Below are 72,089 nucleotides of genomic sequence, written 5' to 3'. Positions count from 1 at the left end.
GACTGCAGGAAAAATGATTCCAAATACCATCAGCACATCTCCTCTGCGGCTAGGGGGTGCTAACAGCCTGGACCAGTGCTACACCGTGCACAAAGCGGCATGCATCTTTATAACACTGTTTTTTAAATATATACTCATAGTTTTTTCAACCTGAATACCTACTGTATACCATCTTAGGTGTCTCAGGCTGCCCCTCCTAATACTAAGGAATTCGTAGAGAGCCACCAGCGAAAGCATCCTGACAGGAAGCATCGCCGCCTGGTACAGGAGCAGCACACAGCAGGACCACAAGGCTCTGCTGAGGGGTGTGTGGTCAGCCTGCCACACAATTGGACCTTCACTCCCCAACCTCCAAAACATCTACATTAGACAGTGTAGATCCAGGGCCACGGAGGTAAATGAGCCTGGTCTTGCAATACAAGTATTATGTATACGCTTTGTCTGCCTACCCTCACGTGATCACAACTGAGCCAATGGGTCTTATCTCTCTCTCTCTCACTTTGGGATTGTGGGTAATTGTCTCGCTGCAGGATTGTGGGTAATTGTCTCGCTGCAGGATTGTGGGTAATTGTTTCCCATGCTCGGTCTCAGTTGGCGTGCCACACTCGTATACTCAAAATTTAGTAGAAAAGCACCATCCGAATAAGGGTGTAGCAGTGCGAGCGATGAATCTGTTTAACGACAATGCAATGTTCACATTTCCGCAAAATCAAAAAGGAGGCAAAAGCGGCTGTCATTTGATAGGTTCCTTGTTAAAGTCACACAAAAAGAAAAAGATTCCAGTGAGCCAACAGGTAGCAGTGATTCTATTATAGTGAAAGTCGTCCTACAAAATAACCCTCCCCTTCTCCTCTCTCTCGTCTCCCTCACACCATCCACGATTCTTTTCAAAGGTAAAGTGCACTTTTTACTTTATATTTTGTATTAATCATATTTTTAATGAAAATTTTTGGGTTGTGGAACGAATCATCCAAGTTTCCATTATTTCTAATGGGAAAATTCGCTTTGACATACGAATGCTTTGGATTACGAGCATGTTTCTGGAATGAATTATGCTCGCAATCAAAGGTTTTACTGTACAGTAATCCACATTACTCAAAATGATTGGTTATCTCAGTGAAAAATATGATAATTTATTTGTAAGTATAGATTTATTTAACCAATCAGCATTCAAAAACACAAGAAGCTCAAAGATTGAGCAAGAAATCTAAATATGGGCAAGTAACTGCTGACGAATTTTTGTGTCACTTAGAAGGAAAATACGTACTTAGTGACTCAACAAAAGCTCCCTTCCCACTGGTGCCTGGACTCTGGCATATTTGCCGGCAAATCTAGGTGTGATTATTGTTACTTTTCTTATTTATTTTGTTTATTGCTATTTTGCTTTTGCATAGACACATTTCTGTACAGTATGTGTAAGCTACTGGATGCCAAAAAGTTCCTTGGCATCAGTAAAGTATCTATGTAAACTAATCATGAAATCGAATCTAAACTATGAAGCATTTTAATCTTTTTGAAATTGAAAACTATTTTTATCTGTCAGCAACAGTAAGAAGAATATTAATATATTGGTAAACATTTTAAGAATGTTAACAAAATAATAACTAAACATAGGTTTTCTTTATACACCCTGTCCCTTTGCTCTCCAGTACAGTATATATATATTAGTGTTGTTAGGCTGAGCTCCCAGTGAGTGACAGTATAATCCACTTATATACTGCTCTGCTTTATACAGTCATTTTCCCCAGTACTCACTGTACCAGTGTTGCTAGGCTGAGCTCCCAGTGAGTGACAGTATAATCCACTTAGATACTGCTCTGCTTTATACAGCCATTTCCCCAGTACTCACTGTACCAGTGTTGCTAGGCTGAGCTCCCAGTGAGTGACAGTATAATCCACTTAGATACTGCTCTGCTTTATACAGCCATTTCCCCCAGTACTCACTATACCAGTGCTGCTAGGCTGAGTTCCCAGTGAATGACAGTATAACCCACTCAGATACTGCTCTTTGCTTTATACAGCCCAGTTTCCCCCAGTACTCACTGTACTGCACAATCCCCAGCATCTTCTCCCAGACTCTGAACCTCAGAGAACCCAGGTGTTTGGCCACATCTATCAGTGCCTCTGAAACCAGCTCTGGGTCCTGCAGTGAGCACCGGGCTCTGCAAACACAGACAGGTGTCAGTGATGCTGTGGGGTCTGAAGTGAGCCAGACACACAAGAGGAAGGTGGCTGAGAGTCTGCAGCATGGTCATTCTACAAGGGTGAATATGACAAATAGGTAAGTCAAATGTTAATAAACATAAAGGTAACAAGTGGTTTTCAGACTTCACTGTATACTTCCATCCATCCATCCATTTTCCAAACCGCTTATCCTATTGGGTCGCGGGGGGTCCGGAGCCTATCCCGGAATCAATGGGCACGAGGCAGGGAACAACCCAGGATGGGGGGCCAGCCCATCGCAGGGCACACTCACACACCATTCACTCACACACCATTCACTCACACATGCACACCTACGGGCAATTCAGCAACTCCAATTAGCCTCAGCATGTCTTTGGACTGTGGGGGGAAACCGGAGTAACCGGAGGAAACCCCACGACGACACAGGGAGAACATGCAAACTCCGCACACATGTGACCCAGGCGGAGACTCGAACCCGGGTCCCAGAGGTGTGAGGCGACAGTGCTAACCACTGCACCACCATGCCGCCTCCCACTGTATACTTAGTAATTAAAATTGTATAGTTGGTTATTACATACTTTTCTTCGTTGTCCTTGTATGTCTGAAAAAGAGGAAAAGTATCTATAAAGATGTATTGTTTTGCACATGAAACCATCTGACTTCATTTCATGAAATTCTATGGTGAAAATGCTCAATGTCACTGAAATGTTGTAACTGCTTATATCTGCTTCAGACACACAACAGGACCACTCGTCCCAGCCAGCAGACACATAGACCAAAGCAGGGAAATCATCTCCTACCTTCAAGAAGATGATGTCCATAGTTTCCATGGATTTCTCAATGTCCCTGATCTTCTCTGACAGGGTGGAGACCTGTCTGGAGATGCTTTCTATCTTCTCCTTCATCCTCTGACTCTTCTGCAGCTCTTCCTCTCTCAGTATAGCCAGTCTAGCCTTCTCTTCATCTCTCAGGAACTGATGGAGTTTCTCAAATTCATCCTTTATTGTCTTTTCAGTGTGCTGGGACTGACTCTGAAAGTGAGACATGCTCTGTAAACTTGAAGGAATTTTGTACAGTAAAGATTTACTTTCTAAGAATAAATCTCCATACCTTGATGTGTTTTGCTGTTTTCTCAGACTCCTGTTTAACCTTTGTAAACGTCTCCAACTTTTTCTTTAACAGAATCAATGAATCCTGGAGGGAACGCTGAAATGAAATAAAATAAAGATGTAATGAGAGATACAGTATATTGCCAAAAGTTTTGAGACACACCTGTTAATCATTGAATTCTGGTGTTTCATTCAGACCCAATTCCCAGACAATAAAATCAAGCACCTACCCATGCAGTCAGGTTTACAAACATTTGTGAAAGAATGGGTTGTTCTGAAGAACTCAGAGAACCAAGTGTGGTACAGTGATAGCACGCTACCTTTGCAACTGCAAGTAGTATGACTGCTAAGCGGAAGTGTTTAAAAATAACCACTAGGCATGTAATGATTAATCGCTAATCAGTTAAATATTGATGTAAATGTATGACGATTTAAACTGACTGATGTGGAAAATGACTTACTACAGTACTTCACGGTACTTTAGTTAACAGAAAATTCAACGATTTTTCAGATTGAAAGATTCACGATGTCAGTTCAATGTCAGATGTTACTGCGTATTCATGTCGACGTCGTATGTTAGTTTTCGGTTTTGACCGAACGCGGGATGGCGAGCGAATTTGAAATGATATATTCTCGAGGAGATATCCCTGTTCGAAGAGGCGCATCTCGCGGAGGAGTTGTGTGAAAACCTGCAGTGGCTGAGACACGGGGTGGCGGAAGCTAATTCAAAGCAGATAGCGACAGCTTGTGCCTTGCCTTACGGTCCTCTGGCGGAATTGCCAGAGGTACCCCAGGCTCCGCTGCACAGGACAGGAAAGATAAAGCGGAAAAGCAAAACACAGGAAGAGACACGGGAGCTCTTCTCGTCCACCCGCCGCTTCGTTGACAGCGTTGGCAGCCTCCCCCTGGCATTTAAAGGGCCCAAGTCAATGGAGAATGCCATCCCGCGGATCCCCAAGGTCCTTAAATAGGAGCAAACTCCTGCTGCACCCCCGAGGTTCCTGTGCCACACGTTCCTGCTGCGCCCCCTAGGTTCCTACGGCGCACGATCCTGCTGCACCACCCCCCTGAGGTTCCTGCTCCGCCAATTTCTGCTCCGCCCTCCCGAGGTTCCTGCTCCGCCTGTTCCAGCCCCTGCCCCTAATCCCCGTACTCTATTCCCATGCCCTTGACCCCTGTCCCCAAGGAGGTCCCCGACTGTCGGACCATCGCTCCTCCTCCCTTAGTGGAGATGGAGGAGGAGCTTGAATGGGACACCTCGGGGATTACCCTGATGTCTCCAGAGACTCCCACTCCACCATCGCCCCAGCAGAGAGCCAGGCCAGACCCCCGCCTCTCGGTGTCCCGGAAAAGGAGAGGACATCTGTGCAGAGGTTGGGTCCTGCTCAGCGGTCGCCTGCGGCTTCCGCCCCTTGCATGCTGGGGTTCCTTGCAGCTCCCCATTTCCCCCTGCCCTTTGCATCCTTGTCCTCTACTTTTGTGTCCCCTGTGTTTGCTCCCCATCCCTCTGTGCCTTTGTTCCCTTCTGGTCCCTGTGTGCCCCCTGGTGTGGTCCCTCTGTTGTCCCCTTTCGTGTTCCCGGGTCCTGTGCTTCCGTCATTAGTGCCCATGTGTCTGTTAGCGTTCCCTGTCCTGTGTCAGTTGTTCTTCGAGTTGTCCTCCTTGTGCCTGTTTTGTGTATCAGTCTTGTTGCCCATGCCTCGTTAATGGTCTTGCCTTTTGTTTCCCCAGATTTGGTCGTGTCCCTGGTCTTGACATGAACGTATTGGAGTGCGCGCCTTTGGGGGAGGGGTTCTGTCCTGCCCTGCTTGTCTGCTCCTTCTGTGTGTCACGCCCCCTCATTAACCCCGTGTGGATTCCCTGTGTTTACCAGCTGTTTCTTGTTGCTGTCATTAGTCTTATGTATTTAAGTCTGCATTAGGTATGTTTTCCCCAGTCTGGTCATTGAAGTCTAACATCCGTCTATGTACCTTTCATTGTGGTTTTCCACAATAAATTCCTCATTACCTGATTCCTCGTCTCCCTGCTCCTGCTTCCCCGGTTCCGTTCATGGCTGTGTGTATGTATGTATGTATATGTATGTGCATATGTATGTATATGTATATAAAGAAAACTGACAGTAAGTCATGATCCCTCAGTCACCAGTCACACCAGCACAATGGTCACTAAACTAAAAATGAATGTAGACTTCCGAAAAACAATTAATATTAATGTAACAACCTTCTGAAAAAAATGAAAGATATAGAAGAGAATACCTTCTTATCCTCTGCAGCTTCTCCCACTGGACAGAGCTGGTGGTTTCTGTGTTTTCTTGAAGTCTGACAGACCAGACAGAGGAGCTCCTCATCGTCCTCACAGAAGAGTAGAAGTTTCTCTCCATGGAGACTGCAGCGAGATACTGTCTTCTCCGAAGTTTCACTCTTCTTCTTTAAATATGACTCCACAACATTTCTTAAGGCAATATTGGCAGGAGGATCTTCCACAGAGGACGTTCTCCGGCATAAAGGACATGCCCGATAACTTCTCTGTGCCCAGGACCTCTGCAGACAGACTCTACAGAAGCTGTGGGCACAATTCAGGACAACGGGATCCTTAAAGAAATCTGAGCAAACGGAACAACAGAGCTCCTCATCCAGGTATGAAGCTTCAGCAGCCATTTTACAGGTTCTGTCATAATATGTTTACTGTCATGGAGGAGGAGTGTTTTTTATTGTTTCACTTTCATTTAACTAAGTTTGAACTATTTCAGTATATTCAGAACATTATGTTTTGATAAGCTAGTTAAACACACTTAAATAGCCATTTAAGTCAAACAGGAATTAAGCACATAGGTTGGTAATTCTCATAATTATCCCCATGTTACTGTTAATAAACTAAAACATATTTTTTACATGAGTTCCTACAAAGTACTGAGTCATTTAGCGACCTGTGGTCTCTAGTGGCAGGTATGAAGCAGGTTAGAGCAGAATTAGCAGCACGTGGTCTAAGCACATGATGAAGGTAACTGTGAACCACTTTAGTTTGATCAGATTCTGCTTTTAGTTCTGAAATCAAATGTAGAGGTTAATGATTAGGGAATACCATAACAACATAACAAGCATTCTGGGATAGTTATTCATTAGATTACCTAACTTAAATGTGAACTGGCCCAGGTGTAATAAACAGTAAAATGGACTTCATCTTGAATTTCTTTTCATATTAATTGTAGTTCCCAGTAATTCTGAATAATTCCTTTTAAAGCTCCATCCATGTCAACTAACAGCGCAGGCTTGCATACTGGAGTGAGTTCACACACTCCCAGACTGACATACTGCCAGACACATAATCAGGGTGGCAGACAGGAATCCTGTCATTTAGCACACCCCAGAAACGTCACCACATCTGATATATGTCTGTCGTCTGGAAAGAGTTCAGAGCGATCAGCAAGATCTGGTCTAGGTTTCTTGTAAGTTACATTTTTATTCTCTTAGTTCCTCATAGTTCATCTTAACATTCCGGAAAAACCTGACCAGCCTGTTGTTCAGCATGTTTCGAATTTTCAGATTCCCTTCCTTGCTGAGAGCTGCCTGTCCTTCCAGGATATTCGTCTACCTCTCTGCATGAGAAAATGCCCCAGAGAGTGGAGTTAGCAGTGAATAAATGAGATTTGCCCTCTTCCTGATCTGCTTGATATAATGGCTGTAAGATCACCTGCAGGTCACACAGTCAACGTGCAGCAGTTACCATCTGGATTGGCCCTTGCTGTCAGTCTCCCCTGATCTTCAGTCTTTCTTTTTCTTTGGGTATGGACCTTATCTACAGTAACCCAGTGGGGTGCTTTTTGAAATGTCATTTCTGCTCTCTGTGTATGAAGTTTGCCTGTTTTCCCTGTGTATTTTCTCCGGGTACTCAGTCCAAAGACATGCGTTTCAGCTAATTGATGATCTAAGTCACCCACAGTGTATGACAGGGTTGCGCACCATTCAGAAATGACTTGACAAGGGCCCTGAAATTCCAATTCTGTTCACGAATTTGAATTATGGTTGAAAACAGAATGCTGAATTGCATTTCAAGTCAAGTCATCTTTAAGGCATGCATTTGTACAATACAATTGGTCTCTCTGACCAATGTGCTACATAATTTAACCAGACTAGCACATAACAACCTAGCAACGTAGAGTGCATAGTGTGCAAAAACTGTGCAAACAATGCAGGACACTGCAAGAAAAGACAAATCCTTTTCAGAAGATTGATTTAGGAAAGTTTCTATGTGTGTGTTTTATGTCGAGCTCCGTCAAAACGGTTGAAATAGAATGGGCTTAGGGTGTAGTTATCTGTGAAATCAAACTTGAAATTGAAGATGGAAATATACTTTTATTCAGTTCATTTTTATTTTTATAGCGCACAGTCACATTAAATTGCCGATATCACGTTTAAGTGGACAATATTAAATTTAATACGCAAGAGTATGTTTTAAGCGTTGTCTCTATGTGTCTTTGGCATGTCATAGTTTTATGTTTTAACATTTAGAATTATGGTAGACGTATCTCCGTTTAAAGTTTATTTTCCTTCAGTAACATTTCACTGAGTGTGTAAGGTAGGTCTATCTGGTACGTTATCGGTGTAAGGAAAAAATTATGCATTTTGGAAAAGACAACCGATGCTTGAAATGGTTGTGTGATATTAAAATTTAATATACACAAGTAATTGGTGTCACTGGAATCCTTGCCCTGAGTACTTCAATAATTATTTTTAATTTCAACTATATTTTATATTTATTTTCTAAAACTAACTTTGAGGGGATGTGGCTACAGGCAGTTTTATTTGTTGCTAAAAGTTGCTAAATGATGTGACACCATTGTGTAATGACATCATCGTGTAATGAGAGAAACTGTGTTGTTACGTACAGTACTCAGTGTTACTCAAAATGATTGGCCATGTCAATGAAAAATATGATTATATATTTGTAAATTTATTTTTAACCAATCAGCTTTCAGAAACACAAGGAGCTCAGAGAACAAGAAATTTAAATGAGGGCAGATAATTGCTGACGAGTTTTTGTGTCATCTAGAGGGAAAATGCGTACACTTAGTGACTGAACAAAAGCTGTTCCACTGGTGCTGGATCTTGGCATATTTGCTGGCATATCAATGCGTTAGTATTGTCATTTTTATAATTCCTCATTCTTCTTACTATTTTTCTTTTGCAGAGATCTTTTTTACAGTATGACTAAGCTATTGGATGCTTAAATTTCTGTTGGAATCAATAAAGTATCTATATAAGATAATGATCTAATCTAAATAATGAAGCATTTTAATCTTTTTGAAACGGAAAACTATCAGTAATATCAAGCAAAATGTCAATATATTGGTAAACATTTTAAGAATCTTAATAAAACAATAACTAAACAAAAGTTTTCTTTATACACCCTGTCCCTTCACTGTCCAAAACTAATATCAAAAACCAAAGACCCTTATTTTGTGTCTTGGTCAGTCATCCCCACCATGATCACCCCCTCCATGGCAATGCACAGCCCACTACATATGGCTTCCCGAGATTGGCAGGGAATAGGGTGATTTCCATCTGCATTCCATTGACGACAAATGCTATAATATCTGAGCACAGTGATGAAAGAATGGATGGCAGAAAAGAGAAAGAGCAAGGCAACAGAAAGATAGCAGAGAAGACAGGCATGTGAAGAACCCAAGCCTGGGTCTCCTCCTTACCTTACTCTAACCTGAGCACACTTATTAGCAGGTGCTCCTGTTTGAGGGACCACAGCGCCTCCTTGTGGTGACATTTTACTCCCTCAGGCTGTAGCAGCAGTTCACACTGCATTATAATCCCAGAGTACCACGATATATCTGATTGTAGCATGGACCTGATGGCTGACGAGTACTTTCTAACACTTTCATGTCCACTAACTATATTTCCAGAAGAAGAGCTACACCCCAATTAAGATCAGTGGATCCCCCGTGGAGAGAGTGAGTTACTTTAGGGCGTACTCACTCTTGGCCTGCTTGCCTTCTACCATGCCCGAACGCAATTGTCCCCCCACCGCAATCTAGGATCATATTACATGTAACATTCCGGGGCCAGCACACTTTTGTCATCACCATGCATCGTTTGTGTTGAAGAAAACATAAAAAGGTGACATACAGCCCTAGATTTCTTAAATGTGCAATGCAACGATTTTCATTTAATCGTCTTACACATATGAGAAAACAGTCCCACATTTTAACAAAATATGTTAGAGTTTTTGTGTGCTGCATCCAGTTGTTCCTGTATACTCTTGTCAGCCCAGATTTCATGTGAAAACTGGGAGCTACATGAGCGCTGAAGGCTACAAGAGGGAAGGGGAAGCAGAATGACCAGCAAGACCTGCTGGTTAAAAACCGTACAAGTCCCATAGGGTCAGATCAGCGTCGACGCTAACAGACACTTTTACTGGGTAGATCTTCAAGGGTCCAGAATTACCAAAAATAAAACCGGTATCAAAAAATGGAAACAGTGTCCCAGTGAATGTGTCTTTAAAGGTATAGATGAGTGACATGTCAGTGGGGTTGAAGAAGGACACCTCCCCCCTGTCATAGTCCAGCTGCACTCTGATACTCTGCGATGTCCTTTTCAGTCTCAAGTTGATTGATGGTGAGTCACATGCTCTATACTCACCATCACACAGATGTAAAACCCAGAATCCATTTCTTGGGCTGTATGTAACGAACGCCTTCCTGTCAACTGACTTTTTTGCTACCCCTATAATCCAGTAAGTTTTGTCTCCCACCTCCACCTCCCAGCTGTGTTTTCCTGAGTTAAACCCCTCAGAGCCCAACACATTTGCACACCAAGTGAACCTCTCTGGGTTGTCAGGAAGCTGCTGTGTCACTATAGTGTTTCTCACGCTGGTCAGATCATCAGACACAGAGAGCCGGGGGTCTGCAGTGTTTGGGTCCAGAGTCACAGGAGCTGTGGGTTCAAGAGGAAGCTGCAGTTAATCTTTCTCAGTATAGTACAGTAAAAAACCAATAGCATTTTATAGAAGTCTCTGTGAACAAGACGGCATTGCAGTGCAGCCACTCCTGTTTTTATGTTTATACTCTTGGTTTTGTCATTATTTTTCCAGCCACTCTTCTCTATAACTATACACAACCACCAACCAGTCTAAAAATGCAGAGATACAATCCAACAGGGTGCAGTGTTCACCATCACAGACTCAGAGCTGTTACCTGTCACCCACAACTCTCCTGGAAACACATGAATATAATCCAGTCAATTCAGTTGAAATCAATTAAATATTTGTATAACACGTTTTCACATTACATTGTCTCAAAGTGCTTTACATCATGCCTGCTCAATGCTCCCAGTAAACAAGGCAGAGGCAACAGTGGCAAGGAAAAACTCCCTAGAGAGAAAAAACATTGGGAAGACCCAGATTCAAAAGGGGAGCCTATCCTTCAGGGGCTGGCCAGATTTTGATAGTGAATTGATTGAAAATCAAAAACAGCTTAACCTTTTGTAGCTCTCTGTGTAGTACTGCCTGGTCTGCCTGCTGAGGGAATTCCCTGTGGTGTTAATAGTTGCTGTGTATATTCTGGAACAGGAAAAAAGTCCAGCGACTTCAGCAAAGCCGACTGCAGGAAAAATTATTCCAAATACCATCAGCACATCTCCTCTGCCGCTAGGGGGTGCTAACAGCCTGGACCAGTGCTACACCGTGCACAAAGCAGCATGCATATTTATTACACTGTTTTTTAAATATATACTCATAGTTTTTTCAACCTGAATACCTACTGTATACCATCTTAGGTGTCTCAGGCTGCCCCTCCTAATACTAAGGAATTCGTAGAGAGCCACCAGCGAAAGCATCCTGACAGGAAGCATCGCCGCCTGGTACAGGAGCAGCACACAGCAGGACCACAGGGCTCTGCTGAGGGGTGTGTGGTCAGCCTGGCACCCAATTGGACCTTCACTCCCCAACCTCCAAAACATCTACATTAGACGGTGTAGATACAGGGCCACGGAGGTAAACGAGCGAGGTCTTGCAATACAAGTATTATGTATACGCTTTGTCTGCCTACCCTCACGTGATTACAACTGAGCCAATGGGTCTTCTCTCTCTCTCGCGTTGGGATTGTGGGTAATTGTCTCGCTGCAGGATTGTGGGTAATTGTCTCGCTGCAGGATTGTGGGTAATTGTTTCCCATGCTCGGTCTCAGTTGGCGTGCCACACTCGTATACTCAAAATTTAGCAAAAAACGCACCACCCGAATAAGGGTGTAGCAGTGTGAGTGATGAATCTGTTTAACGACAATGCAATGTTCACATTTCCGCAAAATCGACAAGGAGGCAAAAGCGGCTGCCATTGGATAGGTACCTTGTTAAAGTCACACAAAAAGAAAAAGATTCTAGTGAACCAACAGATAGCAGTGATTCTGTTAGTTATAGTGAAAGTCGTCCTACAAAATAACCCTCCTCTTCTCCTCTCTCTCATATCCCTCACACCATCCACGATTCTTCAGGGATAAACTACTTTGCTGCTTGAATACTACAACTTCCTCTAACAGGGACGAGTTACACAAAGGCATGAATTTAAATACCAAATAATTCAAATTTATTGCAAATTAATGCAAAACAGCACTCACCGTGTTGAGATCACAGATACACACCACTTCAGTGTCCCCTCCAGTATGATCCCCCCCGAGGGAAGGAGCAGTGCCTCGGTACCGATCCGACTACGCACAAGTATCAGTTACACAACATACTTAGAAAGAGGAGGAGAGCCACCCATATCCGTTACCATCAGCATCAATGAAACGTCAATATAGAAATATACAAGTCAGACAAACAAATTCAAGGCAGACAAGCCAGTGAACAACAGTTAACAGTGCCTGGCCTTTTAAAGCATCCATAAACAAAGTACCTTAGTCACCAGTCATGTATAGCACAGCACATAACTAAATTTAAAGGCAACAACCACCAAATACAGGCCTATTTTGCAGGACTTCTCAGTATTCCCACAGTAAACTAGGACAGGCGGAAGGCGACACTCCAATGCATTGCAGCGTCTGTGCCTACAGCAACTCATAGGGATGTCACCTCATGTTAACCGAAACAGAAAAACAATGTGTTCTACCATATCTCTCACAAACCGAGCAGCTACAAATGGATAATTGCTCACACAGCACCCAAAAAGAGATGAAGTCTGCAAAGCCATTCAGTCAGTGTTGGAAATGTAATAAGCGTACAATGCTATCCAGTTGCCTCTGTGTCCTTCAGGTAGAGTGGAAAACATGCCTCTAGCAATCAGTCTGCATGCGCAGTGTTCGAAGACCGATTGTGTCACAGTGGCGCAACAAGGCCGTCCCATTTCAAAGCGTCCTTCAAATGCAGCCTAGAAATATGTCATACTTTTACCGAGATCCCAAGATTAATTGCGCAGACCTTCAAAGGACGCATGCTACAAGGGCTACATAGACTATGAAGGATTCTGTCTATACTATGGTGAAGCAGGCCACCTGCTTTGATCCTGCACTGTTCATCCATCTGGGATTCACGACTGCGCAGTTAAGGTGGCGTTTATTCATTAATAAATATCACACAATGTTGAAAAGACATGTCAGCCAAGACAGCCCAACGTCAAGAGCTTTCAAGAATTCAGAGTGAATCCATATGATCCACCCCTAGAGCCTTACCACTAAAAATGTTTTTGACTACTCCAGTGACCTCAGCCCTGGTGATAGGTTAGTCCTCTGTGTCTTTCAGCTCCGCTTCCTATCAGAGGAATTCAGGAGTGACAGGAAAACCAAGAATAGACACCGACATAGATTAGTGCCAGAGATGATCTTTATTCCAAATGAAAAACAGCTGTGAAAATACCCAGACAGGAGAATCGATTAATTAATTAATTGCAAAGTCTGTCTTTGCCATGAAAATGAATTTAATCCCAAAAAAACCAATTTCCACTGCATTTCAGCCCTGCCCCGAAAGGACCTACTGACATCATTTCAGTGATTCTCTCGTTAACACAGGTGAGAGTGTTGACGAGGACAAGGCAGGAGATCAGTCTGTCATGCTGATCGAGTTAGAATAGCAGACTGGATGCTTTAAAAGGCGGGTGGTGCTTGAAATCATTGTTCTTCCTCCGTTAACCATGGTCACCTGCAAGGAAACACATGCAGTCATCACTGCTTTGTACAAAAAGGGCTTCACAGGCAAAGATATTCCTGCTAGTAAGCTTGCATCTACAGTTGAAACCAGTAGTTTACATTCTCAGTATAAAAAGGCATATTCTGTTTTTTCTTAGTCTTACATATAATCAGACAAAACTTTTCCTGTTTTACGTCAGATAAGATTACCAAAATCATTTCAATTTGCTAAATGTCAGAATAATGAGAGAGAAAATTTTTATTACATTCATCAAAATAAAAAGTTTGCATACATCTCCTTAGTATTTGGTAGCATTTTCTTTAAACTGTATGAATTTGGATATCCTTCCACAAGCTTCTCGCAATAGTTTGCTGGAATTTTGGCCCATTCCTCCGGACAGACCTGGTGTAACTGAGTCAGGTTTGTAGGCTGCTTTGATCACATATGTCTTTTCAGCTCTGCCCACAAATTTTCTATGGGATTGAGATCAGGGCTTTGTGAGTCTAGTCTAACACATTGACTTTGTTGTTCTTGAACCATGGATGGATGGATGTAAATTTATCTATCTACGTTTCTGAATTGATAGCAACTACAAACTGTCTAAACCATCCATCCATCCATCCATCCATCCATTTTCCAATCTGCTTATCCCACTAGGTCACGGAGGGTCCAGAGCCTATCCCAGAAGCAATGGGCACGAGGCAGGGAACAACCCAGGATGGGGGGCCAGCCCATTGCAGGGCACACTCACACACCATTCACTCTCACATGCACACCTATGGGCAATTTAGCAACTCCAATTAGTCTCAGCATGTTTTTGGACTGTGGGGGGACACCGGAGTACCCGGAGGAAACCCCACGACGACATGGGGAGAACATGCAAACTCCCCACACATGTAACCCAGGCGGAGACTCGAACCTGGGTCCCAGAGGTGTGAGGCAACAGTGCTAACCACTGCACCACCATGTCGCCCCCAGGTATAAACCAAAAACCATAAATGTAAAATACTGAATATGGTTGACAAAATGGGAGCCTGGATAACACAGCTGCCCGCTTAGCCCATTAAGTCACTCAGCAGCCTGGGGAACAGGAAAACACAGTAGGGGCTAAAAACAGTGACACCTGCTGGTCAAACAGGGAACTGAGATACTTTAGGGGCATGATAGGGACCAATTCTGATGGTCATTTTTTAGCCATAATGAAGAAAAAGAGAAAAATAATAGGGGGTTAGTACAAGGAGAATGTCTCATGTTTAAGACTTCTCTTGTTTGATGTTTTTATCTTTTCCTCCTTGCCTTTCCTTTGTCTAATGTGAAAATTTGCATTTGATTTTTGTATAATGAATACATCAAGAAGTAATCTGGCATAATATAACAAACTCTAAACACAAATTGCAGGTTTCTCTAGTTGACTTTTTTTATATAGAATATGTGGTTTAGCATTATATACAGTCTACCGTAGTGCTATTAACAAGTGAGTAAATAAAATGTGAATGTAAAACACATTTTTTGGCTCTGTTTTATGATGTTAAAAGAAGTTACCATTACAGGTTGTCTAGGATCAAAGTCTGCAGTACTTTTGAACTTCATATATAATACAATGAATAGTTGAAGCTCAACTTCCATTCATGCCATGGATTCAAGATTTTAAAGTGAGCAGACAGTCAGATAATGGAGCTGACTTTGAAGATTACATTGTTGTGGTCTAACAAATTTTAAACTGAAGCCTGGTAGAAGATTAAGGACCATGTCAGTAATTTTTTACAGTTGATGAATCAGCTTGGCAGCTCTTATCACATGTAAGGAAGAAGGAGCAGTCAGCAAGACCAACGGAGGAGACAATAATGATTTTTCTTATACCAACATGCAGCGGACATCCTTATCCAGAAATGCCTCAGAAGCAAATAAGATAAGATAAATCAGTTTCATGTGACACAAACTGTAAACTAAAAATATGGGTCCATTCTGTAGCATGCAATTCTAGCACAACAGAGCATAATTTTCTGTTATATGACCTTGTAAGAGTCATGATATACATGTTTAGTGAAGTGACTAACATGTCATAATTAATTACACTGAACTTCACTGTCATGGCTAGGTGTCATAGACTGTTCTATCCCAGACTGAGTTGAAGGATGACATATTAATAGATCCTGATCATAACAGCATTGCAACAACAGGTATGACATTAATTTACAGAAAACCATCCATCTATTTTCTATACCTGCTTGTCCTATGCTAGAACCTATCCAGGGAATTATGGCCGCATTTCGCATTAATAAAATAAAAAAAATATATACAAGTTTTCTTTTTACAGATTAATCATCTTGGTTTTGATGGTTTACTTTTATTGTCTATAGTCTACATTCTAATAGTCTAAATAAATTAACAATAAACAAACTTTTGTTTGCTGATATTGGTTGTAAATCGATTGGACAAGCTTCGTGCACGTCGTGCAGCAGCTTCCTAACGTGTAAAATTGGCTGTATGTTGTGGTTCTGTCATGTCAGCTTCTGAAATACCGTCGATGGACAGAAACCTCTTGCTCAGCTCCATATTGGTAGTGTTGCCGTAATCTTGCTAATATGATGTCCAGAATGGCAGATTTTGTTCAACAAATGAATGGACATAACGGGAAAGTAATGCCCTACTTAGAGAAAGTGTGCCCCTACCTCTAGCCCCCATAGGATTAAACTTGTGTGAAAACTGCAATATTAACAACAAAAAGGTCTGAATTTTGTTGAAATAAGCCTCATGATATAGCATTTTTTGTGGAATTGATACATTTTCTGAGCTACAGTTCAACTAAACTTACTGGATTTATAAGACATACAGTTTTATGTCAGGTCGCATGATTTTAATGGAAATGCGAGTAAGTGCGTTTCCTCTGCCTTCTCTATCACGTTTCTGCATCTTCATGAAACACTTTGTCTTTGCCAACCGCGTAACATGTCAAACCCAAAATGATTTGTCCTTCCGCAGGACCCGTGGCGTTTTCTCCCTTTATCGGGACGCGCATTTCGATTTTCCAATCTTGGTCAGTTTTCTTGAGTGCCAGCGTTATATAAAAGCGTGAAAAGGGGCATGATATCGGGCTGGCGTCCGGGATTGGGGTACAAAGGTGGTTTTCCATAGTTATTAGTTAAGTGAGAAGGGTAGGTCGGACTTTTTGGCTGCTTGTGGTGAAAGTTTGCCGGGTACCGATTGCAGGTGAGGGTAGATACACGATGGCATCTGTGCGTGTGGCCGTGCGGGTCAGACCGATGGACAGGCGGTAAGTAAAGCCAAAACACGAAATATTCTTGTTTGACACCTGGTAAAGTATTGATTTAACCACACGTTATTTTGTTTTATTATTATTATTATTATTATTATTATTATTTTTCTATACCTGTAGTTGAGTCCAACATTAATTATTGGGTCTGGGATCTCAGTATTGTAAACTTTAGTGTTTCTAGACTGAATATATTTACACGCATTGCGTTTATCATTTTCTGCAGTTGTATTTGTTTAAAGCTTGTGTAAAGTTGATTTAAAAATTGTAGTAATAGCAGCAGGGACCGATTCTGCGTTTATAAATGGTGCAAGACACGCAAATACGTCATTGGCAGGAATTTTGTCATTTTTATTACCAGTAAAGAGATCTATGTATGTCTGTATGTATATATGTAATGTGTAATTGATGTGTGTTCATGTGTTGAAAAATGGTAACTGTTGCAGGGTTGAGCGATGTCTAAAAAAATGTGATAGACCAATATTTTAATTAAATGACGGGACAAAGGAAATTAGACGCCCTCCATCGATCGGCTGGTCGGATTTAAAAGCGTAACTAGCGGTTCTTAAGCTTTTTACATGGCAAAGTGCCTACCACCTCAGAAAATATTTAGTAAGGCTCTCCGTATGCCAGTAGCAAAGGAAGTTGTCGGGTGGGGGTGTACCACAGTTTGAGAAACACTGATCTAAAGTAAAGATTGGTATAAGTCTACAGAGTTAATAAATGGCCATTGTGTAGCCTAAGCCTGCTCTCCCGACTATCTGTGCGATAAGTGGCCTGTCAGACCCTGACACCTGTGGCCTTTACTACGAAGCGGGGTTACTGGTTTATCGGGGTAACTTGTCGGATTTAAGGTAGTCTGGGCAAAATGTAAGTGAACGAATATGAAGTCCATTTAAACTGTGGAACCTTAAATCCGACAAGTTACCCCGATAAGCAGTAACCCCGTTTTGTAGTACAGGCCACTGGTTACTTGTTCTTTATTGTCGATTACCGATAATGTCGTGAAATTGCTCTACTACGCTACAGGTATGCAATTAATTTAGGGCTGGTGTTATGTACACGGGTGCTGTTTTTTTTATATATGAAGCAGTTGTGCAGTGGAGGAGGGGGGGGGTATTCTCACTCTACCGTACTGTTATTAACAACTGAGTAAATAAAATATGAATGTAAAAGTGTTTGGTGTAGTACCCAACTTCTGCTTTTTTGGCTCTTTGTTTTAAGCCCACAGTTTTACAAATTAAAGAGGATAACTCTTTGGGTCTGTATTAAATAAATGGAGAAAAGGAAACTCGTATGCTCTGTATATTGGAAAAACTGCGTATCGTGACCATTTGTTCTGGAACCTTCCTATTTACACATCAGGCATTCGCATGAAATACTTGGGTGCTGTGACTTGTAACAAATGTGCAAGATGAATCTTGCGTGATCTTATTGTAAAGTGCATTGGTGCATAATGCCCATACTGTAAAATAAAGTAAGCTGTGGGTTGGTTGTTTATATTTTAGTCTTGTACATTAGTCTTGTTGGTAGGTTGTTTTTTAATAATGTTATGATTATGGAGTTATTGTTTCAGTTGCACCATTTAATTTTATTTCGTTAAGAGTTTTTTGGTGATAATTTAAATATCGTGAAATGGCTCTTGTTTTGTGTAATTAATGTGCTACTTCGAAACCTGGTTCCTCCTGACCTATCAAGGTGTCCTTGAGCAAGACACTGAACCCCAAATTGCTCCCGATGTGCAGGTTGGTGTCGTAAAAAAATGCCATATCTAGAAAAATACTATGTCCTTCAAGTTTTCTAAGATAAATATCTGGTACTATGACTGTAAATATTGATTCTCAGGAATGTAGTTCAAGTGTAACATAGAATGATGGGTGCTTGATAGGCAAGTAACAATATATCGTGTGATGATAGTCACACACTGCAATTTATCAGAATCACCATAAAATATCTATTATTAGGCTGTCTAATTGTAGTTTTTCTAGCTGTAACTGCTTTGTTTACACAGAAGCAGGTGATAAATTGACCAATATTTTTGTTCCGTTCCAGACGGTCCACATTTTTGCTCTCTTCCTCCATATGCAAGTGCAAAGAACTAGAATGCTGGGAGTTGCAGCCAGAAGTCACACTAAGCGGAATTGATGCACAGAAAAAAAATTGATGTCGCGGACAGGAAACGGGAGCCCAAATGAACACAATTTGGACTTACAGTCCTCTTCGTTTGTACATCTAAAAGTTCCTAAGTAGAGGAGCGTCTGTAGTATTGAAATTACATTACAGTGGGTTATGTCTGTCACTCGGGGACCCTTGGAATTGCCCTAACTTTCCCATGCTTATGGTACCCCTGAACCCAAGCAAGTAATTTGAGGTATACTAGAAAGCGAAAATGTCAGGTGGAGCAACTATCCAAACAAATGAGCAGAGCAATGCAAAACGACTACAATTGATAGTTCAGGAATTTTGAAAATATGCCCAATTTTAATTTTCTGTTTGAAGTCTTTAAACTGAAAGCTGCAAAACACTGCAGTCTTTAATACGATTGCAGTGTTTTCGCTGGTAACATTTCTCTGTGAGAGCCTGCTATGCCACGATCTTTGCCGCTACATGAAAGAGAACATCTGTCCAGCCAATCAGTCATCTCATGCAATACTTTTGTGAATCATTTGATTTCCTGCCTCCATCCCCCTTGTACGTATTACTTATGAAGAGCCCTTATGAAGCTCTAATAGAATGAGTTTACGTGGGTATTTTCTGGGGAAAGGGAAGAACTTAGGGGGTTGGTAAATGGGACTGGCATTTAGTTTGGTGGGAGTGACACTGCATCTCTCTCCTCGGTCTCTTATACCTTGTTCTGAAATGCACACACACACACTGATACCATGCACACATCATTTTATCTTTGCGGTCTAGTGTGGGAATCGGAGCAAAATTTGAAAATTGCAAAATCTGCCAGTTAATCTATCCCCTGATGATCAATTGACATTGGCGGTATCTTTCTGACAGGGATCCAGTGTGAAAGTGAAACCATAACAGCAGATTACCATGTTCGAAAGTGGGGGAGGCTTCTCCCCCTTTATTCACTAAATTATCAGTTAGGAGTTCATGACACCCGCTACTTTACTGTTATGGAAGACTATGTGGGAATGAAATGATCTATCCTGTGTTTTTTTTTTTTCTTTTTACCTGATACTTGAATGGGTTTTATTTGTCACTGGGAGAGATTAATTTCCCGCAGGAAAGCTGCTAAGTTTAACTGAGTCACATACACAGTTAGGCTGTTATGTTGGTGAGTGAAGCACTGGAGACGAGCAAACTACTTGCGGATTGAATTTAATGACGGCTAAAGATGTAGCTATAATTGTTACTGAAACATAACTAGCCCACGCTACCAGTACAAAATTTTTGCAAACCACAGGTTTTTGCTCCTTTCCCATTTATTTCATAAAATGCAGATTTTTATTCTTGTTAACTAGTGGAAAATTGAGGTGAACAGCTAAAAAATGAAAATATACAGTGGATATGTGTTCATTCCCCTGTTAAAATACCAGGTTTTGTTTATGTGGGAAAAAAATAAGCCCTGTTGCTGTCACAGGTTCAACCACTAAAAGCACATCCTGATGATCCATAACCAAGTCTGTCAGGATGGCATGGGAATGAATATTGTAGGATGGAGATGGTCCATGAGGATGTAAAAAGTTCAGTCTCAACTCTCCAGTGCTTGGAATCGTTTCTTCAAAACATCCTAGCCACCAATTATCATATGCAGCCATAACCTTTGATGCTTGCAAAGTCGAGTGATTCCCTAAGTGTGCACTTGTACTGGACATTATGATGTAGTTTTAGAAAAAAATATATAAATTTTGAAATATAGGTTTATTATTGAATTCTTAATAATTTAATTGGTTATTATGTAGTAATAATTCATTTGGGGATGGCATATTTGTTCAATCTATAGAGCTAGACAATAGCTTTTAAAACAATGTAAGGACCACTTCTGTGCAACTCGCATTAAGGAAAGTATAGCCAATCAGTCATAGCCCCCCCCCCCCCCCCCCCCCCAAAAAAAAAGAAAAAGTTTGCTTAAATCTCCCTCGATATTGATCCAAGACATGCCCAATTTCAGTTTGAGTTACTCATGTGACCAAATCAGCATGCCAAGTTTAGTTAAAATTCGTGATGATGAGGTTCGAAAGTGTGATGATTTGACATGGAATGACACAATAAATAAATTAAACTTTTTCCACCTTTTAATATGACCTATATGAGCCAGTGGAAAATTATTGTAAAGTTTTGAAACTTTAAAAACATACTGCTGTGTGTGCTGTTATGTGACTCTGCCCTGTCCAGTCTGCAGCATGGAAGAAACATGGAGGAGAGCTCAAACACTGAACCCATTGAGCAACTAAAGCAGCTTGTACCAAAGAAAAATGTTGTATCCGTTGTTTGGACACATTGTGACTTTAGTGAAAATGACACTGAACAAAGAGGTCATATAAACACTCTGGGTTGGGGGAGAAACGTATTCAGCTACCAAAGGCAATACGACAAATTAGTTTCAACATTGGCAATATTTAAAATTGGAAACTGCTTATATGATCAGTTCAAGTTATGAACCGCGTATATGGATTAAAAAAAACTTGGGACAGAATCATTCCTATACAAATACTGTTTAATTTGCTTATAGTAATGAAGTAGTCCACTTAGTGTTAGAGTTTTTTATTTTTTTTATTTTTTTTTTTACATAATGTGGGAAAAAAAATTAAATTACAGTAACTTTATTTAACTTGCCTACTTTGCCTTGTGGTACCCCATCTGCTTCTGGCTAGCTATCTCAGGCTAATACTGCATGCACAGAAAACATGACGGGGGGGGGGGGGGGGGGGGGGGGGGAAACTCATTTTCTCTCAAGTACTAATATGGACTCATGAAAGTTAATGATAAATTGCCAGAAATGAGCCAACAAGATGCAGTAACAAAACTACGAAAAGCTGTTTTTATGTACAGTGCTGTATCGTATTATTATAGCATACTCGAATTATGCAAAGTTTGTCATTTAATTTTTACATTACTGTAATTCTTACTGTAAGTGTTTGAGTCAGCTGTGCTGTATTTTGAAAGAATCAACAAAATTCATTATCACTGTCTTTTATTACCTTGTATGCATGCAATAAATATACAAACGTCAATTAGATGGAAATCTGCCTGTGATATGAAGAAAAAGGGGGACAAAATATAACGATCATCCTCTTATAGTGATCAATTTCACATCACTATAAACGGTTTCCACCGTAGTTATTTTTGTTTGCAAGAAATGCAGACTATTCTTTTTAAGGGAACTTTCTTTTTATATTAAAACTAAAATGTGACCTTTTTCATAAGCTGTTTTCTTTTAAAGTGATTAGTACTAATTTTAGTTCAAAATATTCAATAAAAAACTATTGAACTATTTATTTTAAAATATCATAGATACAGTCTTTCATTAGAAAAAATATTCCAGCTTTAATAGTTGAGCATATTGACAGTACAAACTTTGTCGGGGGGGGGGGGGAGAAACTAAACAAAATCATTCATTAATCATAACGGAGGTAAAATGTTCAATTAATCGTGATATTAATTTGAGGTCATATCACCCAGTCTTATATTGTACCCGCGCCAAACCTATTGATTCATGGGAAACATTGCATTAAGATCACTGCAAAGTGTTTGCCTGCAAATTTACAAAGAGAGCTTTTAGAAAATGTTGGACAAGGTGTTGCATCATAAATAGATCTATTAACATTTTGAGGTTAACTCGTATATTGAGCATTTTCTACTGGTTGGGCATTTATCATGTCAGGTGGTACAACCCATGGAAAACCCTGAATATAATTTGCTAAAATACCTTTTGTTTCTAAAAATGCATGTTTTAACTTGATACCAAGGACAAAAGCTTTTTAAATGGAAGAAAAGGACAACATGGTACCCAAGTTAATACAGAGAAAATCTATGTGCTTATTCTAGGCATTTCAGTTAGGACTTCTAAAGATGTGTTATTTAGGGAAATACACAAAATCAGTGTTGTCGTCATAATAAATGTCAATTTTCAGTTTTAAAATCTCATTTAACATGATGGCCCTTCTTGTAATCCTGCATTGTTTGCATCCCATAATTGTAATACTTTACAACATGTTATTAGACCGAGTTGTACTAAATGAAATGTATTATTTTGTGATCAATGTTTGTTTGTGCCTCATTTCAGAGAGACAGATTTGTTGTCAAAGTGTATAGTTGTTATGGAAGGGAACAAGACATCTATAACAAATCTAAAGGTATGTGTTTGTCTGATGTTTGTATCACTTTGAACATTCCCTCCCATAAAGTATTAATCTTGACAGGCCTGCTAGTGAAGATACTGAAACTGACAAACTTCTAAACTTCTTTGAAAGCAAAATCTGTGATGCCAGTGTGTTTTTTTTTTATTTTTTTATTTTTTTTTTTTTTATTTTCTTAGATGCATCTTGAACATTATGCATCATTGAATTTAAATATGTAAAAATGTCCATCCATCCATCCATCCATATATTTTAACCATTTGTGCAGGTTCCCAAAGGTACTGCTGGGGATTCTTCGAGAGAGAGAACCAAAATGTTCACCTACGACTTCTCATATGATTCACTGGATTCCAAAAGTGCCAATTTTGTCTCTCAGGAAAAGGTTTGTTATCTTCATATTAGCCTTTAAGTTCATTGTGAAATGATCATTGACACTTTTATGGCGATTTATGCATGAAATGGCTTTTCTTATGTCGTGCTCCAGATACTTTAACTTTTTTTAAATGGCAGTAGTCTGTTTTATCCCAAATATGTGTCTGTTATTGAGTACCTGAGTATTTGTGCCTGTGTGCCTTGTAGCCATGAGCTGTAAATGTACATATTCTGATGATCTATACAGTATTGGTCATAAGTCACTAGGGCTGTATCTGACTCAGAATTTTGTCAATTGAATCGGTTTTGGCTGTTCACGGCGAATATTTAACTATTGTGTGTCTGTTTCCTATCTGGAAATTGGAGCCTCTATTGGCATGAATTCCAGTGATTTCCTCCGCACACAGTGGCTCCCACTACAGCTCTGTTCTTTCTTAATGACACCGGTGAACACATGTATGTCTGTCTAAATCAAGCTGTTATCTCTCTGTCTGTCTCCCACCCTCTATTTCTTTTCCTACTTTTACACTTGCGTTGCATGTGATCTCCCTAAGCACAGAGTTTGGTCGTAGCTTTGCAGAGGCCAACACACACGTACCACTTACTTTGAAACTGCATTTGTTATTTTGACATGTTATATTACTGCCATTTTAGGTCTGTTTCATTCTAAAATTGCTATGTACAGCACAATATACACATCATTAGGAATGAAACACACCCCTTCGTTTAAATAAAACAGAAGTGTTGTCCTACCTGATTCTATGACTGCAAATATCCTGCTGAGCTGGTGTTGAATTCAGAGTGTGAATAAAGGGTAGATATCAAAGATTTCAGTTCAGAGACTCTTATCTCTTCTAATGCTTGAAAATTATGTCCTAAATTTAAGGATTAATTCTTTTAGGCCATTTGGCGCTTCCAGTAAATCAATGAGTATATGCTTCAGGGTGCATTTTTTATTTTTTTTTGTAATTTACGTCTTGAACTGGCACTCAAAGATCCTGCTGAACTGAAGTTGAGTGCACCTGCTACCCCATAGGTGTAATGGTAGTGACAGCCTCGTCCATTGCACACAGGTCAGAGAGCCTAGGATGCAAGCACAACATTTCTGTAAGTGATCTGTGACTTGGTCGGAATGCTGCTTTGTTACTGACCCAACCTGCCCGCTCCCGCAGTATTTTCTAACCCAATCCCGTGAGTCGACTGACATGTCACTACTGCCCAGATAATGTGGATTTTTTTCCCCAGTGTCCTGCTAGAATATAAAAAATAGTTATGATTCATCTGATTCCTCTTTGATATGCCATCCCTTTTGTAAACTTCTATCTATTGTCATGTTATTGTGGAGGAAAAAAAGACTTGTTTGGCTTTAAGATTCAGTCAACTTCTGAATATTTGAACCATTGACTTTCAGGGGGAAGCCCTGTTATTAACCTTACAGTAAAAGTCCTCAAGGCAATGATTATAACAACCAAGGAAAGAGCTCAACATCTTAAAATTTTCTTACATTTTACACTTCAAAATGGCCGCCTTTTTGACAATAACGGCATTACAGACTCTTGGCATCTTTTCAACCAGCTTCCAGATGTAGCCACCAGGAATGCTTCTCCAATAGCCCTGAAGGAGTTTCCACAAGTTCTAGGCACAAGTTGTCTACCTTGCTCTTTCTTCTCGACCCAGATCATCCCAAACCAGCTCCATAGGATGTAGGTCGGGGATTGTGTGGCTTAAGTCATCTGTCACAACGCTCACTCTCTCTTAGAGATGCACAGATCACAATTTTCTTGGCCAATGCACATTTCCTTTTTGCTTGCAAGAGTGACTGGCCGATGCCAATTTTGCTGATTCCAATTTTCTTTCTAAGAACTATAATTGACAGTATATACAGACTAAAATTAGCTGTTCAATGCAAAATTTTATTTTCATAAGCCATTTTTAAAATTTTACAATTTCCCCCAAACTGCACTACGTTACAGTATCTTCTCGCTTAATCAAGTCTCAAAGTGCACTATGACTAGAAAGACGCCCAAATAACAATTAACTGAAAATTTATTGCTGTACGCCCAACTTTATATGATGCTTTACTTTAACAATTAAGAGTAGTTGGTACAGATGACAAACCAAATGTCAATTACTTGGATCATTTTTCAGTACGTGGGTTACATGACATTGACCTTTTTCTTAAAAATAAAAAGTCCATAGGTTACAAATCTCCAGATAAAACTATACTCTTCCAAATATGTGTGGGGTAATATTGTTAATACCAACATTGCATGTTAGGCACATACAATGCTTACATCTCAGGTAAGATATATTAAGATCGGGCTTTTTCATGCCTTTGGACATAGAGCATGGGGTTAAAGTTCTGCTAAAGTATAACCTTAACTAGCTTTTCAATTTTAATGATTATTCCCTTTCTAGAATATCTGGTATATGTTTAATAATCCGTCTAGTGTTTACCTGTGTTTCACCATGTTTTCTTGGTGGTTCCCCCGTGGTTTACTTTGGCTTTACATGTATTGCAAATTGCAGGCTTTGTGTCGTCTTCACTCACAGTGAAGAACTTTCATGCTAATGACACGTTAGCATGTGGCTGTGAGTGTGCTGGCAGCTGTGAGGCTATTGCCTACCCAGGCCGAGCACGCTGAAAACCGGCCGATTCCGGTCCCTGGCCGAACGATCGATGCATCTCTACTCTTTCCTTGTTCACATGATGATGATGATGATGATGATACTACAGTAATTACATAACCTTTGTGTACTTGCGGTTAGTATTTTGAAAAACAAATGATTTCCAGTAGGTGTGTCCAAACTTTTCACTGGTGCCGTGCATGAGCGGGAAGGAAGTTGGGGGATGAGAGTTAGTGTGAGCTCAGTGGGTCTCGCGACATCTTTATAATTGATAACTAATCTGGGTACTCCCCAGGCAGGTGAACAGTTATTTGCTGCTGGGGTGGTGGGCTTTAGTGGAGTAGTGTGTGGGTTAGCTTCACCTCTGCTCCCTACTCTTCTAATGCCATGGTCCATTTGTATCTTCATTATTTTCTCTCCTGTCAGGTCTTCATGGACTTGGGTTCTGATGTCTTGGTGGCTGCATTTCAAGGCTACAATGCCTGTGTCTTCGCTTATGGACAGACGGGCTCTGGAAAGTCCTTCACCATGATGGGAGACCCGGTAATAAAGTCTGCATGGAAATGTATGGATTTGTATCCAAGTAGAGCAGCACGTGAAATACTGTCTCCCAGTTTTATAGGCTTCCGTTCAGCATGCTCGCATCTTCCTGAGGCTGCTTAACAACCTCATCCTTTGATAATTGGTCATTTAGCAAGATCCTTTATCTATTATTTCCTTATCCAAAGTCGGTGTGACCAGATGCTAATAGTTAGGCAAATGTCGTACTAAAATGGAAACAGTTCTTGCAGTTGCAGAATCAATATAATTGTAATTTGGATAGGACTATTTTCTTTGTCAGTGGCTCTAGTCTCCTGGTGTTAGTGGAACTTGATGAATATGGGCTAATGTCTGCTGATAAAATTCTGTACCATTTCTACATACTTAAATGCATCTGTAGTTTTAAGTTGAGTTTTTAACAATAATGCAGCCTTTACAAGTTCAATGGACACTGGTGCTGATAAGAATACTGCTCTAGTTTTTAGCTGGTCAATAAATAAATAAAATAAATAATATATAAATCTCTACCACAGAACGCTATGAATAGTTTTTTTTTTTTTTTTTTTTCCTTAACTGGTCGACAAGGAGGAAATCAGTGTTGGCCAAATGATATATTTTTTCAGTTCATAACATAAAAGCTTAGGTTTGAGTTTATGATAATGCTGTAACATAGACTTCAGCTTCTGGAGTAGGTGGCTGTTGGGAACTGGCTAGTCCCTGAGGGATGTGGTGGAAGAGACTACATAATATACTCTAATTGCAAATTGACCTGAAGTGCCGTTATTCGCCGTACATCTTCTGACCTCTTGTCCTGGTCAGGGTCATATGAGTCATATCTGCATCCTCCACAAATCCCGATATTTTCTAGAGTAATCTGAAAAATGATTCACTTTGAGCTGTCACCTGTGGATGAAATCATTGCACTAACTGGTAAATATGTATATGCCCTCTTTCTAAGCATGCGTTTAAAATTGCATGTCATCTTCATTCTTGATACCATATCTAGTTTAGATGCAAAGATGTCAACTTTGGATCTAATGGTATCTGATAGCTGTCTTTTTGTAGGATGATCGAGGTCTTATTCCAAGAATCTGCGAGGGTTTGTTTGGCCGGATTGCGGGCATGACTTTATGGGACGAGGCGTCTTTCTGCATTGAGGTCAGGTGAGTACCTACTGTACACGTGTGTAAATTAGTAGGTGCAGTTCAGCATGTGCTAAAGTAGTAATCAGATGGATAAATGTGTTAGTCTGTCTCAACCAAGGTACCCTGTATATGTTTAATATATCTATTATGTTAGTTTTGTGTGCTGCATGCCCTAGTATAGTTTGCTACAGTGCTTATTACTCGTGTAGGAAATGGAAAGTAATTTTCATTTACGGTTATTTCACTCCTGCCTCTTGGGTTCACTTTTATTGAAATCAGTCCATTGTATGTAAAATTGTCAGATGGTAAAATTCGCAGCTTAATAGATAGATGTTATCGGGGAAAAGGACAATTGCAGTTTAAACTATGGTCCTGTGGGTCCCCATCGCTACCTGTTTAGATTGTGATTGAACTAGTTATTGGTTTCATGAAAGGCAAAATTATTTGCATAAAGTACAAAGCATGTAAGAGATGGTTTCCCAGCTTGGTAGGAAATAACAGGTAAATAGATCTTTGTTTTGTTTAAGTGAAGATCTGTACAGGGTGCTTATTAATAGCTGCAGATTTGACACAGTGTTTTTAAAACAGATGTTTCATCAAAGTGTCGCAATGTGTCAGACAGTTTGGCTCAGATTGCTGTATTTGCGTTGGGGTGGCACCACAGTTTATGGTGCGATCTTTAAATCAAGGATTGAAATCGGGGGCCTCTTATTCTCACTACGGTCTGTTTTAATATATGAAAAGTTAAATTTAACTTTAATCAGAGTGGGGGGCATCAGCTTATTCCTGGACTTAAAGTAGTACTATTTTCGTATCCATTGCATTCGCCAACGATACTACTGACTAAGCTACCAGTCTATGTGCCCAAACTTTGCTTTTGGTCCACTTGATTGATTATGGGTTTCTAAAGCACATCCCTTAAAATGTATTCTTTCTTTGTCCTGTGACATTTCACGACTGGTTTTTTTATTGTAACAATATTTATTGGAGCAGTCCATCACTGTGATTTACGCTGTCATTTTACGTTAAGACTCTCTGCTGTAAATAAGCTGGCTCAGAATGGGCAGTGCTTATCCTGGATTAATTGTGAGCTCTTTCCGCTAGCTTTACATGCGGCCCGGTGTTCACCTCTTGAGGTGATTTTTTTTTTTAAAAGGATATATCTCTTCTGAAATATCTGCCTTGTCCAGTTATCTGGAGATCTACAACGAGCGTGTTCGGGACCTCCTGAGGAGGAAGTCCACCAAAGCCTACAACCTGCGTGTGAGGGAACACCCGAAGGAGGGGCCATACGTGGAAGGTGAGGCTACTTTTGGGGTGACTCTTAATGTCTGTAGTGTGTCATGACAACGTAGCACTCGCCTTGTCTGAGGCGTTAGATTTCTGGTAAGTTAAGCCGGCTACTCATGAGATCCTTTTGGGCTACTAGTAGTGCAGGGTCGGCATGTTGGTGACCACTATCCTAAAGGGTCTCCTTTTTCTTGTCATGGTTCCTACTTCAGTATGAAGTTCTGATTGTGGTGTTTTCCAAGTCTTGATAAGTAAGGAAATAGTATGAAAATATTTCTCTGTTTCCAGACTATTGCAACAAAGTGGCCTGCTATGTATGCTAAATGAAATCAGTTAGCTACATTGATGAAATCACCAGTGGGAGCTGGTTGTCAGTTGCCGCTTTCACAGTGAAAATCCAGAACCTGGGCCCAGATTACAATTCCCTGGGTTGTCTCAACCAGGACTTTGGCTCCTGCCCACTTCTGTGTGTCGCCTTCACACCACACAACAAAAATTGAGACCTTTTTGCTAAATAAGTATGGGAGATGCAAAAATTTGCCAGTTAAACTTTGCTTATAATTTCATAACTTCACCACCACGCCAAAACAATGGCGGTTAAATAAGTTGTTTTGTTAGTTACTGGGGGGAATGACCCTCATCAAAGTGGAATATAGCCTTTAATATATGTATTTATGTATAATATATGTATTGGGACAAAATGTATATCAACCTCGCTCCCCGCATGAGGATCTGTCTCTCCTGCCCCTCCCCCACTGGCTGGGCCCAGGACAACTTCCCCGGTTGGCCCCCATAGACACCGGCCCTGGTTTCAATAGTACCTTTTGATTCCTAATTAAGTTGCTAAATTGCCCATAGGTGTTCATGTGTGAGTGAATGGTGTGTGAGTGTGCCCTGCGATGGGCTGGCCCCCCATCCTGGGTTGTTCCCTGCCTTGTGCCCATTGCTTCCGGGATAGGCTCTGGACCCCCCCGCGACCCAGTAGGATAAGTGGTTTGGAGGATGGATGGATGGATTCCTAATTAATTTACAATTACAATTTTCAAGGTTTTATCCTGCATCATTTTTAGTCGCAAATCATTTTCTTACCCAACATGCAACCGTCTCCTGTTATAGCCAAGATTGTCTTTTTAATTTTTGTTTGAAGTCAAGCATGATTGCTTTGTAAGTGGCGTTTGAGTTTTGCTCCATTAACCATTATATGAGGAATATGGTTGAGAGTCGATGCCATTTAGATTCCCACTCTGACCCAGAGCTGTCGAAGCACCTGGTGCAGAACTACTGTGACGTGGAGAAACTGATGGAGGTCGGAAATATGCACCGCACCACGGCCAGCACGGGCATGAATGACGTCAGCAGCCGCTCGCATGCTATCTTCACCATGAAATTCACCCAGGTGACCTTCCGCCGGCTCTCAGCTGTGCATCTCTCTATTTCTTTGGTTGCCTTCTTGTTGATCTAAGCTTCTTTCAAATGAAACTAGTCTAGGGTCTCCTTGGCTATACGTTACTTTGGGGAAATACTCAAGCAACGGATTCCCTTTTGCTTTGTACCTATTTTGTACTTTGAGCTTAAATGTAAAATGCTTGCATGTAATGAATGTTCTGTGCTTCAATGTTATTTACAACATTTTAGTCTTTTTCTGGAAAGACAATTTTCTGGTTAAAACGGTCTGTTCCTAACAAAGGTCCCATGTATTTCCTGATGGAGATGACCTGCAAGAACATAATGTTCTTATTGCTCAGATACGGCCAGTCTAAATGCTAAATAAAAAGGGAAAATGTTTTTTGAAATACTTGGTGTGGTTCTTTGCCTGCAGGCTAAGTTCGGTGCCGAGATGCCCTGTGAGACCGTAAGTAAGATCCACCTGGTGGACCTGGCAGGCAGTGAGAGGGCGGACACCACTGGGACCTCTGGAATGCGGCTCAAGGAGGGTTGCAGCATCAACAAGTCCTTGGTCACGCTGGGCAGTGTCATCTCTGCTCTCGGTACTCTACTTTTCCTTGTGCGGTAAAGGTTCTTGTATTGGGCAGATTTGGGAGATTTTAATTATCTGAATAGTTGAACACCACATATGAAAAATAGTAATTTGTAATACGTTTCTTGCACTTGTTAAAATTCTTTTATACACACGCACTAGTGAGTAAATTCAATGGGGTGATGTCGGATATTTGATACCACGTGAGACCGCAAAGATGACTGTGGTGGAACAAAGGGAAAGACGACTGAAGCGTGTCGCTCTGTAGACGTGTGCAGGAGCTGCCACATGCATCACAAAATGCTCTTAATTTTCTGTTACTTTTAGTTAATTTTGTGTTATGTTTAATAGAAGTGTCATTACTTAACTGCAGAAAAAAATATCAAATCTTTGTTGCATCAGTAGACACTTGCATAATACAGTGAGTGAAAAGTCCCCAGTAGAGACAAAATATCGGAAGTATACAAAAGTGGTAAATAGCAGAAATAAATAGTATTAAAATTTAAAACAAATACAATAAAACGAAATGAGCGATAATGCAGTAATTACTTCTAGATGCTGAGACAGTTGCATGACCAGTGCAGTATGGTAACACAGCCATGAATATAAGTATGAATGTGATGTAGATGTGGGTAAGTTCAGCGTTCTGATGGTCAGGTGGAAGAAACTGTCCTGAACCAGCAGGCACTGGGACAAAATACCATAGTGCCATGTGCCTGATGGAGGCCAGCGTTTCTGGTTTGGCTGGCTGGGATCTGCTTAAGTGTGCTATGTTATTTTTCGTACCGTCATTCTGTTCAGACATAGCGGAGTGTGTGGTATTTTGACGATGTTTTCAGAAGCAGCGTTGTTCTGGTATTTTGAAATGTTGTCTATGCAATTTACTGCAATTTACTGTCCCCCCCCTGGAAATATTGTTGCCAAGATTTCTGAATACAGCTGTATACCCAAAATAATGCTATACTATAGTACACTATACTATCGTGATTCCACCCAAGCCTCATTTTGCAAAAATGCTGCAGCTAATTGAAATAATTTTTTAGATCTAATGCATTAAAATTTTATGTTAGACGAGCCTTCGGTGTCTTCGATTGAACCAGTATGGCTTAAAACTGCTTTTTCTCCCCACTCTTCCCCTTTGGCATACAGCTGACCTGTCTCAGGACAACGTTTCTGCGAGCTCAAAGAAAAAGCACATTTTTGTGCCGTACAGAGACTCGGTGCTGACGTGGCTCTTGAAAGACAGCTTGGGGGGTAACTCGAAGACCATTATGATCGCAAGTAAGTTTCAGCTGACATGAACTTATCCTTAGCTTACAAAGAAATGTTTTGGAGCCTAGTGTGGGTCTGCTTGTTTTGGTTGGTTGAATAATCTGCTGTTGGGATGTATGTTTTGCATTTCTTTCTTTTTAAACTTGTTGCACTATACAAATATATAACCTTTTGTGTTTATAGCAATTTCCCCAGCAGACATCAACTATGGTGAGACGCTGAGCACTTTACGGTATGCCAACAGAGCTAAAAACATAATCAACAAACCTGAGATCAATGAGGACACCAACGTCAAGCTCATCCGTGAGCTACGGGCTGAGATAGCCCGTCTGAGAGAGCTGCTGGTCCAGGGGAACCAGGTTTGGATGATCTTTCCGCTGCTCTTGCTTGCTCGTAATCAAATGTTAAAATGTCATGCTTTGCCATCTTTAACTAAACACTAAGAACATGGCAGCTTATGGAGATGTGAAACAATTGCCTAAGCTTTCATACTTTTCTGAACTTTTCTATAGGTTGCGCTTCTGGACTCGCCCACGGCTTTGAGTATGGAGGAGAGACTTCATGAAAATGAAGCCAGAGTGCGTGGCCTCATTTTGGGGGCTGTTTCTTCATTCTGCCGAGAAATGACAAAATTTCTAAATTTCTTGCTCAGCTGGATAACTTATGAGATTTAAAGGTAGTATGGACTGAAGTGAATGAAAATCCATTTAATACTGGGGTACCTTTAAATCCAACAAGTTATCTGGTTTAGCAAGAAATCTAAGTTTATTTTCTGGCTCCAGTAAAGACTTTGATCTTCTTTGGCAGGTGTTGGAACTAACAAAGGAATGGACAAACAAGTGGAATGAAACACAAAATATACTCAGGGTAAGCCAACACATGATGCTCGGTATGTTACATTGTATTGGTATTATATTATACTTCCTGAGGAAGTTCTACAGTTCAGCTTATTAATTTGATTCATTTATTTTTTTTGTACATTGTGAGGCTCTCAACACATAGGTGTTCTCAATTTATGCTAGATGAAAGTCTTATGATATTTAAGGATCTGCTGAGCATATTGAGTTTTCGAAGTTTTTATGTGGCATGCTTAATTCCATGATACCTAATGATACATTAAGTATAGTCTTTCAAAATTATAATCCTAAACTCCATGACACCCATGTGATTTAGCTTTATAGTATCGACAGAAATGAGTAGCCAAATATGTTTGATAATGCCTCAATAACTCACAGAAACTTTTTACCCGCCCACTGTGCTGCTGTTTACTCCCCCGTGGTGCTTCTCAAGTTACTCGTGGTAGATGTGCTCTCCGTGTGTCGTGTGTTTAACTGAGTGCTGCTCATTTCTGCCCGATCCACTGATGTGTTGCTGATGGATAATCTTGAGGTTACGTTGTCCCATGTGATATTTTCAAATGCTTGCCATTAACTGTCAGGATTCAGTCTCCGTTTAATAGACGTCTCCTCATTTCAAGCACTCCCATTCCTCCTCTGAAACCACTAGATGTCACTGAAGTACCATGGAAATAAATTGCCCATAGCAAGGCTTGCTTTTTTTTTCTTAGAAAGTTAGTCTGTATAAAACTGGCTAACGGTTTTTAACCTTTAAAATAGAAGTAGTATTGGAAGGAGATGTAGGAGGTCACGGATCTTGGTTTACTTTGCCGAGTGGCATTTTATTGGGGAGAAAAGCAGTGTTGCTATTTTCTCTAGTTGTCCTAAGTGCCTAATGAACATGCTTTTTCTGCACAAGTAAACCACAGGTGCACAGCTCTTAAATCACCATTCACATATTGCTCAGCATTTATTCTTTTCCCAAGCACTAATGATTGCTTTAGGTTACACTCTAATGATACTTGGGTACAACATGCTTTCTTATTACATCAAGCAATTTCCGGAAGCAAAATTTTTGCTTCTGATCTCCAGCCACAACCTACTGGAAAAAGCCAAAAAAAAATGGAAAAAGATGCTTTTGCAGCTCCGGGTTCATGGAAAGGCACCCATTAGTGGGGGTGCAGTTCTCCAGCCAGCCTCTGATGGCGTTGTTGGACTAGCTGGAGTCTCCTCACCTTGCTTGTGGTGTTTTCCATTGAAATCACAGGAACCCTTACTGAAATTTTAACATCCAGAACCTGCATGACCTCACCTTTGTGATTGGAGTTGGGCATGGTATGTATGTGAGTGTATATACATTAAAGATTTTATATACATGCCTTATTCCCTAAGCAGGAAAGCATTTCATTTTATGGCAGGGATACCCAACTCCAATCCTAAAGGTCCAGTCGTGCAAGTGTGTGTGTGTGTGTGCGCGCGCATGTAGTACTGTGCAAAAGTTTTAGGCGGTCAAAGAAAATGATGCTTCAGTGATCATGTTGGTTTAAAATGAGCATGTCAGCCTAGCCATTTCACAACCTCTCATAGAATCAACCCAGGAGTGGCATCTGTGAAATGCAACCATGTATTTTTTTGAGTCAACCACAAGCACACGTTGGCTAATCAATACCTCACTCACTTTTTAAACACTAATTTAGTTAATTAAATAAGCTGGGCCTGAAACTTACATACTTGAAATGGCTGGTTTGGAACCTGAAGCGGTGTCCATCTAGCCATCCAACTAGATATCAGTAACTTTTTGGAGAACAGAACAGAAGAAATTGTTGTTTTTGTTGTCACTCTTAATTTGATATGTTATAATGTAAATTTTTTTTGTGTGTGTTTTGAACAAATATACACTTAGGGCCCAGACAAATAGCTTTAAGTGTGTCCTTTGAGTGCCTAAGACTTCTGCACTGTACTGTATGTATGGAATGTGACATAGTGAGCTATATCTGCTGCCAAGCAGCCCATGTAGATGCCATGACCAGCTTCTCAGTGATTCTTAGGCAGTCAAAGAAAATGTTCAAAGCTGTTTATCAGGGTCATATGTGTATTCCTTAGAAAAACACAATTTACCATTGTATGAAAATGAATAGTTACCAACACCTAAAGAATTCTGTCTGGTCTCCTAAAGGTTACTGAGATCTTGTTGGATGGCTAGAAGAACAACGCTGCGGTTCCCAAACCCCTCCTCAGGGACACCTCAGCCATTCCACACATTTGTTAAATTTCACCACCAGCTCAATTAATTAAATTAAGTTACATGACTCAATGCGGTATTGATTAGGGCGTCATATACCAGGGTCTTTTAGATGGCAAGTACAAATACTGGGGTTTCGAAGTGGCACTTTGACAGACGTAAGATCGCAGTTTTATGCAAACAGGAAGGTCACGTTAAAGATTAATTTCTTTTGACAGCCTAAGATTTTTTCACAGTACTGTAACGGTTACCTTTTTACTTTGTTTTGAATTGGAATAATTTGTATGTCTTATTGATTGATTCATGAGGTTGTTTTTCATTTTATCGTAATGCTTTTTTCTAGCCCGTGAGCCTAAACCTATATTTTAATAATTTTTAAATGGGCAAAAACCAATATAATCATGACAGGCAGGTCACTTTAAAACCGGGAATGGTGTAGTTAATAACTGGTTCCTTCCCCAGTAAACTGAGCAGGCTAAACTAGCATTGTATTATCAGTGTTCTGAACCATTGATTTGATTTGTCTCTCCCGGTGGAGCTTGGGTGGTCCTCCTAGTGGCTGTATGTATATATGAATAAATGAATGTTACATTTATATAGTGCTTTTCAAGACACCCAAAGCGTTTTGCATTTTACACCACCACTGTGTAGCACTCACTTGGTTGATGTAACGGCAGTCATTCTGCGCCAGTACGCTGCCCACCTTAGCAGAGGCAGTGAAGGGCCAGCAGAGAATTTAGCAATTAGATACAGGGGATGATTAGGAGGCCAGATTCGATAGGGCAACAGTGGTCATTTTTCCACATGTAAGATCAGATTTCCCCACGCTGGAGCATGATCTTGCATTTGTCTGTATGCCTTTGTTAGACCATCATTTCGCCAGATTTGCTTGCAGTCACCATGGCCTGAATAGGGGTGTTATTATAAATGGATTGTTTAGCATTTATAGTCGATTTAAGTGCTTCACTTTTCATTCATCCTGCTATTGAAATGGTTTGAAGCTTTTCTGAAGTACTTGTTAACTGATGGGTGCAGAACCAGGGCCCTTACTGTCCTTTTAGCTATAAGTCCACGTCCTTAACATGTTGCCTATACAAAGATATCTCTATATGTAACATAAATTACTGCTGTAGATCTATTCATCTCCCTATGATCTGTTGAGGCACATAATTGTAACTCCTTGATTTGAATTGCCACATGTGGTGAGGCATTCAGCAACTATTTATTACCATGATGGATTTTGTTGTGTTGAAGAAACCTTTGTCTAATTTAGTTTAATTCTTACTGTGTTGCAATTTATTCAGATTCTGCCCTTGGGCACTTTATCAGCAATACTTGGACGGCTTTAAGTTGGATACTCAAATCTGAGTATGGTGGCAGGCAGTGGGTTATTGTGTTTTTTTTCCCCCTCATTAAGTGCATTTGTAAAACTAGATGTGGGGGATTTTTTTTATGCAGCACTTCAGTTTTTAACTCTGCTACAAAGTCCCCCTGTATCACAGCTCTTCCAAAGGAAGTGTTTTAAAGCTGCTATTATGAATACTGGTAGTTTCTAATACGGATAAGTGCAGAATTTTTCCGGATTTACACTTTTCGCCCATTAGTATGGCTGTGTATTCAGCAGGAGCGATTTAAGGTACACGCCTCATACAAAGGGCTCGACACACACCAAGTTAAGAGCCTGTGACCTTGACTGCTGTTACTCGCTGGCCCTATCTACACTTTTGTTCCTCGGTCCCATTTAGATGAACCTGCATTGTCTACAGTCACACTTCGTTCATCACTCTGCTCTCTGAATGAATGAAGTACCGTTCATTAACACTGCACCATTGGCCATCATGTGTAAGAAGGCTTTTACCCTTTGGTATGGTACTGTAAGAATAATATTGATGTACTTCTGTAGAAGTGTAAGCTGTAGTATGTAGGTCATTTATCAGATAAGCAGCTGCACAATAACTGCTGCAGATTCTGAAATTTAAAACCTTATGTTGCGTAAATATCCATCAAATATCAAAAGACCCACTGGCTACTTTCAGGGTTTTTTTGTACATGGTCTGGGCATTTCTAAGTGATTTGTTTATTATGGGTAAAATGCAGTTAACTTTGGTCAGTCACGTTTCTAAACAGAATAACGTCCCTGTAGAAGACTTTGATTCCTCTGTAATAATGAATTATGATTTCTTACCTCTTGCGTGAGCTTAAATGATTTGGAAAGATTTTTATATAGCTTATAACCCTGGTTCTCACCCCACCCTACAGAATATTCTTTCTCTTGTATATAATATGAGATATAATGTAGTTTCTTTTAAGCATGACTCAAGGTTTCACTCCACAATGTCCACCAACATGCTTTCTCAGTTTATGATATTGCTCTCAAAATAGGTGATGGTCTGAATCTAAAACCTACTTGGCAAATGGTTGTAAAATCAGAAGCCTGACAACCATTAAATGTGTGTTTAACTGAAAAGACCCCCATTTTAAGGTATAAGCCTTAAACAAAATTAAACAAATATTGCAAATTATGATATTTTTAACAATGTAATAAAAATAAATTAACCAAATAATGATTCCTCGTCTCTTCCTCTCCATCGGCTTCCCCACGAGATGCTAACTGAATAGTTTGCTGTGGATTCTGGAATGCTTTGTAACATCACAACCAAAACTCACGCTATTTACAGCCAGGAAGGAATAATATTGGCTTCTATTCAAAATTAAGGATTTAATAAAGATTTAAGCACAATGAAAGCGTATTGATTATAAGTGGTATTGTTGTACTAATATCATTTTCAAAAAATATCAAGGCTCTGCAAAGACACAGAACATTCATTGGCCAGGGGAAAAGTAGTAGGAAAGCAGAAAGACTAAAGACTGTATTTAAACACCTTTTCTACCCTGTATGATGTGAAAGATGACAAAGGCTAGCAGATTTGATTGGTTGACCTGAGAAAGTTTGGAAACACTGGCATTTATACAGTTCCGGCAGTGCCACATACCTGCATATATTGTATAAATGTTATTGTTTTCATTTGGTTTATTTAGTTTTTTCATTTTATGTCCTGGGTTAGTTTTAGGTGTGGATTTGAGTTTATTTTAAAGATGTACATCTGATTAGTTGCTCTCTCTCTCTATATATATATATATATATATATATATATATATATATATATATATATATATATATATATATATATATATATATATATATATATATATATATATATATATATATATATATATATAACTTTCGGTTTTAGTGATTTTATTTCTTGGGATAGATAGAAAGTTGTAGGCCATTGTTGGCTACCAAATAAGTCTTGATATAGTGCTATTGGCTTGCGCATTGCACAAGAAGCCAATATTTTTATAGTGTAGTTGCAGTGTTTATTTTTATCTGTGTTCTTTTTAATAACCCTGCCTTGGGTACTGTAAGTACAAAGTGCACAGAGTTTTAGTAAAATTATTCTTTTAAAATCCATACCACACTTCAGCGTGACTTTTAGAAGCAGCTTTGCTTTACAGTTCTACCTCTGATCTGACGAAGTATAAGCTTGCCTGGCATGTTTCTAGAAGTATGAATATTCAGAATTTCGGACAGTCCGCGTAAAGTAAAAACTAGCTTTGAGTCGCACGTGCTACAGAGTGAGCAGATGAGGGCACAAGCCGCTCAGCTGACTAAAACATTAGCGCCATTCGTTACATAAATAGTTTGCCGATATCTAGGCTACCACACAACCCTGGCTTTAGCAATATTGTGTGTTTTTTTTTTTTTTTCCTTTTCACTTTCTCTCCGTTTTTCAAATTGCGTGCCCCCCCCTCGGCCCGCACTGAGATCCTCTAGTGGGCTGTGGCCCCCGATTTTGAGAACAAATGGCCAAAAAACAAGATCCACCCATCCATAGGTGTGGAACAAGAAGCATCTGTTTTCATCATAAGAATCAGGAAGAGATGCTTGCATATTCACATCATGCATCTCCGTTAGTGGTGACTTCTCCCACTCAACATGCATGCTGGTAATACTCATTGTTTAGAATAAAAGCTGATTTGTCTTTTGAGTAAATATTTTGCTGTGCACCTTTTACAAGGCATATAATATGGTGCATTTTTTTGTCTTTTTTTTTTTTTTGTGGTTCATATTGAGTACATACTGTACATGTGATAAAATGTAATTTTGTCTTTTACTGCGATAGGAAGGGATCCATAAAAGTTAAACGTTAGATTGTATTGCACATTGCTAATGTAATATTCCTGTAGTTATGGCAAGAGATTAGCCGTTTTATCAGCCTGGTGGAAGCCGAATATATAGCTTCAAAGGGAAGTGCCGGGAAACTGGAATAGTTATAGGGAAACTTAACTTAATTTGTGTGGAAACCAGGTAACTAACAAACACTATCTGAATTCAAGTAATACAATCTAATGCCCACAGTCACTTGAACAGAAATGGTCTATATTATAAGTACAGAATGCTGAAAGCTACTTTAGTATATATTGATTTTACATTGATTTTACATTGATTTTACTCTCCTGGCAGTAATATCATTGAACTAAAGCTGAAATCATTTTCTTTCTCCCCACCCTGAATCTTGTTTTATTAAACATCAATGGTGTGTTACACATATAGAACATGCATAGTTTTAAAATGAACTACTTGCGGACATGTCAAACATGAGGGCAAATGTGTTAATGTTTTATGCCTAAGAATTTTAACAAATGAAGTACATGTAGCTGTAAGAGCAATTTAGAGTAGAAAATAATAAAACGTATCTTAAGGAAAATTGACATGAATACTGAGTAAATTACATTTTACTGTGTTATACAGAGCCTGTATTGTACTATATACTGTACATATATGCTCATTGTTTTACTGTCATGTGATTTTGAGAAAGCAAATTCTGTTGTGTTTTTTTTTTTTTTTTTTTTTAAATCTGGCATTCTTTAGTAGCGGTTTTGTCTTCCAAAATTTCTGTTCTGTTCAGGCTGTCAGACTAGTGCAGGTCTCCAGTCCAGCCACTTAATGGATCTCTGTGTACTTTCAGTCTTCCCCCTCAGCATGTCAGTTGCACAACTGACAAATATGAAAAGGTTCAAATGGTATTTTCTTCACTGTGTAGACCTACATTTCCTTGTTGGAGACTTTGTGGTGTGTCTAGGTTTAAAATTCAGGAGCCTTCAGCTCTGTGAGCATTGAGCTCCGGGGCTCGATCGCCTCTGAAGCTGATGTCCGTTTTGTGAATTGCGTGGACTTGTCAGTGATGCTGCTGAGCTAAAATTCCTACAGTACCTTCCCCTTTCACTCTTCATACTGTTTGATGCTGCAGTGAATTAATGAGAAAACAGATTGGTGTTGCTTCTTGCATCATTTCTGACTTCTGGCACTGTTTGCACGGTACTTCGCTCCGGAAAAACGCTGGGTATCCTGCATTTGGTTATATGAACTTACCGGCCGTATCCAAATCACCAGTTAATTGACGTTCTAACTTCATTGCCTGTAACCATGTTTCTTTCGCACCTCATTTCCCTGGTTCCTTGAACACGTTGCTCATGAAGATTTTGTTTGCAAAACGGCTACAATTTTGTATTTTTTTTTTTTATATATATATATATATATATATATATATATATATATATATATATATATATATATATATATATATATATATATATATATATATATATATATATATATATATATAATTTTATTTTCACTTTTTTTTTGTAGCCTGACTGATGAAGGTTATTTCTGTGTATTGAAGGCGTCTCGCTCTAGAAACTGAAATTAACTTAATCTCCATGCTTGTTTGAAGAGTTTTTCACCATTTTTATAATTGGTGCGTTTTGCACATGGCGTCTTACGGTTCACTATAGGACCATACTATTTTTTTTTTTCTATATCCTTAGTTCCATACACTAAGTTTATAAAGTAGCTATTTACTGTTTTACCATTTTAAAATCCATAAACCTTTTTAGGATGAAACTTTGGCTCTGCGCAAAGAAGGAATTGGAGTTGTCCTGGATTCAGAGCTGCCACATTTGATAGGCATCGATGATGATCTCCTTAGTACAGGAATCATCCTTTATCATTTAAAGGTAAGTTTGACTTGCAGGTTAAGAAATGAGTAGCTTTTGCTAGTAACTTAGCACTCCAATTTATCATTGCTTGCTAGTGTTTTCAGAATCTGAGGTTTGCTTAAAGTCTCTCTTCGGTCTGTCAGGAGGGAAGGACAAGTGTCGGGCATGAGGATTCCGAAACTGAGCAGGACATTGGTGAGCGCAACAACGAGAACTATGCAGTCAAAATCAAATGGTTACTAGTCTTATGGTTGTTCAAACTTTATTTCCACCCCTCTAGTTCTGCGCGGCACTGATCTAGAGAGTGAGCACTGTGTCTTTGAGAACCTCAATGACACCGTCTCCTTGATCCCGCTTGGCGGTGCTCAGTGTGCAGTCAATGGTGCTAAGGTGGTGGAGCCCACCCAGCTCAGGCAGGGTAAGTATGCTCCCAGCTAATTCTAGACTCTGCAGCCTTTGAACTGGGTGGACATCTTTGTGTTTTCATAGTGTATGAAGGGATTAGCATAAAGAATGCACTGATCGATAGGCTGTTGACTGGCAATGGCCAGTTTTCGCTTTGATCAGCGCTGACTGGCCAGTCCCCCAATCAGTCTCACTGTCACCATTTGTATGAGCTGATGTTTAGTCCAGAGCGACGTAAAAGTAACTGGAATAACACATTAGAAACATATATGACTAGGCGTAAGTGCAGATAAGCTGAGTTTCCAGTGAATGGCCGGATACAAATGCACTACTTGACAAGATTATTTTAAAGACGGAACAAACCGGCAAGGGCCTGTCACATGAGGCTGCAACGGTACTACAACAAGAACAGGCCAATGTGAAATTAGGCAATTTCAGCCTGCATAGCACCTCAGGACAGTCTGTATATCTCACTACTTTGTCAGTTACCTGTCTGTCTGATTTCAGTTTAGTGGCTAGATCTTGAACTAAACACTAAATTGATCTTTTTTAACTTGGTGGAAAAAAAATAAAAACAAACTTTAGATGTCATCGGACTGCTAAAAATTAATTTTACTTGTCTCACACGGTAAACACATGGTACATAGATGGATAGTGTGCAGCATGGTTGAAGAATTAGTACTGAAAAGGATTCTACTTTGAATGCATGGAATTGGTTTATATTTGTGGTATCCAATGTGGACCAATCTACTGTAATTTGCAAACTGCAAATATACTACTAATGCAAGAAGTGGCAACATAACCCATCTTTTTAACCACTGAATCATTAGTACCCCGGACATGCAGATCATCTGGCTACGTGTCCTCAGTCCTCCACATGTTCTGAACCAGACAGAAGCAAACATTTCTTACTGATGCAGAAATCCAGAGTCTTATATTTGATATTTAATTCTTTTATCCATTATCTGTTTGTATTTCAGTTCAGAAGTGTCCCGTTATTGAGCAAATTATAAATGTTAATTTTTACATGAAACTTTTGAAATGCCAGCTTCCTTTGTGAAGAAGCACACGCTGTTCTGCATAGGGATTTAATTTCTTTCTTTCTCCAAAGCTTTCATTAAAGTACAACTTATGGTGCAAGTATGTGCCCCCACTTTAATAAAGGACCTAGATGATGTGAATTCTGTGACAAAACATTTGTAAGGGCACAAGCCACTGTCATAGAAGTGGACCGTATAGTTAATTGGTGGTAGAGTTGATAGAGCAGCTGGGCTGTAGATGAAAAGATTAAACTTTTAAGGTGAAAGTGAAGGCAAAGCTTTTGGGCTCCAGAATTGAATGGAGTATCTGCTTAGAAATGGAGCCCATTTACACAGGTATGCATGAGAGAGAAAGAGAAAGTAGCATTGAAGATGGGGAAACTAGCCTTATCGCTATGAGGTAGGTCCCTGTCTGCTCGTGCAGGAACCGCTGTGCACGTGCACTGCAGGTCACGTAATACCATGTGAACATATAATGCTCAAGTTTTAATGATATGAACAACCAGTGATAAGAAGTTGACTTGTGTGGAATTGTGCATGGGGTTGTACTGGTATGTGGAATTGATTTAAAAATAAATAAATAAATAAAAATAAATTGTATTGCAACTTGAATATTTAGTACAGTGTGTGATTACACTTCACGTCAGAGGAATTAGCAGTACTTTTTGTCTCTCCATTTAAATTCATATGGGATTTAATAAAACAGACGGATGGAACTGATAATCGCCTACTCTGGTACTGTAGATGTTTATTTTTTTTCCTCATTTTAAATAATGCGTCTAATTTTAATTATAGGTGCTGTGATACTGCTTGGGAGAACAAATATGTTCCGATTTAACCACCCTAAAGAAGCGGCTAATTTGCGGGAGAAGAGGAAGGTAATATGAGCGTGTGGGGAGTTTTGTGACTCCTTTTAAATTATGGGAAATAATCCATCCAGCCTTATTTGTACTCTTTTGTTTTTGTTTCCTAATCACAACACTGCCTCCTTAATACACTCTGTTAAAATACGTTTTGTTTACTGGCTGAATGTTTGCACCATGTTAATTCACAAGTTTAACAATAGCTGCTTGTTGTGCTGTGTAGTTTTTTGTTTATTATAAAGTCTGCATCGTGTTAGATATGAGAATAAGACAATATCTGCAAAAACTCAAAAGTTATCTTGGTTTGAATCTGAATTCATAGTGTTGACTTGCAAGTTGGTGGGCAATATGTTCACAGCAAAGTGGAATTTAAATTGGTTTGGCTTGAAGGACGAATTCCATTAGCAGGAAACGAAATGGGGAGTAAATAGTTTTACAGCTGCAGGTGAGCACAAAGGCTTTGCTGTTACTTTAATTTTAGCTCCACAGCGTAACTGTCATTATAAAGCAAAATGAAGGAGTATATTGGATTCAGCATTGAAGTCAGAAATGTTTCATTTCTCAATTCTGGCCAAGTGAATGGTCAAAAGGAATGACATGGAAATCATAAACCTACCAGCTCTGAAATAGTTATCAGAGTTTTTGGTTTGGGATCAGACCAAAAACGTCATTTGTGCCTCTTGTACTCACATATTTTTGTTGAATAAGTCCTTGTGCCACATTCTCATTTGTACACAGAATTAAACGTTTTCTCTCCCTTCATTCACAGTCTTTATTAACTTATTTTTTCTGTCTTCCCTCTAGAGTGGACTGCTCTCCTCTTTCAGTGTTACTAATGAGAATTTGTCCATGCTCTACAATTCAGGGTATTTATCAATAAAACCACTTGTACTAGTTTTGTTGGCATTATAAAAGTTTTGTTAGAAAATTTTCTGTCCCACAGTTGCTGGTTTTGCTAACATTTTTAGTGTTTGAAGGATAGCTTTAACAGTATCTGAGAATATACCAGAATGTGCCAGATTGTTTTAAAGCAAATGTTTTCTCTTCAGTGAATTGCAGTTTTAAATGAGTAATGTTAATTATAGTTAATAGTGTTTCCAGTCACTTGGAATCTAAAACGGAACCTTTAAAGTTGCTGTTTTCTATGTTAGACAATCAGTCAGTTCTTTCAATCTTTAGCATTGCGTATGGCTGGTAATAATGCCAAGTTTCTAATTAAAATATGAGTATCGCTGAATGCAATGGCTGTTTGGTTGAGTTCTGTGACATACTATCCTGTAAAAATTCAAAGCAGGGCAGCCCATATTTTTTGGTAATATACCCTTGGGTGTGTTTTTTGTGTGGAGAGGAATTTAGGTTTCAGGTGTTGAGAGGGATAGTCTTTAAAATAGATGTGGCTTGTTTTAGTGTCAGAGAAATGTGGGTAAAGGGTATTTAGTTTAGCGAGAAAGGGGATTTTCCTTTCATATATGATCATGTTACCTTCATTTTAGAAGTTGAACCATCCCCTCCTGTTTGATTTAGGATAGATATTGCTGTGATCAAAATCCTTATCTTTGTTTGTTTTTGTGTGTTGTTTCTTATTGCTAGTTGTTGCTCCACATTCTCTGAATTTCTTAATATCTAAAACAAGACCTTGACAGTGAATAGAATTATTACTCTTCTGAAAGGGTTTTGTCTATGATCCCAATAGATTTGAGTTTGAAAGACAACAACGTGAAGAGCTACAGAAGCTGGAACTAAAAAGGTAAAAACAAATAAAACAAGAATAGTATATGGACCGAAAATGTGCCCTGGACCAAAAATATACCTTAAGATGTGTCTGATTATGTCTTTCTACCACATTCTCAAACTCACCTTTTAGCCTGCTCATAGCATACTGGAGTATATAATGCTATGCAATACATCCATGGGATGGTATTGGACTTCACTGTGATAAAAGCTCTCTTGGCAGGAGGACCATTGAAGAAATGGAAGAGAAGCAGAAGATCGAGAAGGCCGAATTGAAGCGCATCCAACAGGATATAAAGGCTCTGCATGAAAAATCAGAGCAGTTCCATCTCCGCAACCAAGAGAAGGAAGTGGCCTTGAACTGTTGCTGCCAGGCAATTGAGAATCAGCTTTGCTTCCTGCAGGCTGAGATAGACTGCTTTGATGAGCTTCTGGAGGGAGAGCTCAAAACTCATGGAGAGGAGAAGCAGGAACTCTCGCTGGTGACCCAACTGAAGATGGAGATCTTCCAAGAGTTAAAGCGATTAAAGGTGGTTTGGGACAAAGAGGCTGTGGAAATGAAGATGGAGGAGAAGTGGCTCCGCGAGCGAGGGTGCAAGGTAGAGCTCGACCAAGTCTATCGAGAGGAACGGCTACATGAGAAAGAATTCCTCCTGTGTCTCCTGAAGAAGTACAACATGCACTGGAAAGAAGCGGAGGAGATAACCTTGGAGGAGATCTGGAAGATGTTGCTCAAAACAAACGAACATCTTGATGGACATGAAGACCACAAGGATATCCAGAGCATGAGGATGGATTTCCAAGTGATGCCAGTAGAGAAGCCGGCCATTTTGCCAAATGAGTCGCTGCAGCCGGAGCGGAGCCCAGACCGTTGCCTGTGTAGCAAACAGGAAGCACATGAGCTGCTGTTTTCCGATGATGAAACACCAAAGAGAGAAGACCATGATGCACTGCTGGAGAGGAATCATCTTCAAACCTCGGAGAGCCAGCAGGTTGACGTATGCCACCTTCCTGCTTTAGCAGTGGAGAAGCATGGGAGGAGAGAAGTTTTGAATCCAGGAGGGTCCAGTCTGAAACATGGAAGTACAGACCTACAGTGGGGTTCTATAATAGAGCTGGAGATTCTGGAACAGATGAGGATGCTTGCAGCACTTTGCCGCACCCGAAACCTCCCAGGGATGCAAGAGAACCACAATGTTGGGTGGAGAGTTCTGGAACAAGATCAAGATAGGTGAGCCCAGAATCTGATTTTGTGTGTGTGTGTCTGTAGAGAATTACTACAGTGCTGGCGGTAGTTATTTTAATATTAATAACTTATTGACAACAGATTTGAGCATAACTCACTATTCAAAGCTAGTATGCCTTGAAAATTTCCTATGGTTTAGACACAAAACCAATTAATTAAAAGTAATTGGTTTTGTAGTGTCATACATTAACTCGGTATGAGTTACACTTCTAGGGGCCTGTACTACGAAGCAGGGTTACTGGTTTATCAGGGTAACGTCGAATTTAACGTAGTCTGGGCAATATAAGTGTAAGTGAACGAATGTTCATTTAAACTGTGGTACCTTAAATCCGACAAGTTACCCCGAAAAGCAGTAACCCCGTTTCGTAGTACAGGCCACTGGTTATTCATTCATTTGTTATAACCTCAAAAACTTTGCCATGAAATCAGAATGGTAACTGCTCTTCTCATTGGTTAAATTAAAAGGAAAATGCCTTGGTTTAATTGGTTATGCATCTATCTACTCAAGTGAACTTTCAGTTGTGAACAAAAACTTTTCTTTTTTTTAAATTTTATTTCCATAAATCCTTAGATTATTCTCAATTTCTCACCTAGTTGAGCACCTTTTGGATGTATCCACAGTTTAGCCATTTGGTATTCATAATACGTATTCATTTTTAAACATGAGCGGTTTTGTCTATTTTCTTGCAAGAGCATTTATTGGCTCACCAATTAATTAAAATTGCTTTACAAAACAAAGGGGTCTATGAGTATGGATTTGAATATAAATTTGGAGGGGTGTGTGACTCGGTGGATTTGGATGCTGTGCCTATGATCAGAAGGTCACCGGCTCAAGTACCAGGATAGACTGAGTGATGTCACCGCTAGGCTGCTGGGCCAGGCCCTTAACCCCCAGTTGCTCCAGAGACTGGCTGACCTGTGTTCTCATCTGTACATTGCTTTGGATAAAAGTGTCTGCTAAATATATGAATGAATATTTGATTGCTTTGGTCTCATGCAGAGAGACATTGAACAAACTCTCACGAAATGACACATGACACACAGACCACTTTTTTTGTTTCCTCAATGATTTAATGAAATGGTTTCATCCCTGGAACAGAATAATGGTGTACATCGAGGAAGAGGTGCAAAGAAGGTTGCAGAAGCTGAATAAGAGCAATATGGAAAATGACACTGATCTCCACTTACCATCAGAGCCCCAAGCGGTAAACAAAATTCATATTATTAATATAGATCCACAGATGCAATATTTCTAACTATTTTGGTAAAACATAATCAAGCTTTGAATCAGTACTGGTGTTTAGCAAGAAAGCAAATCGATCTAGACGGGGCACCGAGTAGAAACATTTCTACAGCCCCAGAGTGCTTCCTGTTTTGATAAGAGAATGACGCTTTTGATCAAAGTGAAAACTGCCTCATGACAGGTTTTTAAGTAAAAAAACAAGACGGAATTCCAGTACTGCTGCTCCCTATACCTGTCAAAATGTTGCTTTATTATGGCTATATTCAGGTGACAAGCTTCTGTTTTTCAGACTGTGTAAGAGGACAAATGGTCCTAAATGGTGACTAGGTCTGGGCAATATGTTAAGTAAAATGTATCCTGATTATGAACATTTGTATTGCCATCACTTTGATTATTGAATAGTGATGTAGCCTAAACACTCGTTTTCCTGCATAATTAAGTATTAATGCACTGTTTTTACACAAATTCCATCAAGGTGAGAGTCTGTTGTTGGCGTAATTTATCATTATATTTGTCACATCCTCCATAGCTATTAGTGAAACAATTTGGCCATCCATAGGCAGAAAAAAAATCTAAACCACCTGTCATATTTCACAGTCTTCTGTATATGAGTTTTAGAATGTCATGATGAATCCTGATATCGCGAATATCACAGAAAATATTATGGTGATATTTTAGGGCTTACCTCCCAGCCCTACCAGTGACACAATTCCTTTAAAACTGACAGATGACGTGAGTGAATGTGACTCGTTTCCAAAGGTTTTGTTCTTCGTCCTTAATTTGCTGCGAGGACGTAGAGGAAGTCTGGGATGTACACTCTGTACAGGCACCTGTATCATTTTAACACTGTGCCTTTCTCAGAATAACTGCTGCTTAATGTAAGAATCTCATGAAATATCAGGCCTGGCTTTCACCTAAGCAGTGAGGACTTATTTGACCTCGCTGGCACAGTCAGACCCCCATTTATTATGAACTGGGGGGCGGGCAAGTGTGTGTCTGTGTGTGGGTGTGTTTTTTTTTTTTTTTTTTTTTTTTTTTTTTCCTCAACCAGATGAACAGTGTTACTCTGCCTTACAGAAGCCTGCATCTTCCAACAAAACTGATGGGATCACTGTGAACTGCAAGGTGTGTGATCACATACTGTACAGATCTTGTCACTGGTGCCTAAACTTCACTGAATGAGAACTTTTCAGCAAGATTTGAGACATTCAGCTCAACTTTTTTCTTTTTTTTAAATGGTTTCTCTCTAATTGAAGGTTCTATTCCTATAGTCTTAAAAGACTATAGGATTCATACAGGAAATATTACTAGTTTTTCATATTAAATGTTAAAGCGCTATGTATTTTTAAGCCCTGTAAGTTGTATACAGTATCATGTAAAACCAGCTTATAAGGACTAAAGCTATTGTTTTGTTTATAAGAATGATAATGGTGAATTTTGCCGTCAAGACTGAACAAAGCACATGCAAGGATATTTGCAATAATGATAATATGGAAAGAGTTAGATTGCAAAGAGCAATGTTCTTTTTTTGGTTGGCTTTTTATGCAACTGGCTTCCTAGTGACACAAAATAAGCATAAATAATCCTTCATTAAAATAATGTCTCTCTTCAACACAGATAAATGCCATGACTGTGCTGCAGCCAAGTTTTCTGTATATCCCCATACTTAAGGCAGCTGCTGTCTTGGATGGTGAAAAAAGCTCTCGAGAACAAGAGGGAACATGCTGCGTTAATGAGCCATCCTCGCCAGTGGAGCCTGGCTATGCTAATCGCGCACATGAGGGTCACCTTCCACAGGAAGGAGCGTCTCTGACAACGGTCAAGACAGAAAAAGAACAAGATGTGTCACCTCATAAATCAAGTGAGCTTGAAATGCTGGTCGTGTCACCAGTGGAAGGACAGGGCTGGCGGGAGAGCTCGGATCAGGGAGGGGACGGGCCCCCAGACCACTCCAGCCGCAGCGAGGCTGTCTCGAGACTTGATGGAAGTGGTACTGGCCAATCTTGCGGAAATGAAGGACTACGCAGGGAGGCTTCAGATCTGCTTGCCCACAACACGGATGGTGACATTTCCCATCTTGAACTTGGAAAGCCCCTGCTGGAGACTGCTCCAGTCTGCCTTTCTGCTTCTCTGGAGGCAGATGGAAGAGATGTCAACGAGGCAGGGATCCAGGAAAATGCTAAATTTGCCATACAATGCCTGCCAAACTTCCCGTTATTGGACATCGCTCACGATCCGTCTGGTGACACTGGCACCTCTGAAGTGTCCATGGAGAGCCTTGTAGGGGAGGGACAGGAAGAAGTCTCAGAAGATAACCTAGAGTGCCAGGATCTGGGAGAGGACCGCCGCAATAGCTTAGGCTACAAGCTAGCGGGAAAGCTATCCTGGTTGTACAAAGGTGCCAATAGTCACCTGCAGAACACTGAAAGGGCAATTCGTCGGATCATAGAACGCAATTATCCGCAAGAAGACAGCTGGTACAAACAGATATGTACGTTAGTCAAAGATCTGCCAGTTAACCACCGTATTAATCTCAAAGTGACCATGAAATCTGATCTTGAGGAGACTGCTCAAGTCTCAGAATCCCTTGGAGATTTGAAGTATATTGGTGAACACAATGCTGTACCACTTCCTAGTACTGCATGGTCACCAGGCAACACTGTGGAAATTAGTCAAGATCTTCAAGTGTTTTGCCAGAAGCTGGTGGATTTTCCACCATGTCTCCAGGAGCTTCAGTCTTTGTCTCCAAAAGATGTGCTAGCTCACTTTCAGCATCTGATTCCAGACATCAAGTGTGTTAGCAAGTTACTTCTGGGCATATACTGGCTCCGTGTTGCTAATTCCCAGCAGCCTGTTCCGCAGCCTGCTTGTGTACTCTTATTTGAATCCATGATCCATGTACTTGTCGTCGATCGTGACGATGCAGGAGATAAGGGTGCTTTAGCTGTGTTTCATGAATTCCCATGTCTGCAAATCAAAGACATCCATGTGGGTTTTGCTGGACAGCATGTAAGGTTGCAGGGTTTCACTGAGGACACCATCTTGACCATCTACACACATAGCAAGCAGCTCACTCAGAACCTTTGCCAAACCCTGCTGAAGGTGCTGTCTCAGACAGGCGCTGAGGGAGATCACTGCGACCACCCCCTCCTCCAGCAGGATCTTGCACAACTTTCCCTGGATTGGAGTTCTTACACGCCTGACTGCATTCTGGATGGTGGATTACGGCTCAGCTCACAGTTCAAAAGGGTCTTGGCTGACCTGGTGTACTTCCTCCATGGAAATATGGAGGAGAAGCCTTCTCTGGCAGACATGCAGGTCCTCTTGTACACAAGCGTGAAGGCCGAGGTGAACCATCCCCCAAGGCCGGATGCCTTATCACAGTTCCTGCTCATGGAGAGCCATCTGGGCCTGGTGCAGGAAGATGGCGTGTTCCACCCAGCCCCACGCTCCATTACCATGGTGTCCAGACGAGCTCACTTTGAGGGGCTCGCCCTACGCAAACTATCAGACATCCGCTGTGTGCTCGTGGGAGACAAAGACTCCTCCGTCAGAGTCGATATCGTCTTCAAAGCCACCTCTATGAGTCGAGCTGAAAGCCAGAATCGGGGTAAAAATAGTACAGCAGCCCTCCCTTCTCTCTCTGGTTACAATTTGTTCCTGCAGTCTGAGATTTGGAAATTAACTTTTGGCTGCACAACAGAGGCGGCCTTCCTTATTAATTACCTGTCCACAGTCTGACAGTTTAGTGTCATGGTGATAACGGCCAGACCCAAAGAACTGCAGAAGTTGTAATGAAATGTTTGTTTTTTTTCTTTTAAAGATTTGTATGGAAAGTGTTTTTGTTTTTTACATACTTTGTTCACGTTTTATATGTATCCTGCACAGACTTCCTTGTTTTAATCTGTTAACATCTATTTCAAGTTTCCTAGTACTTACTATGAGACCATGTACTTTGACCTTGTATGTTATTTTGTGCCCCTGCGTTTAATGATTTTCACAACATACATCTGCCTTTCCTTAGTACTGTGTACGTCACTAGCTTTTCATCTGTCCCTTAAATGTCTGTGCTGCAAAATGTGAAATTATATTTTTACAGATTGCGCTGAAATGTGTAATAGTTTGACTGCGGACTCGCTTTCAACGTACATGTCATGCCTCATCATTTACTTGCTTGAATGTTTGTAAGCCGTGATGCTTTCCATAGTCACCTTCACTGGGAATCTAATCCATGATGGGCTGTCACCGATCACTAGGCTGAATGTTATTTGATGTGCACTATTCATGCCAGCTTTCCAATGTTAGGTCATGTTTATGTTGTGTGTTCTTGCATTGAAAATCTCAATGATGAATCTCTTTTTAGGGTTATCCTTTTTTACAGTAGTACTGTCACCTTTTTAATACTTACAGATCTTTTAAGCAGTTTTTTTGAATTGTTGCGCTTGTGCCATACAAAACCAGAGAAGTAGCACAACACCAGCCCAATATTCCGAGCACAGGTATGTTTACAATAGGTGTTTGTTCTTAAACTGTTAACAGTGGAATGGGTGTTTACTATACTCTTTTATTTTTATAATTTGTCTTTAAATGTAAAACCCACATTCTCAGTCAATCCTATTGCAAAAGTTTTAAATGACTTTTGAGCATTTAAACTTCCCATTTCTTAATTCTTCTCTTCTGGTCTTTTCAGTGACTCTGCATGTTGCGCTTTATTACATTGTAGAAAGTTGTGGAACATTTCCTTAGCCCTTTGGAAGCACATTACATGTGGTTCTAGAAATATTTTATGGTGGGAAATATTGAGGATAGATTGTAGGTACCGTTTCGATTTTGTGTAATTGTCATGTTTTTCAGGAAAATAAATAAATGTTGATTATGATTTATTTTTTTCTGCTGTCTTTTTATTAAAATATTTAATGTCTCAAACTTCCAAAAATGAAATCATCCCCATAAATTGATTAGCCTTCACTCTGTAACACACTCAAATTTGATGTGTAGAGCTTATGTTCCCAAGCGAATTGTCATTACTACTGAATGTTAACCTAGAAGCATACGTATATAAAACATCCTTCTAAAATGTCTCAATTTAATTTAAACAGTGAAATGCAAACCTACTTATCTTAAAGTATATTCTAATCTCCCCGTTTGCTTTTTAACTTCTAGTACTTTCTGCGGACTGCAAACGGCTGCAGGCGAGAGACGTCCAGCACATACTTAGATTGCACAGATTGCTTTTGAAAGTCTACTGTGGATTTGAGTTTCTTGTTAAAATTTATGTTCAAGAGATTTGACTTATCTGGAATATAGAAAGTCTATTTGCTTGTGTCCTCCTGAATATTTTCTCTAGGGAAAATACTGACACGTGCTAGCAGGCTATGCTATATACTATGACCTACCTTTATGTAAATTCTGTTGCGGCAAACTAATCTGAGATTTTAAGACCTTAAATATTCAGCACTGCTTTCTCTCGTCTGTCATAAAACAATTAACCTAAGTGGCCTATATTTATAGAATGTTTTATTTCTCTCTCTCTCTTCCATATTGTTAAAGAATAACCTAACCATTAAAATTTTCTTCCTTTCATTGAAAGTGACTATGTGAAAGCTTGGTGATGGAATTCGTTTTTGGCCGATTCTTTAGGGATCCACAGAGGTGAGGTCTGAATGTCACCTGTGAACTGGACTCATTTATGAATGTCTGTCTGCAGGCTGCAGTCATTTCACTGCCCTTCGGAAAGAGTTGTCAGTGTGCCCTTATTTTAAATTAAATTGCAATTCTCCGGGACTTTTGCATGAACAATATTGGCATTTTTTTATGAATTGAGACAGCACTGTGAATTGTGACGCATTGCCGATGCACAGTCTTTCATGCCCTTTGGGTATCGCTTATTGTAGCAGATCCTGGAACTGAACCCAGAGGATGTGGTCATGTATATTGTAGATGTTACTGCCTGCTCTCCCTTCTCTTCTGAGCAATTGTGAGTCTAAGAAAAGTCATGATTCTTAGCAGGTAACCCTTATCCCTAGTTTAAGTCATGCCATCAACCTACAGCTCCCTATATGTTTGTATGTAGCGTGCGTGCGTGCGTGCGTGCGTGCGCGCGTGTGTGTGTGTGTGTGTGTGTGTGTGTGTGTGTGTGTGATTTTATTTATTTTCCATCCTTGACAGGTATCAGTGAGATTTGCCTGTGTTTTCTTAAAACTTTGTCTTGCTGGGTGAACAATTAATAAAATTTTTGGGAATTTTGGCACTTAATGTAGACAAAATAGTGCTCGTTAAAAATAATGTCCAAATGTATGGAAATGAGAGATCTGGGAAAATCTTACTTTTAATGCTGCTGAAACAGGCTTTTCTATTGTGTAGTAATTGGTAAGATGGCTGTGAGCCAAAGTGCATTTAAAATTCCCGAAAATGCATGTTAAGATTATTTATTTAAATTTTTTTATTTATTTTATATGCAGCAGTTTAAACTGAGTTGATGGAATAATGTACAGATTTTTTTAGCTAATCAGAAATATTGTATTAATTAGGTGGTGTTGCCTATTGACATTTTGAGTCTTGCTTCCAATAAGTTGTTACACACAATTGTTCCCCTATTGCATTAAGTTGTCTATAAATAAATGGGATTTCTATTATGTAACAATTGCAGTGTGTACATGAATGTATCATTATACAATGCACTTTTAATGAAGTAGATAACCTTTGTTAGTGTAAGTTTTTGTAGAAGTTCAAAATATAGCTGATGGACACACTGATGGAAAATTGACTTGTATTATGTAATAAGTTGAGTTAAACGGTGCCAATCTAACTAAGTTTAAATGCATCTCCACAAAATGTTGCATTTCAATTTACTCATCCATCTTTCAACCATTTATCCAGTATTGTAGGTAGTATTTATTCAATAAATAAATTTATCCATCCATCTGTCTATCCATCCGTCCTTTTTCTGGTGCTTATTCAGGGTTGGGTTGCGGGAGCAGCAGTCTAAGCAGGGATGCCCTGACCTCCCTCTCACCAGCCACCTCCTCCAGCTCCACCAGGGGAATACCAAGGCGTTCCCAGGCCATCAGAGATACAATCTCCCCAGCGTTACCTGGGGCCTCCTCCTGGCTGGACATACCCGAAACACCTCCCCAGGCAGCCATCCAGGAGGATGCCTGAATTACCTCAACTGGCCCCTTTAGATGTAGAGAAACAGAACCTCTACTTTGAGCCCCTCCTGAATCTCTAAGGCTGAGCCCAGCAAACCTGCAGAGGAAACTCATTTTGAATGCTTGTATCTCATTATTTCAATTACTACCCAGATCCCATGACCATAGGTGAGCGTAGGAATATACAACCTTACAGCCCCAGATCTATAACACCGCCTCAGCAATGGAGTCCAGGAACATGGCCCATTCAAGCTCTATGTTCCCTGACTTCGCCGGAGAGACGAGCTCTGGACTGGGACCTCTGCTAGACGCTCCCAACACATCCTCACTATGTGTTTGGATCTACCAGGTCTATCCAGCATCTTCTCTTACCTTCGGATTCAACTCACCACCAGGTGGTGATCAGTTGACCGCTCAGCTCCTCTATTCACCCGAGTATCCTAAACATACGGACAATATGGGCAAACTGTGATTAGCACAGACATCCAATAACTGATCACCGCCCAGATTACGATCAGGCAGGCCATTCCTCCCAGTCACACCCTTCCAGGTCTTACTGTCATTACCTATGCGAGCGTTAAAGTCTCCCAGAAGGGGCATCTTCCTGCTCCCATCCCAAGGTCTCCAAGGAAGCCGGATACTCCATGCTGGTTTTCGGCATGTACAGCTACGCACAAGCGACCCTCAGAGTCCGTCCCCCAACACGAAGCTGAAGGGAGGGGACCCAATTATCCACCAGTGTAAACTCCAATGCACTGGCACCAAAGCAGGCCGCTATAAGTAGGCCCACCCCTGCCCAGCGCCTCTCACCAAGGACAACTCCAGAGTGGAGTAGAGTCCAGCTCCCGTCTAGGAGTTTGGTTCCGGATTCTGAGCCCGACTATATCTTGTCGGTATCTCTCTCCCTCCCACACCAGCTCGGGCTCCTTTCCCACCAGAGAGATTACATTCCATGTTCCTAAAGCCAATTTTGGTAGCTGACAATCGGTCCACTGAGGCCCGCCTTTAACTGCTACCCAATCTACACTGCACCCAACCTCCCACGACTCCCCCTGCAGGCGGTGGGCCCATAAGAGGGCGGTCCCATGCCATTTCTTTGGGCTATGCTCGACTGGGCCCCATTTACTAAATTCACACAATTTTAAAATCAACACTCATGTGGGGAAGGGATTATATTTCTTGAACTTAAAAGAAGACATTATTGCTGCCTTTGAGCAATAAAATCACATTCTTATTTTATTTCATGAGTTTTGAAGATGAGTTTGATGCTATTATATTAATTGTACCATGTTTGAATCACATTAAATGCTTTCAGTGTGGTCCAAAAGTAGGCAATTGAGTATCTATGGCATTTTGAATTTGCACTTCAGATGCATTTGAAAATTTTCATTACTATGCTCACAATATATACTCATTGTAATCACCTGGCATCTATGAAGCATTTCAGTTTGGGTTCATACATACGTATAGACAGACATCCTTTCATGTAAAATTCAGGCATTTCAGCAGGAAATATAACAACAAACACGAAATAAGTCAGTATTAAATGAATTTGAAATTAAATGCTGTATAAGGAATAAATTCAAATATGCAAAACGTTTTTTTATGTACCAACAATACTGCCCAGTAATGATTAACCAAATCAATCTAGTTTATATTGAAATCTCGAAGTGACATGCTATCCGTTGCAATTGCAGGATGTTGCGGATCCATTCATCTTGTACGATTTAAATCCGCACTGCTTAAATGTGCGGCTTCGGCCTGGTGGAAAACAGGCGGCAGAGATTTTAGCGACTTTCATCCTTGGCGTTCCTAGCCCTCACAGATAAGTCGCCGTTCAATTGAAAAATAATGACGTGAGAAAGAATCGAACTTTGTAGAAGAAAGTTTCTTGACACTTCCTTGTGTGCCGAGATGTAATAGCCTGGTATTAATCAAGCTGCAGGAGCTATATAATACTGCGGGCGTCTCAATGATATTAATTGAGCAGAAAATGCATAATTAGTTTGGATCAGTTTCGCTGGGGTTTGTACTCCATATGCTGTAGATAATGCCATGCTGAGAGCTTGTCTGACCTGAGGGGAAAACCTTTCTGAAATGCACAGTTGAACAAAAGACCTCAGAAAATACATTGCCTTACGTTACGTAGGTGAGTCAATTAGTTCACCTGATTATTCTAATTAGTTTCTTAATATAATCCCCAGAAACTGCATCTTACTTGATTAAAGTCTACTCCATGGACATGATCTGTTTTAGGAACTGTAATCTAAAAATGGACTTGTTATTTTTTATTTTTAGCATTTGTAGACATTAAAATTAAGTTTTTGACAATGTTAGCAAGAATGTTACTTGTATAGTGAAGCATTTCTTTGCAGCAAAACAGTTATTTCTAGAAGGTGTGATCACAGGAGCTTTATGTTACAAGAGTGAGAGGAGATGGAGAGAGGAGGGAATATTGTTGCAATATTGAGGTGGTGGTGCGTGTGTGTGTGTGTGTGTGCGTGCATGTGTGTGTGTTATTTTAACATTGTAGGGACTGCTTTTCAGGTCGCCACAAAAATCTCTGAATGCAATCAAAAAACTAAAAATGACAAAAGTCTTGTATTTTGTTTGGTTACTTATGGTTAAAGTTAGGCCTGGGTGGGGGTTAAGGTTGTTATGAGTCTTCCTCATAGAAATGAATGGAGGGTCCCCACAAAGATAGAATTACAAACCTGTGTGTGTGTGTGTGTGTTTTACAGTGATGCCCCCCCTTTCCTGTCAAAAGGCCCTAGGGTATACTTACAAGCTGTATAAAGAACGGCTTTCCTCTTCTGCTCACAGACTACACTTTTCAGAGCTACAGTATATGCATTTTCAGGCCATTACCACAGACAGCAAGTACTCCCTTAATCTGACAGTGTTTTCTATTCCTGTTCTCCCCAATACAGTTTAGGATTCCCAAAGCACAGCTCACGGGTAAAGGAAGTGAAATGTTATATATAGACTTTGACATGGGAAATAACTGATGTTGATCTTTATCATACAGTATCAGTGAAGTAGCTAAAAAGTGTTTTATTGAAGAAACAATTATGGATGTTGGCATATTATGAAAGTTACTTAAAAATAAGATCCGTTTTAGGTTTTAAATATTCAGTTTCCCATGAATCTTCCATGCATTAAAGGGAGAAAGAGCAGTGTATTTGATGGTGAAAAGTTTAATATGAATTACAGGAGCCTGCCGGGAAATAGACCACAAGAATGCTTATTTTATTATTTACGAAAATCTTGGATGAAAATCAAGTGTATTCCGGTAGCTGATATTACATCAGAGTTCCCACACTGAGTTAGTATCACGTTTCAGTTTAATTCCCCCTTGCATGACCCCCTCTGCATTTAAATTCCTATCAGTGGGTATGGTGTGGTGTGAATAGGACCGGCTACGGTGTTGCGCTTCTCAACGGGATGTGATGGAGTGATTTGGCCTGAGGAAGAGACGTCGTGGAAAGCCTTCTGTCTGACCTCTCTGTGTTCCCCATTTCCCGTGAGACGAAGCTAGATTTCCTTTTACATCAGCACCATTTGTCAAAAGCTTAATCCTTTTATCGCTTATTCTTGCAGAGCCCCTCCCTCTCGCTATACACGGCATTTAAAATGCAGATCAGAAAACCTCTGCATGATGATTCTTTTTGGAACTATATTGTATTTCATACCACGGCAGAGGAGAAAGTTATCGTGGTGTGCTTTCCTTCATCCTGTAGTAAAAGGACCACACCGGCAGTCACTGCGCCAAGGATTGCGGCCCCGCAGTTATTAGCCAGATATGTGCTGCTGAAGATGGCAGCAGTGTGCTATGAATCAGGAAGCCAGGAGAATTATTTAGCTTTTTACTCAGAGGGCTGCAGAATGTCTCTCAAGTGTTTTTAGGTGAATGGAACCAGAGGCTCAATAACATCAAGCTACTCTGATCTAATTTTTTTGCCACCGCTCTGTCTTCATGCTACCCTGCCATAAATAGATTATGCTTATTTCAACTCTTCGCTGTCATTTCCCGGCAAGCATTTCGCTGAAATTCTCAGTAAGAATCGGGCGCGTTTTATGCGTAGACTCTCACGCCCAGTGATTTTGAAACTCGCACCGAAGGGCACTGTAATATTTCTCTGCCCACACGCATTAATCTTGACTTATGCAGGGTTAAATTATGCTTTCATAGCACCGTGACAGAAATCGGAGCTTAACACTTTGTGCAAGACGGGAAGGCAGACAGGAGTGAACTCTGTGACTGTTTTACTGGTCTCTCTATTACTAATTAATACAGTGTGAAGAGAATCGATTCTGTCCTTACGTGATGAGCATCCACACCCCCCCCAGCTCTGATGGCAAAGGCCATACAATCGAGTGCCTGTGAGATCACCATTCTCAATTATTTCACTTTTAATTGCCTGCAACAAGTTTTAAGCATTGCAAATGTCAAATGGCATAGATCCATGATCATCGAACAGAAGCTTTTGTCATTGTTTCAGCTCATTAGTATCATTTGTTGTTAATGTTTCATGTACTATCTTGTTAAATATTTATTCTATGACTGTGGGCAAGCATTATAGAAATGCCGCTTTCATTGAGCACCTGAATCAGCGTGTGGATTTTTCTGTCTATTTTTGATCACTCCCCTCTGTGTCTACCTTCATTAACTATAATGAACACCAGTGATACAGGCAGTGGTGGCTGCTGGTATGTCGTCCGGCTTATCCGCATTCTAAGGATGTGAATTTATATTATGCCCACTGCAGCCACTTACCAACTGTCAAAACTAAAATCTTTTCACCAAAGAAGTGCTGCAAAACAGTGGAAATACCACTTATGAAATGGTCTGTGTTTTAGAAGTACCAGGAAAACAACAAGCTTAAGGATTAGGCTAAAAGCTACCTGGGATTTTTGTTCCTTAGCTTTTACTGCTCTGTAACATGAGGTCTGTAGCTAAGGCTTAAATCTGACTGTTAGGATCTTGATATCTCGCTGTCTTGCATCGGGTTTGTGCCGGACGCTTACTGTGGTTTTTAATGGGTTCATTTTTATCACTTGTGTCCAATGTTTCTTTAGGAGGCTCTGGGGAATGTTTGTGTTTTGCATCCACTGGTGGCAGCGACAATTTATGAAGATCCATACCGGTGATTTGTTCAGTCAGCACTGATAAGAGAAAACCTAGTCTTGTTATTTTTTCCAGGATAAAAATCATACTTTTGGAACTTCTATCAGAAATGTATTAAACTGTAACTAAATATGGATAACATCTTGCATATGTCATGGTTAGGACAGATTCCCACAAAATGTAATTTAGTAATATGTGATACTATGATATGTCTTTGAGTATTCACTATTGAGGGCCTGAAAGCTCGTTCCGGATGATCAAAGTCATTTTCTAAAAGGAGTTTGTTAAAAGTGGTGACTTATGATGACTATTTCTACAGTGTCCATACAGTGTCCATACAGTGTCCATACAGTGTTCATACCCTGAGCCAAAAAAAAATGCCAAAGCCTATTTTAAAAAGGAGAAAATCAGACGACAACTTTTTTGTAATTTGGATTGCTACTGACACGTTTCAAGGTTGTAAACTGGAGCAAATTCACCTGCCCTGCCCTCCAACTTTAAATCTGTTATTTCTTAGAAATACAGGAAATTGTTCATCATGTAGCAGGAAGTAGTTGAATGGACGAGGATTCCTGCTACTGTAAACTTGAACAGAGGCTTTAACAAGGGTTAGAAAATATGATATTGAGATGCTGACCTAGAGATATGGGGCAAACTTTGTTTGGTCATGCAGTAGCTAGCTGTCAGTGCCAGTCAACTGCATGGTGAACCAGATCAGAGATTTATTTTCTTTCTCTGCTGGTTGTTCTTTCTTAAAACAGCAATTTGCAGTTTTTGAGGGAAACCTGACTCGATATTTAAAGGAAGTTGTCAATTAAAAGAACAAGCAATAGACAACTGACAGCCGGGGGCAGTAAATATTTCATGCAGTTGATTAAAACATGTATTTCTGTGCAGTTTCTGAAAAGTCATTTCTAGGCTACAATTTCAAAGAATAATATTAAACATTTAGTGCAATAGGGAATTGTGCTGGTTTGCTAAAGTCTAGCCCTTCAGCTGATATGGGGATGCAGGTGTGTCTTCTGCATGAGTCTCCCTTGAAATTTGTCTTCTATAATTTACTAAGTTGGATATGTATATGACAGCACATATGATTAAGTAAGTAATAAATACTGAACCATCATACAATTAAAAGGTTTCTTTAAATAATTACTGTTTAGTATGTTTGTATGTGTGCTTCAATGACCTGAGATTAATAAGTTACACCTTATTCTAATATGTGTACAGTATATGTTCTGTTTATTGCAGAGATAGAGCTATATATTGTACAGTATAGGTCTGTCAAGGAATGAAGATAAACATCAATATGTAATAATGAATACATACAATATATGTAGGATTGCCTTGGTATGTGAATTGAGGATGATTTTTTTGCAATTCTGGTATTCCTGTTTTGATTGATGTGCATCTGTATATCGTTGTCCAAAATGAAATGTGCGTTCTCTTTTTCATAAGTAATGAAATTTTGTATGAATTAACATATCATAGAATTTCCAGCCAATACAGCACAATTTATTATACAAAAATAAAAACTTTGCCATTCATCACTAACCTAGAGGGATTTAAATTATTAAGGGCAATTTAATTGGCTGCTGCAAACTTACCCTGAGTCAGAGACTGCACACCACGGGCTAAATCCGCAAATAAACTGATTTCTGCAGTTATAGAAGGGGATCGTCATGATTACTAACTGTACCGTGATCAGTGATGCACCTCGTACGGTTCTGACCCAGTGTTAATTCCACATTCCTCAGTCAGTGTCACGTATCAGTTACAGCATGTTGGACTCAGCTGTCACTTCTCTGCATTTCAATACTGGACTTTGGCTGCTGTCATGGGCATCCAGAAGGTTTTATGGACGTTTCCTTATTCACGCACAGCATTAGCTGGCTATACTCAATGCTGGCCTTCCGTCAGCCAGTAACGTCAAAGTTGTCACATTATTCATAACCCGTCAACTGAGTCCCAGAGATATGCCTGTTCTGTCGTGCTTTGAGACTGGTGCATATGTTACTTTTTATCCCCATGTTTACTGTTTGCTATAGATTTGTCCAGTGCGCCAGTTGCAGGACAATAAAGCGTTCAATTGTTCATTCAACAGATTCAATGTATCAGATTATTAAATGAGTTAATAGTCACGTTTCTCCTAATGCTTGAAACAAACCAACGGGGAGTGTCATCAGATTGATAAATGCATGTAAAAATGTCCGTAAATAAATTATTAGATAATGCTTACCATTAACTGCACCTTCATAAAGCATTCATTATGCATTTGTATTCATAGCATTCATAAGCTGCATGTAAGTAATCTTAACTTCCTAACATATCTGAACAGCTTTATTATGCATTATTAACAAACGTTATAATTGTATAAGGACCTGCACAGTGGCATGGTGATCAGCACTGTTGCCTCACGCTTCTGGAACCTGGGTTTGTGGCTTCATGTGTGTGTAGTTTGCATGTTCTCCCTGTGGTGTTGTGGGGTTTTCTCTAGCTATTCTGGTTCCCCCCCCCAATGTTCAGAAACATGTTAAAGTGAATTTGAGTTACCAAACTAGCCATACTGTAGGTGTGAATGATGTGAATGTGTCCTTTGATGAGTTGGCACTAGACATGGCCGATTTGACCTAAAATTATTTTCACGGTATTTTTCACTTTAATTACGCTGACGGTATTATATCACGGTATTAGTTTTTTGCAGCTTTGGCCGGAGTAGCATGTCCTGTCCGGTTTAGTAAATAAAAAATATTGTAATATATTAAGTACATTGTAATTGCTATTACAGTTGGGTACGGACAGTGTGGTACCGAAAATATATAAAAGGTGACATCGGCAATGTTTTCTCATATTAGCTTTATAATTCTCGGAGTAACAAAGCAACTCACCACCCCAGTGTTTCACCCAACGCAAATAAACTGGTTACATAGACTATATAAGGACAAGTATTCAGATTAAAACTGAAGCTTTGGAGAAAATAAAATGCTTCATTTTTTTATAATTAGGTAGTTCACTTATCGCAGTGTTAATGGTATAGTCCATACCGCGGAGCGCAGTCACACCGGTAATGACTATGACACCCTTGTACCCCCCACCCCTAGTTGGCGCCCCGTCCATACTTACTGTACATGCTGCTTATGAGTATTCTATGAATGCATTATGAAGGTGCATTAAATGCTCTACAAATGTAATATAAAGGCATTATGGAGGTGCATTACTGCATATCCTTGCCAGTCATCCTGCACACATGCACATTTCTCCCTTTTTTATCAGAGAACTTAATGTGTGCTCAGGGAAAAACATTTCTCTTATGGCTCTGTTTTGACGTCCCCCTTTCCTCAGTCTAAGCGTCAACGACATCCACCAAATACCATCTGTTACTAAGGCAACTAAGCCTGAATGCAGTAGAGCACCCACAACTGTCAGCTGGTACAAAGAATGGAGAAATCCAAAAGGTACCCACTGCTCATTTCAGCTGTCATTTTTTACCTCTGTTGTTCTCCCAAGTGGATTTTTAAAAACACTTGCTTTTTCTTCATATTGGCATAAGATATTGCCATAGTTACTATTTCAAGGGTAGGAACCAGTTGAAAATGAAGTACTACAGTATTATCTGAAATAAAATCATTGATGTTTGATTACTATATTTATGAATTGTTTCCTGCCTGGGAAAGGCTATGAGCCCCACCGCTATACTGACCAGTATGAATGTAATACTGTTATCATAATCATTATTGATTGTAAGTAATAGTAGTGTAGCTCCGAATCAACGTCATTGTAGAAAAATTATGTTTTAGCCATTAAAGTAACACCATTCATATCCAACGACCTTCAATAATGTGGAGGAAGGGTCATGATGAGCCTGTAGAGGGAATAAAGTGGGACCCCCTGGACATAATACCATCCGATTCACATGACTGTTTGTTTTGGCATAACGGTGGAATTCACAGAGTTTGGGAGGAATTCGAACCCCCAGGTACAGCACAGACCCCTAAAATACCATACTGTCTCCTGGCGTGCTATTAGACTTTAAATGCTGATTATACTATGGTAGGTGACTTCTCTGTTATATTAGGGTGTAACTTTTAAACAAAGAATATAACTAAAACTGCCAAGACAAGTACAGCTCTGGGAAGAAAGAATTTTCAGTAAAATGGCTTCATCCATCAAATTTGTGAAGCATACCTTATACCTATATGCCATGCCGTCTTAAGTCAGCATTTTTTGCATTTCTTTATGAAATTGATGGGTTATTTTTTTCCTGTTATACTTGGTTCTACTCTGATTTTACTATATTCATTCACATTATTCTTCATCTGCCTTTAGAGCTGTGAATCATTACTGAAAATCAGTACTACTTCACATTTAAAGAAACAGTTCGCTTTTTTTTAATCCATTACTGAATGAGGGCAGTATGGCTTTGAATAGCTCCCTCTAGCTTCATGTGTATTTGCATTTGCCTGGGTTCTATTCCCATTCAGGGTGTCCACTGCACTCACTGGGACTGTCCCCATACTCACCACGACCTGTACTGGAGAATGAGTCACAGGATGTGGATCTAGATGGAGGAATGGATGTCTGATTAAGCCAAATGCAAGTGACCGGCAGTAACTTTAATAAATGTCTACAACAGTGTACAAAAGCATGTAAACATGCCATTATAAAATGAACAAGATGGAAAAATGCAAACGTTATTGTTATTGTGCCCAGTCATTAATGCCTATGACAGCCCGTGTGTCCGCATAAATGTTAAAAGACACAACACTCACAGCAAGACCTGCTGGCTGTTAGATCAGGGTGCTATTGTGGGGAACTGAATGGAAGACATATTACCAGGCTACGTAAAATTCAAAGCAGAATCTTCTCACTGCCTTCATTTCCTATTATTGCAGCCCGTGTATTTTCACACATTGCATGCCTGTTTCTGCCATTTCCTGAGCTCTTTCATCCTCTTCCTTGCATTGTTAGATCCCTTTCGCTTGCTTATAAGCATAGCTAAGGCGTTTGTAATGGTTCATTTCACCCGGTCTAGGTAAAGTTGCTAAGACCCAATGCGTAAAATTGGCACCAACTGGATTTTGACCTGAGTGTGAAATTTGGACAAACCGGGTTTTGACCTGTATGTGCAAGCACACTATTATTATATGAAAAAATATATATATTTTATTTTTTTTGCATATTACAGTATCTATTCAGTGGACTTAGGTACCCACAGTTTCCAATAGTCTGTATCTTTTTTCCAGACATATAATTTGACCAGTAGAACTGCTTCTTCCACATTGCAGAGGTTCTGCCTTCTATTGTCCCAGCTTAGTTGCTTATGGCAGCCAAGTATATAAGTACATTAGTAACGGGATTTCATAGCATTCATAGCAATTAAAAGAGTGTGGTGACAAACGAGCCACTCGTTACAATATACTGACCACACTGAGTATTTTAATTCCTCTCATTACATCACACAGACCACACTGAAATTAAAGCAGGCAGCGTCAAACCAGTGTTAAATGTTACTTAATGAGTTTTGTGTATTTCATCTTTCCTGAAAATTCCTCAGATCAGGCACACCATCAAAGGGACTTTTCTGTGCTTTAAACGTATCTACTGTTTGTTTAGTTGCTGGATATATAGACTTCAATCATTAGCACTTGTTATGCCAAGCGACTTTACACTATTTACCATCTTTAAATTACCCACTTTTTTAAATGATTATATTCCCTCAAAGCGTCTCAAAATCACTAATGATCATGAAGCCTAATTTAGAGCCTAATGATGTGTCTAACTGCTGGCCTCAATATGAAACTTTTTTATCATTACTAAACATCGTTATTCAACGTTTTTAAACAATTTGTGGGTAAGCTACTGTGTCTTTTCTCGGCTGGGTGATTCTTATGGTTTGTAACAAATGTACAGCATGTCAATTGATTCAGACGGCGTCACAGCAATGTTTTAATAGAGAGAATGACTGACTTCTTTCATCTCGTTGCATCAGTTTCTCTGTTCTTTTGGAATAGAATTTCAACAATGATATTAACGTTAAGATCTCTGCATATTTCCATTGACCGTCTTGAAAGCAGCTAGTCTTGGTCATTTGTTTAGTTGGTGTGAAAACAGCCATTAAAGTCTCCATCTTAACAGAATTGCAGAGATTTTTTTTTTCCAATGGCTATTCACTTATGGCGCCATAATTAACAACCACAACATTACCTTCACTTTCATGTTAATGCCAAAACTGTGTGTGCATGTCAAACTTAATGAACTTTTAACTTTAATCACAAGTAAAGGGCTTTAATCAGGAGAAAATGGAACTTTCCTTTTCTGTTGAAGTTGTAATGGTAATATCATTACAACCTGTACATATATTATCAGACACCAATCAAAATAAAACACCTTTTGTGAACACTGCGGTAAAAATAATTGTTTTTACAACTAACAAGCCAAAAAAATGCTAGAGATGATGCCAAAAACTGCAAACCTCTTTGATTATTCTAATGTTGTACAACCTGCCAATTTCTCTACAGAAAACTTTCTGCACACGTGTTTGTTTCATTAACTAGTTCTACAACTAACCTTCCTTAACAGCAGTTCACGCAGAAGCCTGTTTCCTTACTGTAAAATTCAGTATTACATGGAAAACATTATCTTCAAAACCCTACCTTGTAACAAAATACCTTCAGTAAAGTAATCCCTGGCTGATTACACAGTTCATGACGTCTTACTGTAAATTTTACCCATATAAAATTTCTCAGACCTTAATTTTATTTTACCTTATTTGTTATTTCTATCTGTCCATACCCAGAATTTATATGATTATGCACCTCTCTACAGAGGGTGTTACAAAATAACAGCAACACTTCACGATATATTTTTAAAAACCTCCAGTCTTTCTTTAAACGCTGCCAAGATGAAAAGACTCAAATTCTTTTTGAGGGGAAGGATTTGGAAACCTGCGTTGCACTCAGAATTTCATAACTTCTAATAAAGGTTAAATGATCCTCAGATTTGGTGGCAGAAGAGACCATGGAAAGTTTTATCCTGAACCCATTCTGGAATTTATAAAGAAGCATGTATGGGGCATTATTGTCTTGGAATATGAGAGGATTCACTTGGTTGTCAGAATTAGCTTCATATTCTTTTGCCATTAGACAATGAAGCAGAATGATTATCAGATCAAGTCACTTCTGCCTAATCCACTATGGATCCTTCACCATGTTTCCTAGATGCCAAAATATGTGGTGAGTTTAAGGAATGTTTTGCTTTTCTCCAAATGTAAACCTGCCTTGATTAAAAAAATAAGGATGAAAGATCACTCACCAGACCATATTTCTTTTCCCCATTGTTCAAAGATCCAGTTTTTGTGTCCTTACAGCAGGATTTGCAGTCTGCTGCTTTGGCCGTGGATACCGGTGGGTTCTGGTTGGCAGTTTCTGCCACAAACTTCAACTTTGTGAAGTTCACAGTGTACAATTTTTGATGAAACTGGGTCACATAGGTGCTGATTCGTTTCTGTGCCTGTTTTGCAAGCCGTACTTTTGTGGTGTTTTGCAGCTGTGTTGCTGTATGTCTCCTTGAGCTGTGAATACTATTCCACTGCGCTAATGCAGTTTGGTCTATGCTGTGATAAATTTCTGACACTGTTTCCTTTGAAATTATTCTGCAGCTTTTATGACTGATGCCACTGCAATTCAGTCACCGACTCTTTGGCATCTTTGGAACTCATGTTGTTTCATGTTGCTTTGAAAACTCACACATCAAAGTGATTGTCAGCCCTCTTTTATGGCTGACACATATTGCTAATTGGCATTCATCTTAATGCGATTCACCTTTGTATCTGTGTTTGAAAATGTGATTTGGTTAAACTCCTTTTTCATGTAGTGTATTTGCCATTCTGTTCCCCTGCTGTATTGGAGTCCATATACATTTAGATTAAAATATTCTGTAGGACTCTTCTGGCTGCAGATCATTGCTGTCACCCAAATCTGACTTTGCGTTGCCACAAAAGCACAAACTAAACCACCACCTACCTGTATTTATGTTTGGTTAAATTGCTAAGGAATTTGTTTTTCTCCCTTTAAATTTCATTGAAAATTCAGTTGTGTTGCTTGTTTGAAAACGTAGAATAAAATGTCAGCAGCCCCGAAAAACACTAATTGCTGGACTTCAAAGTCTGCTTTTAATGGCATCTTATTTGAGTTTTTATATGAAGAATAAGGCATTTTAAAATATGTCCTGCTTAAAATTTGAACACTGTTTCATTTCTTTCTCTGGTTATTTGGTAAACAAATATTTTCACACACCTGTAACCCTGACCTGGATAAGTATTTAGAAAATCGATGGATAAATGGTTTTATGCAAAGCTGATTACTTTGCACAGCTGAATTCAAGCAAATTGTTTTCTGTAACGGAAAACGCCGGATGCCGCGTTTACTTTCTGACTTTGCTGACAACACTTTTGATTCCCATGTGAGTGATCTGGAGATCTATTTACCTACGTTTTACCTGCGTGTGTCTTTGGGTGCTGCTACTCATTGTGCTCCTCACTTTTGGAGACTTTTAGCAGCATTACAACCAGCGTCACACGGGTTTTAGTATAAAAGGTAGATCAGTAAAACTTTATCTAAAGAGTCCACCTTCAAATAAGTTATTTACTTAAATTATTCTAGGAATAACAGCTGAATTGTTGAATCTCAATTAAGTGGTTGAAATGTTACAAATACTCGGGTGATCCTGGATAGGCAGACTATCCAGATAAATTGTAGATGGTATAAAGCAGTGATAGATGAGGAGAGTCCTCATGAGACTATTTGAGGGATGTTTGATATTCTCACACCTCTGACCTACCTGCAACTTCAGTTTCTTGTGCCTACAGGTAAGCAGCAGGACGTATAAATTATGTGTATGTGCATTACATTTAAAGAAACTACGCTGGGTGCAGCAGTGCTGGTCTCTGTTTACAGAACAGATCCTCTTCATTTATTATTTTCAGTCTATTATATTACCATTTATCCGTCTTTAATATACTGGACAAGCACTTTAGAATGTCTGCTTAAGTGTAACAGACCAGCAGGGCTCCCTACCATGTCCAATAATGAGTCTGAGATGAAGAGCAGATGGCCATAATGGTGGAAGTACAGTGCAGAGAACATCAGCGGCAGAATCTGAGTGGCAGGTCAGTGGCGGAAAGAGACGGGGAATGAAAGGCAGGGGCTGAAAAGGCATTCCTAAAAATGACAGGAGACTGGAGAAAGAGGGACACCTTCAGGTATATGAAGCAGTACTTTAGTGCAGAGCTTGGGGCGCGGTATGTGGAGAGTGGAACTGGCAGACTTGGGTCCTGGCTTCTTTGGAGTACAAGGCTTTATTAGCAAAATTAGGACAACTTCAGTCAGCCCTATTAGAGGCACCCTTAGCAAAAAGTAATATACTTGATGTTCATGTTATTAAGTATGCTTGAGTATCAGTATATGTGTAGCAAGTATACTACGACCATGTACTTGTAATGTACTAGGAAGTATACCAATTTAATGCGTCTTCGGACTAAATTGGAACATTTTAAGCACACTTTAAATATACGTTATAAGGTTATTTTAATTTTACAAAAGTATACTTTCAAGTATACAAGTACACTCATCTATATATTACTAGTGTACTAGGTATATACTTCTAGTCCACATTTTAGTTTATTAAAGTACACTTGTAGTATACTTTTATGAACTTAGAATTACTAAAACATTTTTTTTACTATTTTACTAGTTTACTTGTTATACTTGTAACACTAAGTACTTTGTGGCAGAAAGAAGTAAAGTATACTAACGTATACTGTAAGTATTAGCTTTAGCATTAAAGTATAAGTGTAAGTATTAATGCACTTAGTGTTAGACTTTTCAAGTATAGTCAAGTATACTTCACTATACTATTCTTAAGTATATAAAATATAGTCTATAAAAAGTAAACTGCAAGTATACTGCCTCAGTTTTAGTATAAAGTAACAGGGCAGAGTGCACAATACCACCGGCCATTGGAGCTGCCTGTAACGTCTTCTGACAGGAGATTTTCAATTTGCGACAAGTCAGTACACAAATGCACGCGCACTTACAGGTAGGTAACACTTTTATTACCTTCTAAATAGGCTGTAGAGATAGCAAACTGCCCCACGGCTTTTAATGTAGCTAATTTTAGATTTACAATGGAATGATATAGATTTGCCAGAAGATTTCTGCATAAGTGTGACAGTCAGATAGCATGAGTGACACGCCAGATGTGTGAGAATTGGCAGTCCTGCTCTATTCCGGAGTCCCGGAGGCCCCAGGGAATAGGCCTAAAGTGGAGATTTAGAAACAGTCAACCCTACGTCCTTAGCTACTTTTATATTCACCCTTCCAGTGACTATAACAGGATGAGCCAGTCCACAGGCCAGCTGGTGTGGCCTCTGTATCCCACATAACCTCTGTAACAATTGATGAAAGGTCAACCTCATGAATGAAGGAAGAAGCTATGATAGGTCAGAGCAGGCTTTGAGAGGGAAGCTCAGCATTGTTATTGTGAGAAGTGATTGAGAGAACGGCTGTTAAACTGGGCTCGAGTAACATATTTGTCCGTCTAATCACCCTTATTGACATACATTTGTGAAATGCATTTTATTTTTCTTGTGTGACACATGCTAAAGTATTTCAAATTTAACAACAGAAAAAAACTGTATATTTCAGTGAATTTTAATCTACACAGTTCTTTGCGTGAACTTTAATATTGTCAAGCAATTTAAGGTGTGTGGGATTCACTCTACAATAAACAATAATTTTTTATTACGCCATGGTTACCAACCGGGACGGTGGGGATTCCCTGAGGATGAAATGCTGCCTTTTTCCCCTTACTTTGGTTCTTTCTTCAATAGTTATTTTTCAGAAGTGCTGACGAGTTCTATGAAGAAACACACTGATATTTTGAAATAGCTTAATATTTTAATACCAATGCAGGAATGCATTTCCAAACAATCTGGACATCTTTTAGATAAAAAGAAATAAGCTGCTGAATATGCCGAATATGCTTTAAAATACTTTTTAAATTACCTGCAGAATCCTTGTCTTTTGGGCGTACTTCAACTCTCTATTCAAGCTTTATTTACTTTTATTGTGTATCTTTGCTACGGGCTCATCCAGAATAAGGTCACAGGGACCTAGCATAAGTAACACGGGATATGAGATAGGAACACACGCACACACAGACTGCTACTCATATCTTTGTGGGGACGGTCCATTCATTTCTATGGTTTAAACCCTAATCCCAACAATGACAACCTTAACCCCTACCCAAGAGTTTTATAATTTTCAGTTTTTTGATTTTTAAAATTTGAGTTTCACCTTGTGGGGACTGACAAAAATGTCCCCACAAGGTCAAAATAACAGGTTTTCATCACATTGTGGGGACATTAGCTGGAGGTAAGAATGCATAGCGCTTACTACAAAACCACTGTGTTACCTTGTGTTTACTGCAATACAATAATATAAACTGACCCAGCCCCGAAGATTTTTTTAAAAGTTTGTAGCATTTTTATTAATCAGAGGTGGAGATTTCAGGTCCAGAGAGTACAAATCCAGTCCAAGATTCTGTTTCAACCAGCCAGTTGAGTATCTGTGACTGTAACTCTTTATACTCAGCTGGTTAGTTGAAACAAAATCTTGGTCTGGATTTGTACTCTCTGGACCTGAAATCTCCACCTCTTTTATTAATTATTACCCTATCAAGTTTATATCCATATTGGTTTGGGGCTTCAACAAAAACATATCAAGTTTTGCTTGAGCCGAAATATAACATGCAGTATTTACCATGTATGATTACAGTTTTTTTGCATTGCTAACACACTAAATCAGCTGCGGAAAACAAAACATCCAAATGCGTAACTTCAGTTATCAAATCA

General features: G+C 39.7%; 2 protein-coding genes across 4 annotated transcripts in view; one reads left to right on the top strand and one right to left on the bottom strand.

The window, feature by feature from the left end:
- The window catches only part of LOC125715423 (E3 ubiquitin-protein ligase TRIM35-like), a 7,219-nt gene extending 1,262 nt beyond the window's left edge, over nt 1-5,957 (bottom strand). The window contains exons 1-5 of the mRNA XM_048986917.1: nt 5,549-5,957; nt 3,295-3,390; nt 2,985-3,215; nt 2,763-2,785; nt 2,044-2,162 (exon numbers count right to left, since the gene is read on the bottom strand). Of these exons, the coding sequence (XP_048842874.1) occupies nt 2,044-2,162; nt 2,763-2,785; nt 2,985-3,215; nt 3,295-3,390; nt 5,549-5,950 (871 nt within the window). The 5' untranslated portion in view covers nt 5,951-5,957. The remainder of the gene's footprint in view (nt 1-2,043; nt 2,163-2,762; nt 2,786-2,984; nt 3,216-3,294; nt 3,391-5,548) is intronic.
- A 10,399-nt stretch (nt 5,958-16,356) lies between these two features.
- On the top strand, nt 16,357-52,775 carry LOC125715398 (kinesin-like protein KIF16B). Of its 3 annotated transcripts, none has more exons than XM_048986828.1 (22): nt 16,357-16,691; nt 22,933-23,002; nt 23,274-23,387; nt 26,432-26,548; nt 27,611-27,708; nt 28,881-28,990; nt 30,234-30,376; nt 30,800-30,968; nt 32,108-32,239; nt 32,414-32,589; nt 32,743-32,808; nt 33,038-33,097; nt 41,273-41,392; nt 41,518-41,569; nt 41,655-41,792; nt 43,615-43,697; nt 44,487-44,548; nt 45,376-45,429; nt 45,637-46,644; nt 47,759-47,864; nt 48,980-49,027; nt 49,520-52,775. In XM_048986828.1, the coding sequence occupies exons 1-22, from the start codon at nt 16,645-16,647 to the stop codon at nt 51,641-51,643; spliced, it is 5,097 nt and encodes a 1,698-aa protein (XP_048842785.1). In that variant the 5' UTR covers nt 16,357-16,644; the 3' UTR covers nt 51,644-52,775. The 3 variants fall into 3 exon arrangements, with proteins under 3 accessions (XP_048842785.1, XP_048842786.1, XP_048842784.1); XM_048986829.1 differs by having other exon boundaries at nt 45,625-46,644; nt 49,574-52,775; XM_048986827.1 differs by having other exon boundaries at nt 45,625-46,644.
- The last annotated feature ends 19,314 nt before the right edge of the window (nt 52,776-72,089 follow it).

The sequence above is a fragment of the Brienomyrus brachyistius genome, chromosome 20 (genome assembly GCF_023856365.1).
Source record: "Brienomyrus brachyistius isolate T26 chromosome 20, BBRACH_0.4, whole genome shotgun sequence".
Lineage (NCBI taxonomy): Eukaryota > Metazoa > Chordata > Actinopteri > Osteoglossiformes > Mormyridae > Brienomyrus > Brienomyrus brachyistius.
Note: the sequence above shows the minus strand (reverse complement) of the source record. Positions and strands in the feature narration are given on the sequence as shown.

Coding starts and splice junctions, on each gene's coding strand:
- LOC125715398 (XM_048986827.1), top strand. CDS start 16,645: ATGGCATCTGTGCGTGTGGCCGTGCGGGTCAGACCGATGGACAGGCG. Junction 41,570..41,654: donor CGAAACTGAGCAGGACATTG/GTGAGCGCAACA, acceptor CCACCCCTCTAG/TTCTGCGCGGCACTGATCTA. Junction 41,793..43,614: donor GCCCACCCAGCTCAGGCAGG/GTAAGTATGCTC, acceptor TTTTAATTATAG/GTGCTGTGATACTGCTTGGG.